This window comes from Equus caballus, chromosome 28, assembly GCF_041296265.1.
Source record: "Equus caballus isolate H_3958 breed thoroughbred chromosome 28, TB-T2T, whole genome shotgun sequence".
Lineage (NCBI taxonomy): Eukaryota > Metazoa > Chordata > Mammalia > Perissodactyla > Equidae > Equus > Equus caballus.
The window spans coordinates 44,051,365-44,103,511 of record NC_091711.1 but is presented as its reverse complement, the minus strand read 5'-3'; the positions used below and the strand labels follow the sequence as shown (position 1 = coordinate 44,103,511).

General features: G+C 50.9%; 2 protein-coding genes and 1 pseudogene across 3 annotated transcripts; all 3 read left to right on the top strand.

The window, feature by feature from the left end:
• The first annotated feature begins 5,077 nt into the window (after positions 1-5,077).
• CYP2D88 (cytochrome P450 family 2 subfamily D member 88) lies at positions 5,078-10,297 on the top strand. Of its 2 annotated transcripts, XM_001502900.6 has the most exons (9): positions 5,853-6,184; positions 6,885-7,056; positions 7,720-7,872; positions 7,964-8,124; positions 8,474-8,650; positions 8,825-8,966; positions 9,195-9,382; positions 9,806-9,947; positions 10,045-10,297. In XM_001502900.6, the coding sequence occupies exons 1-9, from the start codon at positions 5,996-5,998 to the stop codon at positions 10,221-10,223; spliced, it is 1,503 nt and encodes a 500-aa protein (XP_001502950.3). In that variant the 5' UTR covers positions 5,853-5,995; the 3' UTR covers positions 10,224-10,297. The 2 variants fall into 2 exon arrangements, with proteins under 2 accessions (XP_070109861.1, XP_001502950.3); XM_070253760.1 differs by lacking the exon at positions 9,195-9,382 and having other exon boundaries at positions 5,078-6,184.
• A 12,639-nt stretch (positions 10,298-22,936) lies between these two features.
• On the top strand, positions 22,937-27,453 carry CYP2D89 (cytochrome P450 family 2 subfamily D member 89). Its single transcript, XM_001502856.4, has 9 exons — positions 22,937-23,286; positions 23,982-24,153; positions 24,850-25,002; positions 25,094-25,254; positions 25,593-25,769; positions 25,948-26,089; positions 26,317-26,504; positions 26,962-27,103; positions 27,201-27,453. Exons 1-9 carry the CDS (start codon positions 23,098-23,100, stop codon positions 27,377-27,379), a joined length of 1,503 nt encoding a protein of 500 aa, XP_001502906.3. The 5' UTR covers positions 22,937-23,097; the 3' UTR covers positions 27,380-27,453.
• A 5,238-nt stretch (positions 27,454-32,691) lies between these two features.
• LOC106782716 (cytochrome P450 2D14-like) lies at positions 32,692-49,946 on the top strand (annotated as a pseudogene).
• The last annotated feature ends 2,201 nt before the right edge of the window (positions 49,947-52,147 follow it).

Genomic DNA, 52,147 nt, shown 5'->3' with positions numbered 1-52,147 from the left:
CGGCCCCCGGCGCCCCCCGGCGCCCGCCTGCGGAACTGCAGCCGCGGCCGCCCCGCCGGCGCCTCCGCCTGGATCATGCGCTGCGAGGGCGGGTCCGCACGGAGTCAGGCGGGGCGGCCAGACCCGGGGCCCGCAAGCTGCGCTCGGCTTCCGCTCTATCTCTGTCCCCAGGGAGGGGCGGGAATGGGGGTTTCCCCAGGGCGCTCCCTGCCTCTGGGGGAGGGGCATGGCGAGCAAAATGCCACCAAGTTTACCAGCGCCCGGGCTGGGCTGCAGCTCCCTACCTGATTCTAGGGCGCTCGCCCGGGATTTGCTCCCCGTCGCCTTGGTTTCCAGGGCCCAGTCTCGGTGTTTGGGAGACCAGGGCCAGGAGCTTCCTGGTTCCCGATTTTTCTGACGTCACCCCTGGACTCTCAAGTCTCAGGTCACAGTGTCCAGGAGACCCTTCCCTATGCAGGTGAAAACCTGTGACACGCGTGGTCCCTGGGGGCGCTCACTCCTCTACCCCAGCAGCATCACCAGAGCAGAAGCCCAGGGCGGGCCGGCTGAGTGTGTTTCTAAGACGATAAATCTCAGTAACTTACACGTACAGCAGTAGCTCAGAGCCTGCCTTTTTTTTCCTTAGTATTTTTTAAAAATTATTTTATTGAGGTGATATTGGCTTATAACACTGTGTAAATTTCAGGTGTACATTATATTTCAGTTTCTGTATAGACTGCGTGGTGTTCACCACTGATAGTCTGATTTTTATCCCTCGCTATATATATGTGCCCCTTTACTGCTTTTGCCCTCCCTTCTCCCCTCCTTGCCCTCTGATAATCACCAATCTGTTCTTATCTTTGTGTTTACCTTCCACACATGAGTGAAATCATATGGTGTTTGTCTCTATCTGACTTACTTCACTTAGCATCATTCCCTCAAAGTCCATCTATGTCGTTGCAAATGGCACCCTTTTGTGTTTTCCTATGGCTGAGTGGTATTCCATTATATAGATATACCACAACTTCATTCATTCATCCGTTGATGGGCACTTAGCTTGCTTCCATGTCTTGGCTATTGTGCATAATGCTGTAGTGAACATGAGGGTGCATATATCTGTTGGAATTATTGATTTCATGTTCTTTGGATAAATATCCAGTAGTGGAATAGCCAGATCATATGGTATTTCAATTTTTAATTGTTTGAGAAATCTCCATGCTGTTTTCCATAGTGGCTGCATCAGTTTGCATTCCCACCAGCAGTGTATGAGGGTCCCCTTTTCTCCACACCCTCTCCAACACTTGTTATTTCTTGTCTTGTTAATTATTGCCATTCTGACGGGTATGAGGTGGTATCTCATTGTAGTTTTGATCTGCATTTTCCTAATGATTAGTGGTGTTGAACATCTCTTTTCATGTGCCTGTTGGCTATCTGTATATCTTCTTTAGAAAAATGTCTGTTCATGTCCTCTGCCTATTTTTTGATGGGGTTGTTCATTTTTTCGTTGTTGGGTTATATGAGTTCTTTATGTATTCTGGAAATTAACCCCTTGTCGGATATATGACTTGCAAGTATTTTCTCCCAGTTGGTGGGTTGTCTTTTCATTTTGCTGATGGTTTCCTTTGCCATACAGAAGCTTTTTAGTCTGATGTAGTCCCATTTGTTTATTTCTTCTTTTGTTTCCCTTGCCTGAGTAGACATGGTATTTGAAAACATACTGCTAAGATGGATATCAAAGAATGTACTCCTTATATTTTCTTCCAGAAGTTTTATGGTTTCACGTTTGACATTCAAGTCTCTAATCCATTTTGAGTTAATTTTTGTGCATGGTGTAAGCTAATGGTCTACCTTCATTCTTCTGCACGTGACTGTCCAGTTTTCCCAACACCATTTATTGAAGAGACTTTCCTTTCTCCACTGTGGTTCTTGGCTCCTCTGTTAAAGATTATCTGTCCGTAGATGTGTGGTTATATTTCTAGGCTTTCCATTCTGTTCCATTGATCTGTGTCTCTTTTTGTGCCAGTACCATGCTGTTTTGATCACCGTAGCTTTGTAGTATATTTTGAATTCAGGTAGTGTGATACCTTCAACTTTATTCTTTCTTCTCAGGATTGCTTTGACTTTTCGGGGTCTTTTGTGGCCCCATATAAACTTTAGGATTCTTTGTTCTATTTCTATGAAGAATATCATTGGGATTCTGATTGGGATTGTGCTGAATCTGTAGATAGCTTTAGTTAATAAGGACTTTGAACTATGTTTAGTCTTTCAATCCATGAGCATGAAATATGTGTCCATTTCTTCACGTCGTTTGATTTCTTTCAATAATGTCTTATAGTTTTCAGCATAAAAGTCTTTCACCTCCTTGGTTAAATTCATTCCTCAGTATTTTCTTCTTTTTGTTGCGATTGTAAATGGGATTGTATTCTTTTTCTTTCGGCTAGTTTATTATCAGTATATAGAAATGCAACTGGTTTTTGTACGTTGATTTTGTACTGTGCAACTTTACCATATTCATTGATTATTTTCAAAAGTTTTGGTGAATTCTTTACAGTTTTTATGTATAGAATCGTGTCATCCACAAATAGTGTCAGTTTTACTCCTTCCCTTCCAATCTGGATCCCTTTTATTTCTTTTTCCTGCCTAATTGCTCTGGCTCAAACTCCCAGGACTGTGTTGAATAGGAGCGGGGAGACTGGGCAGCCTTGTCTTGTTCCTGTTCTCAGAGGAACAGCTCTCAGCTTGTCACTGTTGAGTATGATGTTGTCCCTGGATTTGTCATATATGGCCTTTATTGTGTTGAGACTGAGATGGCCCCAAAGACTGCTCTGTGATTTTGACCTCTTACATAACCCCTGAGACTCCGTCTCCTCCATGCCTTGGGGACCATAAAGCCACCTGCCTTACAGGGCTGTGGGAGGACACGCAGAGTGAGCAGCAGTGCCTGACACGCGAGTGCCTGATCAATGGGAGCTGCAATCGCACTATGATTGCAAAGGCTGTCAGCCTCATGGTTGTACTGTGTGCTCACTGTACTCATGAGGTTTCCTCAAGGCTGCCCCATCCTGGGCAACAGGCCCCTAGTACTGGGGAGCTCTGCCTGAATTACAGGCATGTCTGTCCCTGCCCTTCATATCCCTGTTAGGGTGACAGCTTGGGAGGGCGTGACACATCCAGAACAAGGGTGGATAAAGACAATTTATCCAGGGCCACTGTGTAACCAACACTCAGACATCCTGCGCCACCCCCCCCCCCCCGCCCCCCGCCACGCTAACATCACCTGATTCTCTGACAATCCTGGGTAGAAAGTTGCTGCCTACAGGACAGGACATTCAACTGAGGCCAATGAGAGGCCACAGGGTAGATCCATCAAGGCCTCAGGGTGCCCATGGGTCTTCTGTCCTGGTCTGCTAAGTGACATCAAAAATGATCTCCCTGCCTCCTGGAGGCCCAGGGACCCCAGCTCCCCACAGTCCAGTCCTCAGCCAGACTTGCAAAGCTGCCTCCTCCCTCTGCCCCTCACCTGCCTGCACAGGACTCTGTTGTGGCCCTCTGGTCCCACTGCCAGGTCACCTTCAACTGTGGTGCCAAGTCAGTCAAAGTCCTCCAGGAGTCTTCCCAAAGAGTCCTGCTGCAGCCTGGGGCAGTGTCCCCACGACCCTCAGAGCAGTCCCCGCACTGCTGGCCTGGCCTGTCAGCTCTCTGCCTTCCTGCTCCCCCTTCTGGTATCAGCGCCTTGGAGCAGGGGCCCACCATCGTCTCCTCTCAGGCTGTGATTGCCCCTCCCAGCACGTGGTCCGTCTGGCAGGGCTGGAACACAGTCCAAGGCCTGAGCAAGGCAAGTTTCAGGGAATATGGGTAAACTGAGGAAGGCCCACTGCGCCCCAGCCCGCTACACCCTCTGGCCCTGGGCCATGCAGGAGAGTGGGGCTGCGGGCATTCAGAAGGGGAGGAGCAGCTTTCACGGGCCAAGCAGGAACTGTAAATGTTGAAAGCCAATAGCAAGAGGCCCCGGCCCCGAGGAGCCATCTCTGGGTGGCCATCTCTGAGTGGGAGATGTCCGGAGGCTCCCTGGGAAGAAGCTGGTCCCCTTACTTTTGGGGAGGGAGGGAGAGAACTGGGAGGACACGGGTTGGGGGAGTGCCTCCTGCAGGCTCTGCTTCATCTGGGGTAGAGAATTCTCCAGGTGGTTCCAGGATGAGAGCTGGCCTCACATACCCCTGGGATGGGGGAGGGGGCCTGACCCCTCCCAGGAAATGCCCCTTCCCCACCCTCTGGGCTCCTGCCCCTTCCCACCTGAGTGGGTTTTGGCTTCAGAGTTCCCCTCAGCTTCACTGAACTAAAAACTCAGTCTCAAATCCGATCCCTTTTCTTGTTGACGAAGGAGGGTGCTGAGGCTGGTGGGCAGCGGCCCTGCCCTGGCATCGTGTAGTCACACCCCTGCTTGGAGGGGGTGAGAGGCTGAGCAAGAGGGAGGGCCTGGGAGCCACGTTCCAGCCACGAGGTGGCACACAATGGGGCGGAGTGGTGCTGGGGTTCGCATCTTTCCTTGAGGGACCACAGAGCCAGAGTGGGAAGGCATTGGAGCAGGGGAGGAAGGCAGCTTGGCAAGTGAGGCTGAGGGATGAAGTGGGATGGCTGGAGCAGGGAGACCTGACCCAGGGAGAGGGAGGCCCGAGAATCCATTCCGTGTGGTCCTCAGCAGCCCTGCGAGGGTGTAAAGAAATTCCATCGGCCCCACGTGCTTTCAGTCTCTGTGTCTTCCGGAAAGAGTCTGAGCAGCTGATGTTCAAGGACAAATGATACTGACAAGGAAGCAGGCCCACTCCTCTGGGGACAGTGTCACATCCTATGCTAGGACACCCTGGTACCCTGAGCTTCCTGGCAACTCCGTCAACACAGGCCAGCACCCACCCCACATTTCTCTGAATCAGGAAAGCGGACACAGGCCCGAGGAGATTCATCACCTGGGTGGCCTCAGGAGCTGGGAGGAACAAGGACCAGTTTGTAAGCAACTTGGGGAGGGTCTCCTGGGCTCTGAACTGGCTCCTTGGGTGAGTAGGGAGCTCTGAAAACAACCCTGCTGCCTCCCCACCCCCAGATTCAATCATGGGATGGCCACGGCCAGGTGAAGCTGAGGAAGCAGAGCCAGGCGCCAACCAGCTGAGGGTCCTCAGCATCCCTGCTGCCGCCTTGAGGTGGGGAGAGGTGGGGGTCGGGTCCAGGCCACCAATGAGAACAGGTGCTCTGTGCTGGGTCTGGGTCTGTGTGTGTGTGTAAGTGGTGCATGTATTAATGTGTGTGTGTATGTGGTTTTGTGGGTGTGTAAATGTGTGTGTGTGTGCCTGTGCTGTGTGTCACTTTGTGAGCATGTTGGTAGTGTCTGAATGTGTGAGTAGTTTGTGTGTAATCTGCGTCTGAGGGTATTGAGTGTAGTAGAGTGAAGTGAGGGACACCGAGAACCTCATCTCCCCCATTCCCCATTGTCCACCTGATCATGTGACCTCCCCACAGCCAGGGACCTGGGAGGTGAAGGTCACTCAGGAGGAGGCAGGTGAGATATGGGGAGGTGAGGATGTGTTCCGGGGATGAGGCTGTGACCCCATTAGGGAGGGTGAGCATAATGTGACAGGTGGGTGGCAGGATCAAGTCCAAAGACCCCTGGTTCTTCCTGGGACCCTGCATAACGCTGGGAGTCAGGCTGGGGGTGGGACATATCGTCTCTCCCCACCACTACCTGGCATAAGCACCTGGAGAGGGCAGAAAGGACAGGACATCCGCGGCTGCTCATGCACCTGAGCTTCCCTAGCCCCTCCCTGCACCCTCTGGCAGCACAGTCATCCCGACAGCTTGGCTCACAGCAGAGGACAAAGGCCAGTCTCAGCTCCCCTTATAAAGGGGCCCAGGCTCATCAAACCCTCAGGGTTGGTGAGAGAGCCCTGCCAGGTCTGGTCCTGGTGCCTGGTGTGGTGAAGAGCGCCAGTGTGTCCAGAGGAGCGCAGTGTGCACTGAGGCAGCCATGGGGCTGCTGACCTGGGAGACACTGGGGCCTGTGGCTGTGGCCGTGACCATCTTCCTGCTCCTGGTGGACCTGATGCACCGGCGCCAACGCTGGGCCCCCCGCTACCCCCCAGGCCCCATGCCCCTGCCTGGGCTGGGCAACCTGCTGCAGGTGGACTTCCAGGACCCGCTTCGCAGCTTTACTTGGGTGAGGAACGTGGTGTTTGGCAGCAGAGATGCTGGGGACCCCACGTAGCAGCAGACCGTGGGTGGTGGTGAAGCCACAGGCTGGACAAGGAGCTGGTGGAAAGGAGGAGGCAGGTGTGAGAGGCCTCCTGGGGGAGGGCAGCTGGGCAGGGCCTGGGGGACAGTTTGAATTTTCCCATCAAAGGTCAGAGAGGGCAAAGGCCTGGAGGGGGTGGGACTTGGCAGAGGGTTCGGGATGCAGTGGGACAGAGCTTCAGTTCTGTGAGCCTGAGTCCCTTCTCATGACATCTGGGGGAAAGGTCTTGAGATTGGGGGAGAGGGTCTGGTCATGAGCCCCATTGAAATCAGGAAACCGAAGTTGAGAGGGGACAGTGACCAGGTTCAAATCTTTTGCTGCTGTGAGACCTTGGGCCTCACTGCTCACCTCTCCGAGCTTCATTTTCTTCACCTGTAAAATGGGAATGCTAACTTGGCCTGCTGACAATGTGGGTGACCTCTGCTAAGTCATAGCTGGGTGGTCTGATCCAAGCTGAGGTCCTCATCCCTACAGAATGTTACCTCCAGAGTCACGAGGCCAGATTAAGTTCCTCCAAGCCCTTGCTGCTGGCTGCCCACGGGTTCCCCAAGGCTTCTGCCAGGAGACTGGGGCGGGCGCCAGGCAGGAGCGGGACTTCTCCAACGCCCTTGACCCTGGCCTGCAGCTGCGGCGCCGCTTCGGGGACGTGTTCAGCCTGCAGCTGGCCTGGACGCCGGTGGTCGTGCTCGACGGGCTGGCGGCCATGCGCGAGGCGCTGGTGCACCGCGGCGAGGACACCTCCGACCGCCCACGTTTCCCGGTCTACGAGCACCTGGGCTTCCGGCCGCACGCGAAAGGCAAGCGGAGGAGGGGCGGACCCCGGCCCAGCGGGGACTGGGCCCGCAGTGACTAGAGACCTGGCAGGGCCAATTGGAGGCAGGGTGGGAGACCCGCGGTGCAGGCAAGAGTCAGGGAATTTGTAGGGACGGCAGCTGGAGGAGGGAGCCCGTGCTAAGGGAAGGGAGGCGGGTGTGGGCGGGGCGGAGGGCGTGGTCTCACAGGGAGTGGGCGGGCCCCGGGCTATGGGGAGCTTGCAGGGGATGTTCCAGTGGCGGGAATAAGGAGAATGGAGTCAGTGTGGGCGGACCAGGGCCTTCCCTTGACTGGAAGGGGGTCACGGGGGGCAGAGGCAAGAGTGGGGCCAAGACGTACCCCCGGTGGGGAGAACGGGCGTGCAATAGGGACAGGCGGATGGTGGGACCCGTCCCCAACCAGAAGTAGGTGTAAATGGGCGGGACTTGGTGATCTGGGGGTGGATGTGGATATTGTGGTTGGAACAGGAGCCGGGAGTAGGGGTGCGACCTTCTATACAGGGGATGCGACTACGAGAGCAGGGCAAGTGGCGGACCGGGATCTGTCCTATTGGGGGGCGGAGGACAGACGAGCCAGGGAGAAAGGTGTGCGCGCAGAGGAGGGGCGAGGTCACAGCCGAGCCACGCCCACGTCTGCCCCGCCCACAGGGGTGATCTTTGCCCGCTATGGGCGCGAATGGCAGGAGCAGCGACGCTTCTCCGTGTCCACCCTGCGCAACTTCGGCATGGGCAAGAAGTCCCTGGAGCAGTGGGTGACCCAGGAGGCCTCGTGCCTCTGTGCCGCCTTCGCCGACGAGGCTGGTGAGTGCTGGGCTGAGGGCCAGGAAACAGGGATGGAGGCTGGAGAAGGGGAGATGGAGGCGACCCCCTGACCTGCACCGTCCCCTCCCAGGAAGGCCCTTTAGCCCCAACGCCCTCCTGAATAAAGCGGTGAGCAACGTGATCGCCTCCCTGACCTTCGGGCGCCGCTTCGAGTACAACGACCCGCGCTTCCTCAAGATATTGGACCTGACAGAGGACATACTGAAGGAGGACTCCGGCTTCGTGTCCCAGGTGCGGGGTGAAGACGGCCAAGGAGCCCCACAGGCGAGCTCCGTGGAGGGGCCTCAGCCCTGCAATGGGCCTCCGCGGAGCAGAATTTGTACAGAGGGGGGTTGGGTCAGCGGCAGAGGAGGGAGATAAGGAACCTCTACCTCCTTCAGTGGAAGCCTCTGGAACCCCTGAGATGTAGATTTTAGGTTTATCCTCTTGAGTCCTAGGCAGGAGAGAGGGTGGATGTACGAAGTTAAGGAGAAATCAGGTCAATGGTGGTGACACCCTGGGAGCGGCTGGGACTTGACTGTTGGAGGTGAACAGCTGAGCAGGGGGAGGACCCACCACCCAACATCTCTGGCCCGCACAGGTGCTGAACGCGATCCCCATGTTCCTGCACATCCCAGGGCTGGTCGCCAAGGTCTTTCCTGGGCAGAGAGCCTTCATGGCCCAGCTGGATGAGCTGGTTGCTGAGCACAGGGTGAACCGGGACCCAACCCAGCCCCCTCGAGACCTGACTGACGCCTTCCAGGACGAGGTGCAGAAGGTGAGCCGCCAGGGACACAGGTGGTGGGTTGAGGGGCCCATGAGGTGAGCCCAGGTAAGATGGGGCCTAATTATCACCTAGTAATCAGGCAGTCTGGTTGATGGGTGCAGAGTGGGAGGCCACTGAGGGGCTTCCTCGCCCTTTCCCTGAGCCCACCCTCTCTGCATGGCCCAGGCCAAGGGGAACCCTGAGAGCAGCTTCAATGATGACAACCTGCGCCTGGTGGTGGCCGACCTGTTCTCTGCTGGGATGGTGACCACCTCGACCACGCTGGCCTGGGCCCTCCTGCTCATGATCCTGCACCCGGATGTGCAGCGTGAGCCCAGCCTGGGGGCCTGGTGGGATGGGACAGACAGGAGAGGGACAGGCTGGGGGCCCTGAGCTTGGTTTGGCCACCAGGAGCTCTGAGCAGAGGCTGGGCCCTGGCTCACAGGTCAGAGTGACCTTCTCCTCCATGTGGGTGCAGCCCCTGCACAGGAGTCAGGAGGAGGGTGGGGCCTAGTCCCCTGTGTTGTGACCACTGTGGGGACGCTGGTCTGTGCAGGCCGTGTCCAACAGGAGATCGATGAGGTGATAGGGCAGGCGCAGCGACCAGAGATGGGGGACCAGGCCCACATGCCCTTCACCATGGCCGTGGTCCATGAAGTTCAGCGCTTTGGGGACATCTCCCCACTGGGCTTGCCCCACATGACATCTCGCGACATTGAAGTACAGGGCTTCCTCATCCCCAAGGTAGGCCTGCCCCCCTCCTCAGCCTAGCTCAGCACCACGTGCCCCCTGGGAGCCCCAGCATGGCCATTAGGTGAACCCAGTCCCCCTAATCCTCACCTGCACAGGCACTAGCTGTCCAGCCTGGGTGGGTGTGGGGATGAGGCAGAGGCCCCGTCCATTCAGAGCCCCAGCCAGCAGGGTGGGGATAAAGACAACTAAAATCTCCCGCAGTGTGTTGGAGGCGCTGTGCATGCAGGGACAGGTGGCAGTGAGGGCTCCCAAGGGAGGCAGGTCACTTGGTTCTGCCTTGGGGACAGCAAGGGTGCCAGGAAGCTTCTTGAGCTGAGATTGATTTGAAAGAGTCCAGGAGAGTGGAAGCAGAGGCTGTGGCCCATGAGTGTTTGTGTGGTCCAGACCCCACTCATGCCAGGCATCTCCTGCCAGGGGACCACGCTCATCACCAACCTGTCATCGGTGCTGAAGGACGAGACCATCTGGAAGAAGCCCTTCCGCTTCCACCCCGAGCACTTCCTGGACGCCCAGGGCCGCTTCGTCAAGCAGGAGGCCTTCATGCCCTTCTCAGCAGGTGCCTGTGGGGAGCCCGGCTCGCTGCCCCTCCTGGGGAGTCTTGGAGGCGTGGAGCCCAGGCCCCCAGGCTCGCTGACCCCCATCCCCACCCACAGGCCGCCGCTCGTGCCTCGGGGAGCCCCTGGCCCGCATGGAGCTCTTCCTCTTCTTCACCTGCCTCCTGCAGCGCTTCAGCTTCTCGGTGCCCGCTGGGCAGCCCCGCCCCAGCGACCACGGTGTCTTTTGCTCCGTAGTGACCCCGTCCCCCTACCAGCTCTGTGCTGAGCCCCGCTAGAGGGGTGACACCAAGGCCCCAACCCTCTACTTGTGGAGGCCCTGATGTCCAATAAACCATTCTGATGGCTCCAACCTGGCTTGAGTCCCACCTGAGCCCCCTGAGCAGCCTCAGGCAGTGATGTGGTCTCAGCAGCCTCCCCAGGGCAGCTGCTTCCCCCGCCTGATCCACCCTTACCTGGCATTTGACCCCATTTGACAGACAGATATACTGAGGCTCAGAAGCTGACAGCTTACCCCCTAGTCACCCATGCAGACCCAACAGTGGCTGCCCTGGTTGGTGACTAAGTCCATGTAGGCCTTGACTCCTGGGTGTCAGGGGGCGGGAGGAGTGTGAATGGGGTTCTGATGGAATCAGCCCAATCCCGGGCTGGGTGGGCGCCCTCAGGTTCAGGGATTCATTGCAAGGACTCATGGGAGTCAGAACAGCTGTTATGCTCACAGTTATGGTCTTTCCAGAGAAAGGATCCAGGCAGAATTAGCAGTGGTCAAAGGCACATAGGTGGAGTTCAGGAAGAGTGGACACAAGCTTCCAGCTGTCTCTCTGAGGATTCGTGCAGACAGTGCTCAGTTCTCCCAGCAGTGATGTGTGACACAAGCAGAGAGTTTGCTCACCAGGGAGGCTCCCCCGAGTCTGGGTGTCCAGGGATTTTGTTGGAAGTCAGTCACTTAGACTGGGAGAGCCGCATGGCTGACCTCAGTTACTCAGTCTCCAGCCCCCCTCAAAGTCAATCAGTGTGGCCCACAGCCCCGCCATCAATCACATTGTTGACATCAACTGTGTGGTGTCACCCAGGGCCACAGGTATAGAGACACTTGTCAGGCAGGTCATCCTAAGAGCGAAGGGGCTGTTTCTCAGGAGCTTGTCAAGGGCCAGGCATTTTTCTCAAATGTGCAGGGATTAAAATCCCAAACCTACTGAGTAAACTTTTCACTGCACAGGCCCCCACCCTGGTTTTTGGCTCCTACAGGAAAATGGTTGTATTTGTTTGAGTCTCTGCATTGTGTGTGTTTAGGAAAGAAATGCACATAGCATATAATTTACCATCTTAATCATGTTTGAGTGTACAATTCAATGCTATTAAGTACTGATATTGTTGTGTAAATGTCACCACCATCCGTCTCCAGAACTCTTCATCCTACAAAACTGAAACTCCGTCTCCATTAGACAATAACTCCCCACGTCCTTTCCCCATAGCCCCTGGCAACCACCATTCTACTTTCTGTCTCTGTGAATTTGTCTATGCTAGGGAGCTCATACGCAAGGAATCATAGAGTATTTGTGTGATAAGTGACTGACTTCTTTCACTTAGCGTGTGATGTCCTCAAGCTTCAGCCATGTTGTACCATGTGTCAGAATTTCCTTCCCTTTTTAGGCTAAATAATATTCCATTGTACATATAGACCCCATTTGCTTATCCCTTCCTCCGTGGATGGACACTGGGTTGCTTCCACCTTTCAGCTACTGTGAATAACGCTGCTGTTCACATGGGGTACAACTATCTCTTTGAGACTTTGCTTTCAGTTTGTGGATATATAACCCAGGGACTTTTTCCCACAGCAGCTGTGCCATTTTACACTCCCACCAGCAGTACACAAGGGTTCCAAATCTCCACATCCTCATCAACACTTGCTTTTTCTGTTTTGATGATAGTAGCCAGTCTAATGGGTGTGAGGTGTTATCTCATTGTGGTTTTGGTTTGCATTTCCAGAAAGATGGGGGATGTTGAGCTTTTTTCATGTGCTTATTGTCCATTTGTATACCTTCTTTGTAGAAATGTCTATTCAAGCCCATTTTACAATCGGATTGTGTGTTTTGTTGTTATTGTTGCTCTTGAGTTTTAGGAGTTCTCTATATATTTCAAATATTAATCTCTTATCAAATACAGTCGTGCAGCACCTAATGACATTTCAGTCAACAAAGATGCTATATATGACGGTGAGCCCATAAGATAAGTACCATATAACCTAGGTGTGCAGTAGGCTATACCATCTAGGTTTGTGTAAGTGTACTCTATGATGTTTACAAAATGACAAAATTGCCTAAAAACACATTTCTCAGAACCTATCCCCGTCATTAAGTGACACGTGGCTGTATATGTTTTGCAAATATTTTCTCCCATTATGTAGGTTGGTTTTTTACTCTGTTGATAGTATATATTTTTTTAAGATTTTATTTCTTTTCCTTTTTCTCCCCAAAGCCCCCCGGTACATAGTCGTGTATTCTTCGTTGTGGGTCCTTCTAGTTGTGGCATGTGGGACGCCGCCTCAGCGTGGTTTGATGAGCAGTGCCATGTCCGCGCCCAGGATTCGAACCAATGAAACACTGGGCCACCTGCAGCGGAGCGCGTGAACTTAACCACTCGGCCACGGGGCCAGTCCCGATGGTATATTTTGATACGCAAAATTGTTAAATTTTCATGAACTCCAATTTGTCTATTTTCTTTGGTTACCTGTGCCTTTGGTGTCATATCCAGAAATCACTGCCAAACCCAACATTAAGAATCTTTTCTCCGATGTTTTCCTCCAACAATTTTCTAGTTTTAGCTCTTACTTTGAGGCCATTGATCCATTTTGAGTTCATTTTTGTAGATGGTGCTGGGTGAAGGTCCGACTTCATTCTTTCACGTTAAGATATGCAGATTTCCCAGCACCATTTGCTGAAAAGACTGTCCTTTCCCCATTCAATGGTGTTGGCACCCGTGTCGAAATCATTGGCCCATAGATGAGGGTCTGTCTCCGGGCCTTCTGTTCTCTTCCGTTGGTCTATGTCTCTGTCTTTATGCCACTGCCACAGTGTGTTGATTACTGTAGCTTTGTAGTGAGTTTGAAATGAGGAAGTATGAGTTTTACTCCTTCTCAACATTGTTTTGGCCATTTGGAGTCCCTTGAGACTCCATATGAATTTTAGGATTGATTTTTCTAATTCTCCAAAAAAGTCATTGGGGTTTTGATGGGGATCACGTTAAATCTGTAGACGGTTCTGAGTGGTGTTGACGTCTTGACGATATCAAGTCCTCCAATCCGTGAACATAGAGGTCTTTCCACTTCCTTGTGTCTTTCCTTTCTTTCAGCAATGTTTTGTAGTTTTCATGGTACAAGTCTTTCACCTTTTTGATTAATTCCTAGATATTTTATTCTTTTTGATCCTATTGTAAATCAAGTTGTCTTCTTAATCTTAATTTCGGATTGTTCTTGTTAGTGTATAGAAATACAGCTAATTTTGGTACATTGATTTTATATCGTGCTACTTTACTGAGTGTATTTGCAAGTTCCAACGTGATTTTTTTTGTGGCATCTTTAGGTTTTTCTGCATACAAGATCATATCATCAGCAAACAGAGATAATGTTACTTCTTCCTTTTCAGTTTGGATGCCTTTTCTTTCTTTTTCTTTCCTAATTGCTCTGGCTAGAACCGCCAGTACTCCGATGAGTGGAATTGGCAAACATGGGCATCCTGTCTTTGTTCCTGATGTTAAAGGGAAAGCTTTCAGTTTTTCACCATTGAGTGTCACGCTTGCTGTGGGTTTTTCATATATGGCTTTTGTTCTGTTGATGCAGTTTCATTCTATTCCTAGTTTGCTGAGTGTTTTTAACATGCAAGAATGCTGAACTTTGTCGAATGCTTTTTCTGCATCAGTTGAGGTGATCATGTAGTTTTTGTTGTTCATTCTGTTATGTTGGCATACAATGTGGATCAATTTTCATATGTTGAATCATTCTTGAATTCCGTTAATAAACTCCACCTGGTCATAACTCTTTCCCACTTGTATAATCATTTTAATATGCTGCTCGACTTGGTTTGACAGTATTTTCTTGAGGACTTTTGCCTCAATGTTCATGAGGGATATTGGTCTGCAGTTTTCTTTTCTTGTAGTGTCTTTGTCTGACTTTGATATCAGGGTGATGCTGGCCTCATGGAGTGAGTTAGGAAGTGTTCCCTCCTCTCCCATTTTGTGGAAATGTTTGAGTAGGATTGGTGTTAATTCTTCTTTAAATGTTTGGTAGAACTCAACAGTGAGGTCATCAGGTCCAGGGCATTTCTTTGTTGAGAAATTTTGATTACTCATTCAACCTCCTTATTAATTACAAGTCTATTCAGATTTTCTGCTTCTTTATGATTCAGTCTTGGTAACGTTTGTGTCTCTAGGAATTTGTCCGTTTCATCAATAGGTTATTCAGTTTGTTGGCATACAGTTGTTCACAATTATAATACTTTTTACTTCTGTAGAATCAGTAGTAATGGGCCCACTTTCATTTCTGATGTTAGCGATTTGAGTCTTCTCTCTTTTTTTCTTAGTCCACCTAGTTAAAGGCTTGTCAGCTTTGTTGATCTTTTTGGAGAACCAACTTTTGGTTTGATGGATGTTCTCCACTATTGATGTAGTCTCCATTTCATTTATCTCTGCTCTGGATTATTGCCTTTGTTTTTTAGCTTTGGGTTTTGTTTGCTCTTCTTTTTCTAGATCTTTAAGGTGTAGAGTTACGTAATTGATTTGAGATCTGTTTTAATGTAGCCACTTACAGTTACAGACTCCCCTCTGAAGATCACTTTTGCGGGGTTCCATAATTTTTAGTATATTGTGCTGTCATTTTCATTCATCTCAAGGTGTTTTGTACTTTCTCTTGTGATTTCTTCTTTGACTGATTGGTTTTTTTAGGTGTATTGTTTAATTTTCACGTATTTGTGAACTTTCCAGTTTTCAATCTGTTAATGACTTCTAGGTTGTGGTGGATGAATATTCTGATCATTCTCAAGTCAATCCAGCATGCCTTGCATGCAGAGGCGCACATCAGCCGCTTCATCTGGAAAGTTCCACATGGCATTTAAAGGAGGGGAGGAATAACCCCCTCTGAAGATAAAGGCAAGTTTTCAGTAGTCTCCTGATTTTGCCCTGCCCCCACTTGACTACATTCTTGGTGCTCAGAAGTCATAGAGATGCATACGTCTCAGCATGATTTGTCCCTTTCGGAGCATCCCTGACACAATCCCATCAGATGAAAAACGAGCTTGGTGCAGTGTCAGCATCTAGCCCCAGCCTCTCCTTTACTTCCGTTTTAGCTAATTATGTGTAGAAATAACCACTGGATTGTATATAGGCCTGCTTCTTGGGTTGGGTTTTTTTTTTTTTTTTTTTTTCATTTCCTTACATATCAGTCACCAACCCTTTGGAGGTTAGCTCTATCAGTTCCCAATTCCGTAGGTGACTTCTACCTCTAGTAACCAATCAGGTTGCAGCTGCTGTGTCACCCCACGAGTGATGCAGAAATCCTTCAGGAATGAAGGTTCATCATCCACCACCCTCAATTCTTCCTTTTCCCAAACTATGACTTTACCTTGTTCCAATGAGTCAGGGTTATTCTAATGAATGCCACTATTGAAGCCAGCTGAGTCTGGGGCCTGAAGACCATCTTAGAGTCAATGATTTGCTGGTGGACTCACAAACTTCTTTATTAATGCTGTTATTTGCATGGTTATTGTCAGTGTTTGGGATGCTAGAACGAAATACCATAGACTGATTGGGTTATAAACAGCAAACATTTATTCCTCACAGTTCTGGAGTCTGGGAAGTCCAAAATGAAGGCTCTGGAAGACTGGATGTCTGGTGAGGGCCCACTTTCTGTTTCTAGACCGTCACTTTTCCACTGTGTCCTCACCTGGTGAAAAGGAAAAGGCTTCTCTTTTATAAGGGCATCAATCTCATTCATGAGGACTCCAACCTCATGACTTAATGAGCTCCCAAAAGCCTCTCTAAAAAATGCTATCACCCTGGGGATTAGGTTTCAAAACGTGAATTTAGGGGAGACACAGAGATTCTGTCTATAGCAGCTGTGGTTTATGACAATGAAAGGATACAGATTAAAATCAGCAAAGGTAAAAGACACCCAGGACAGACAGACAGAGACACATGAGAGCCCAGCACAGGTTTCCATTTCTCCTCTTCCAGGGGAGTCATATGTACAATGTTTAAATCCCCCAGCAACCATGAGTGACACATGCATAGAATCTTGCCAGTCAGGGAAGTGCAGCAGAACCTTGACATTCAGGGAATTTATTGAGGTTGGTGTTGCAGGCATGGAGCACCTGTGTGCCTGACAGGAGTGACTAAGTCTCCAGCCCCTCCAGAGTCCAGACAGGTACAGGGAGATGCAAGGTCCCCACTACATGTCACATTTAAAGTATGAATGATCTGGCAAGGCCTGAGGTTCCAGGAAAACAAAGACATCGTTATCCAGCAGAATATTCCCAGAGCTAAAGGTCATCTCCCAGGGGCTGGTCAGGGGCTAGTCATTATTTTATAAGGTGCAGGATTTGAACCCTCCAAACTTTCTCACTTTACCCTTTATTGCAAAGGACTTACTTGGCTGGGATGCCCACATCCCAGGCCTGACTCCACCCACCCCACCGCGGGCCAGCAGCTCAGCGAGCACCATGAGCCTGCTGCCCACTTCATCTACAGCATCTCAATAGGTTGGGATCTCAGGGATGGCTGGGAAGCCGTGTGCCAGGTTAACACCCAGGCTCAGTTCTCAGGTGCCAGAGCCCTGCCTGGGAAGCCTGATGGCAGTCCGGGAGTGAGCACTTCCCTGAACCTTCAGTCGCCACAGGATAGAACCCCCTTTCCCAGCCACTCAGGAATGCTCATGTCCTGCCACCTCCCCAGGAGGAGTTGCTCACAGCCAGCCTAGAGGTGGAGGAGGACACTGATCTGAGATCCGACCCAGGACACTATCCTCTGAGTGGCCAGATTAGACTGGGCTCTCAGGAGGCTTGGCCAGGGACAGGGAATGAGCCCTGTGCGCCCCAGGCATGTCCCAGAGACAGGGGTCAACCTGGGACCTATTTGACAGTGGGATGCCCACAGGAGATGGAGGCCACCTAGAAACCTTAGAGGAGGACACCTGGCTCTCCTCCTTGCTCTGTCCTCACGCTCTGTGATGCTGGGCCTTCCCTTCCTGCCCTGGGCTTCTGTTTCCCCTTCAGCAAATGAGATGGTATATCATCTGGCTGTTGGAGTCTGTCTTTCTGCTCTGACTCTGTGGCTGTGACCTTGTCAGCTTGGATCCTGCGCTGCGAGGGCGGGTCCGCACGGAGTCAGGGGGGGCGGCCAGGCCCGGGCTGCCAGCTGTGAGTGGCTTCCGCTCTTCCTCTCTGTCCCCAGGGCGGAGCGGGAATGAGGGGTTTCCCCAGGGCGTTCCAGGCCGCTGGGGGAGGGGCAAGGCGAGCAAAATACCCCCAACTTTCCCAGCGCCCGGGCTGGGCAGCAGCTCCCTGCCTGATTCTAGGGTGCTAGCCCATGATTTGCCCCGCATCGCGTTGGGGACCCAGGGTTAAGTCTTGATGCTTGGGGGACCAGGGCCGGGAGCTTCCTGCTCTGCCATCGTGCTGACGTCACCTCTGGACTCTAAGTCTCGGGTCGCAGTGCCCAGAGGACCCTTCCCTGCTGGGTGAACCACTGTGACATGCGTGGTCCCTGGCAGAGCTCACTCCTCCACCCCAGCAGCTTCACCAGAGCACAAGCCTAGCCAGGGTGGGCTGAGAGTGTTTCTCAAATAAGAAATCTCAGTAACTCAGAATTTGAGAGGTTTTAGTATTTTATAAAATTATTTTATTGAGGTCATAGTAGCTTATAACGTTGTGCACATTTTAGGTGTATGTTATTATATATCAGTTTCTCTATAGACTGCATCATGCTCACCGCCAGTAGTCTAGTTTTTATCTGTCACCATACATACATATGTGCCCCTTTACTCCTTTCGCCCCCTCTTCCCTCTGATAACCACCAATCTGTTCTCTTTATCTCTGTTTATCTTCCATATATGAGTGAAATCATATGGTGTTTGTCTTTCTCTATCTGACTTATCTTGCTTAGCATAATTCCCTTAAAGTCCATCTATGTTGTCGCAAATGGCACCATTTTGTGGGTTTTTTTTATGGCTGAGGAGTATTCCATTGTATATATATACCACATCTTCTTTATCCATCCGTCCATCCATTGATGGACACTTGGGTTGCTTACACATCTTGGCTATTATGAATAATGCTGCGATGAACATAGGGGTGCATGTATCTTTTTGAATTACTGATTTCATGTTCTTTGGATAAATACCCAGTAGTGGAATAGCTGGATCATATGGTATTTCTATTTTTAATTTTTTGAGAAATCTCCATACTGTTTTCCATAGTGGCTACACCAGTTTGCATTCCCACCAGCAGTGTATGAGGGATTCTGACAGGTGTAAGGTGATAGCTCATTGTAGTTTCGATTTGTATTTCCCTAATGATTAGTTGAACATTGTTTCCTGTACCTGTTGGCCATCTGTATATCTCCTTTGGAAAAATGTCTGTTCATACCCTCTGCTCATGTTTTGATCGGGTTGTTCATTTTTTTGTTGTTAAGCTGTATGAGTTCTTTATGTATTTTGGAACTTAACTCGTTGTCGGATATATGATTTACTAGCATTTTCTCCCAGTTAGTTGGTTGTCTTTTCGTTTTGCTGATGGTCTCCTTTCCCATGCAGAAGCTTTTTAGTCTGATGCAGTCCCATTTGTTTATTTTTTCTTTTGTTTCCCTTGCCTGAGTAGACACAGTATTCAAAAAGATACTACGGAAACCCATGTCAAAGACCCTACTGCTTATGTGTTCTTCTAGGAATTTTGTGGTTTCAGGTCTTACATTCAAGTCTTTAACCCATTCTGAGTTAGTTTTTGTGTATGGGGTAAGATAATGGTCTACTTTCATTCTTTTGCACAGAGCTGTCCAGTCAACTCCACTTATTGAAGAGACTTTCTTGTCTCCACTGTATGTTCTTGGCTTCTTTGTGGAAGATTAGCTCTCCATAGATGTGTGGTTTTATTTCTGGGCTCTCAGTTCTGTTCCATTGACCTGTGTGTCTGTTTTTCCGCCAGTACCATGCTGTTTTGATTACTACAGCTTTGTAGTATATTTTGAATTCACAGGGTGTGATGCCTCCAACTTTGTTCTTTTTCCTCAGGACTGTTTTGGATATTTGGGGTCTTTTGTTGTTCCACATACATTTTAGGATTCGTTGTTCTATTTCAGTGAAGAATGTTATTTGGCTTCTGGTTGGGATTACATTGAACCTGTAGATTGCTTTAGGTACAATGGGCTTTTTAACTATGTGTGTTCTTCCAGCCCGTGGGCATGGAAGAGCTTTCCATTTCTTCGTGTCTTTGATTTCTTTCAGTAATGTCTTCTAGTCTTCCGCGTCTAGTTCTTTCAGCTCCTGCTTAAACTTATTCCTAGATGTTTTATTCTTTCTGTTGTGATCGTCAATGGGATTGTATTCTTGATTTCTCTTTCTGCTAGTTCATTATTAGTGTAGAGAAATGCCAGTGCTTTTTGTATGTTGATTTTGTACCCTGCAACTTTGCTGTATTCATCGAGTATTTCCTATAGTTCTGGTGAATTCTTTATGGTTTCTATGTATAGAATCGTGTCATCCGCAAATAGCAACAGTTTTACTCCTTCCCTTCCAATCTGGATCCCTTTTATTTCTTTTTCCTGCCTAATTGCTCTGGCTCAAACTCCCAGGACTGTGGTGAATAGGAGCGGGGAGACCGGGCAGCCTTGTCTTGTTCCTGTTCTCAGAGGAACAGCTCTCAGCTTGTCACTGCTGAGTATGATGTTGTCCCTGGATTTGTCATATAGGCCCTTTATTATGTTGAGGTTGAGATGGCCCCAAAGGCTGCTCTGTGACTTTGACCTCCTGACGTGACCCCTGAGACTCAGTCTCCTCCATGCCTTTGGGACCATAAAGCCACCTGCCTTCCAGGGCTGTGGGGAGGACACTGAGAGTGAGCAGCAGTGCCTGGCATGCGAGTGCCTCATTAATGTGAGCTGCAATTGCATAATGATTGCAAAAGCCGTTGGCCTCACGGTTGTACTGTGTACTCATTGTACTCATGAGGTTTCCTCAAGGCCACCCTGTCCTGCACAACAGGCCCCTAGTATGACGGGGCCATGCCTGAATTACAGGCATGTCTGTCCCTGCCCTTCATATCCATATTAGAGTGACTGCTCGGGAGGGCGTGACACATCCAAAACAAGGGTGGATAAAGACAGTTTATTGAGGGCCACTGTGTGACCAGCACTCAGACCATCCTGCCCCCCTAACACCACCTGATTCTCTGACAGTCCTGGGTAGAGAGGTGCTGCCCACAGGACTGGACACTCAACTAAGATGAATCAGAGGCCACAGCCTGTATCCGGGAAGTCCCCAGAATGCCCGTGGTTCTTGCCTTCTGGTCTGTGGAGTGGCCTCAAAGCTGGTCTCCCCGCCTCCTGGAGCCCCAGGGACCCCAGCTCCCCACAGTCCAGTCCTCAGCCAGACTTGCGAAGTGCCTCCCTCCCGCTGCCCCTCATCCCCTGCACAGGACTCTGCTGTGGCCCTGTTGTCCCACTGCCAGGTCAACTTCAACTGTGGTGCCAAGTCAGCCAAAGTCCTCCAGGTAGGCTTCCCAGAGAGTCCTGCTGCAGCCTGGGGCAGTGTCCCCACGACCCTCAGAGCAGTCCCCGCACTGCTGGCCTGGCCTGTCAGCTCTCTGCCTTCCTGCTCCTCCTCTTGGCATGAGCACCTTGGAGCAGGGGCCCACCATCGTCTTCCCACCAGGCTGCGAGTGCCCCGCCAGCACCCAGCACGTGGGACGTCCAGCGGGGCTGGAACACAGTCCAAGGCCTGAGCAAGGAACGATGCAGGGAAGGCCGGGTAAACTGAGGAAGGCCCACAGGGCCCCAGCAGGCTACACCCTCTGGCCCTGGGCCATGCAGGAGAGTGGGGCTGCGGGCATTCAGAAGGGGAGGAGCAGCTTTCATGGCCAAGCAGGCACTGCAAACTTTGAAAACCAACAGCAAGAGGCCCTGGCCCCGGGGAGCCATCTCTGGGTGGCCATTTCTGAGTGGGGGATGTCCAGAGGCTCCCTGGGAAGAAGCAGGTCCTCTTACTGTTGGGGAGTGAGGGAGGGAGGGAGCTCATAGGGGTGGAGGATCGGGAGTACCTCCTGCAGCCCTGCTTCATCTGGGGGAGAGAATTCTCCAGGTGGTTCCAGGATGAAAGCTCACCTCACATACCCCTGGGATGGGGAAGGGGGCCTGACCCCTCCCAGGAAATGCCCCTTCCCCACCCTCTGGGCTCCTGCCCCTTCCCATTTGTGTGGGTTTTGGCCTCAGAGAGTTCCCATCAGCTTCACTGATTTAAAAACTCAGCCTCAAATCCGACCTCTTTTCTTGTTGAAGAAAGAGGGTGACGAGGCCGGTGGGCAGCAGCCCTGCCCTGGCATCGTGCGGTCACCTCCCTGCTTGGAGGGTCGAGAGGCTGAGCAAGAGGGAGGGCCTGGGAGCCACAGTTCCATCCAGTAGGGGCCCCCACCCATGGGCGAGGGGTTTGCATCTTTTCTTGAGGCACTGCAGAGTCAGAGTGGGAAGGGATGGGAAGGGAAGAGAGAGGACGTGGCCCGGGGAGAGGGAGGCGGCTGGCTAAGGGGAGGCCCAAGAATCCTTTCCATGTGGTCCTCAGCAGACCTGTGAGGGTGTAAAGACATTACATTGTCCTCACTTGCTTCCACCCCCTTGTCTTCCAGAAAGAGTTTGACCAGCTGATGTTCAAGGACAAAAGATAGCGAGGAGGAGGAAGTAGGCCCACTCTTCTGGGGACAGTCATATCCCATGCTAAGCCACCCTAGAACCCTGAGCTTCCTGGCAGCTCACTCAACAAGGGCAAGTGCACACCCCACATTTCTCTGAGTCAGGAAAGTGGACACAGGCAGGAGGAGATTCAGCACCTGGGTGGCCTCAGGAGCTGGGAGGTCCAAGGACCAGTCTGTAACCAACTTAGGAAGGGTCTCCTGGCCTCTGAACTGGCTGATTGGGTGACTAGGGAGCTCTGAAACCAACCCTGCTGCCCCCCCCACCCCCAGATTCAAAGGCGTAACGGCTGTGACCAGGTGGAAACCGAGGAAGCTGAGCCAGCAGCCAGCTGCATGCCGGTCCTCGGCATTGCTGCCAGAGCCCACAGGTGGGCAGGGGAGGGGGTCGGGGGAATCAGCTCCAGGCAACCACTGAGAACAGGTGCCCTGATGCTGGGTCTCCGTGTGTGTGTGTGTATAAGTGGTGCAAGTATTAATGTGTGTGTATGTGGGTTTGTGGGTGTGTAAATGTGTGTGTGCCTGTGCTGTGTGTCACTTTGTCAGCATGTGTGGAGTGTCTGACCTGTGAGTGTTTTGTGAGTGTGTGGTCTGTGTCTGTGTGTATTGAGTGTACTGGTGTGAAGTGAGGGACACCGAGAACTTCATTCCCCCCCAAACCCCCCGTTGTCCCTCTGATCCTGTGACCTCCCCACAGCCAGGGCCAGTACAGACCTAGGGGGTGTAGGTCACTCGGGAGGAGGCAGGTGAGATATGGAGAGGTGAGGATGTGTTCTGGGGACGAGACTGTGACCCCATTAGGGAGGGTGAGCATAATGTGACAGGTGGGTGGCAGGATCAAGTCCAAAGACCCCTGGTTCTTCCTTGGAGCCTGTACAATGCTGGGAGTCAGGCTCAGGGTTGGGACATCTCTGTTCTCTCCACCCACAGCCCAGATAAGCACGTGCGGAGGGCAGCAGGGTCAGGACTTCTGTGCCACCCCTGTTCCTGACCTTCCCCGGCCCCTCCCTGCACCCCCTGGCAGAACAGTCTTCCCAACCTGTTGACTCAGTGCAGAGAGCAAAGACCAGTCTCAGCTTGCTTTATTAGGGGACCTGGCTGGGCAAACCCTCACGGTTTGTGACACAGCCCTGTTTGGCCTGCCCGAGGTGCCTGCTGTGGCGAGGGGTGCCCGTGTATCCGGAGGAGCCCAGTGTGCACCGAGGCAACCATGGGACTGCTGGCCGGGGAGACACTGGGGCTCCTGGCTGTGGCCGTGGCCATCTTCCTGCTCCTGGTGGACCTGATGCACCGGCGCCAACGCTGGGCCCCACGCTACCCCCCAGGCCCCATGCCCCTGCCTGGGCTGGGCAACCTGCTGCAGGTGGACTTCCAGGATCCACGCTGCAGCTTTACTCGGGTGAGGAAAGTGGGGGTGGCAGCAGAGGCCCTGGGGACCCCACGTAGCATCAGACAGCGGGTGGTGGTGAAGCCACAGGCTGGACAAGGAGCTGGTGGAAAGGAGGAGGCAGGTGTGAGAGGCCTCCTGGGGGAGGGTAGCTGGGCAGGGCCTGGGGGACAGTTTGAATTTCCAATCAAAGGTAGAGAGGGCAAAGACGTGGAGGGGTGGGCCTTGGCAGTGAGTTTGGGATGCAGTGGGACAGAGCTTAAGTTATCTGAGCCTGAGTCCCTTCTCATGACATCTGGGGGAAAGGTCTTGAGATTGGGGGAGAGGAGTCTGGTCATGAGCCCCATTGAAATCGGGAAATTGAAGTTGAGAGGGGACAGTGACCTCGTTTAAATCCTTTCTGCTGTGAGACCTTGGGCCTCACTGCTCACCTCTCTGAACCTTGGTTTCTTTACCTGTAAAATGGGATGCTAACTTGGCCTACTGACAATTTCGGTGACCTCTGCAAAGTCATAGCTGGGTGGTCTGATCCAACGTGAGGTCCTCAACCATACAGGTTGTGACCTCTAGCATCAAGAGGCCAGATAGAGTCCCTGCACTCACTACAGCTGATGGCCCAAGGGTCCCCCAAGGCTAGGGCCCAGAGACTGGGTCCAGCAGCCTGGCAGGGACCAGGATTGTCCAATGCCCTTGACCCTGGCCTGCAGCTGCGGGACCGCTTCGGGGACGTGTTCAGCCTGCAGCTGGCCTGGACTCCCGCGGTCGTGATTAATGGGCTGGCGGCCATGCGCGAGGCGCTGGTGCACCGCAGCGAAGACACCTCGGACCGTCCGCCTGTGCCCATCTTCGAGCACCTGGGCTTTGGGCCGCGCTCGGAAGGTAAGCTAAGAAGGAGGGGATCGCGGGCCGGCGGGCACTAGGCTCGCCGTGATCTGAGACCCAGCGGGGCCAAATGGAGACAGAGTAGCGGACGTGTGGTGCAACGAAGGGACAGAGAATTTGAAGTGGCGGCAGGTGGAAGAAGGAGCCTGTGCCAAGACTGGGGACGTGGGTGCGGGAGGGGCGGAGGGCGGGGCCTCACAGAGAGGTGGGAGGTTCACTAGCCACTGGGAGCTGATAGGGTATGGCCGGGTTGCGGGGAACGAGGAGGACAGAGTCAGTGTGGGCGAGGCAGGGGGCGGGCCGGGACCTTTCTGGAACCATAAGGGGGTCACGGTGGGCAGAGCCAAGCTAGGGGTCAAAACCTGGCCCCAGTGGGGAGAGCTGGCGAGCAGCGTTGGCAGACAGAGGGTGGGACCTGTCCCCAGCCAGAAGAGGGTGTAAAGTGGGCGGGACTTGGTGGCCTGGCTGGGAGGAATGGAGATTAATGTGGGCGAAGCAAGGGGCGCGGTGTATGCGCAGGGTAGGGGGCGAGGCCTGTACCGAATGGGGCGGAGCTGTGTGAACAAGGGCGGGAAGCGGATCTTACTCCCGGCGTAGACCAAAGGGCAGGCCGAGCCCGCGAGCAAGATGTACGCCAAGAGGCGGGGTCAGGGCACACTCGAGCCACACCCACGTCCTCCCACCCGTCCCCAGGGCTGGTCATGGCGCGCTATGGGCAGACGTGGCGGGAGCAGCGGCGCTTCTCCGTGTCCACCCTGCGCAACTTCGGCCTGGGCAAGAAGTCCCTGGAGCAGTGGGTGACCCAGGAGGCCTCATACCTCTGTGCCGCCTTCGATGACCAGGCCGGTGAGTGCTGGGCTGAGAGCCAGGAGACAGGGATGGAGGCTGGGGAAGAGGAGATGGAGGCGACCCCCTGACCTGCACCGTCCCCTCCCAGGACGGCCCTTCAGCCCTGACGCCCTCCTGAATAAAGCGGTGAGCAACGTGATCGCCTCCCTGACCTTCGGGCGCCGCTTCGACTACAACGACCCGCGCTTCCTTAGGTTATTGGACCTTACAGAGGACTTACTGAAAGAGGAGACCGGCTTCGCGCCAGAGGTGCGAGGCTACAGGAGGCCAAGGAGCCCTGCAGGCGAGCTCCGTGGAGGGGCCTCCGCCCTGCAATGGGCCTCCGCGGAGGAGAATTTGTACGGAGGGGTGTTGGGTCAGCGGGCCCAGGAGGGAGCTAAGGAACCTCTACCTCCTTCAGTGGAACCCATGAGATGTAGATTTTAGGTTTATCCTTCTGGGGCCCAGGCCAGGTGAGTGTCTAAGACCACACTTAGGGAGGAACCAGGTCACCAGTGGGGACACCCTGGAGGCAGCTGGGACCTGACGGGTGGGGGTGAACACTTGAGCACAGGGAACTGTGGGTCTCACATCTGTGGCCCGCACAGGTGTTGAACGCCATCCCCATGTTCCTGCACATCCCGGGGCTGCCTGCCAAGGTCTTTCCAGGGCATAAGGCCTTCATGGCCCTGCTGGATGAACTGATCGCTGAGCACAGGAAGACCCGGGACCTGGCACAGCCTCCCCGAGACCTCACTGATGCCTTCCTGGATGAGGTGGAGAAGGTGAGGTACCAGGGACAGGGACATGGATGGTGGGTTTAGAGCCCATGACACAAGCCCAAGCAAGGTGAGGCCTGTGTATCCCCCAGTGATCAGGCACCAGGGCTGATGGGTGCAGATGGGAGGCTATGTGGGGACTTCCTCCCTCTGCCCCTGGGCCCACCCTCTCTGCATGGCCCAGGCCATGGGGAACCCTGAGAGCAGCTTCAATGATGAGAATCTGCGCCTGGTGTTGGCCGACCTGTTTCCTGCAGGCATGGTGACCACCTCCACCACGCTGGCCTGGGGCCTCCTGCTCATGATCCTGCACCCGGATGTGCAGCGTGAGCCCAGCCTGGGGGCCCGGTGGGATGGGACAGAGAGGAGAGGGACAAGCCAGGGGCCCTGAGCTTGGTTTCACCACTGGGAGCTCTGAGCAGAGCTGGGCCCTGGCTCAGAGATCAGAGTGACCTTCTCCTCCATGTGGGCACAGCCCCTGCACAGGAATCAGGAGGAGGGTGGGGTGCAGCCCCCTGGGTTCTGACGACTGTGGGGACGCTTGTCTGTGCAGGCCGTGTCCAACAGGAGATCGATGAGGTGATAGGGCAGGCGCGGCGACCAGAGATGGGGGACCAGGCCCGCATGCCCTTCACCATGGCCGTGGTCCACGAGGTTCAGCGCTTTGCGGACATCATCCCACTGGGTGCGCCCCACATGACGTCCCGTGACATTGAAGTGCAGGGCTTCCTCATTCCCAAGGTAGGCCTGCGGCCCTCCTCAGCCCAGCTCAGCCCCACCTGCCCCCTGGGAGCCCCAGCATGGCCAATAGGTGAACCCAGTCCCCCTAATCCTCACCTGCACAGGCACCAGCTGTCCAGCCTGGGCGAGTGTGGGGATGAAGCAGAGGCAGCACTGGCCCCATCCATTCAGAGCCCCAGTCAGGGGAGGTGGGGGGGGGGGCAAACTAAAATGTGCCAAAATGTGTTGGAGAAGCCATGCATGGAGGGACAGGTGGCAGTGAGGGCACCTATGGAAGGCAGGTCACTTGGCCCTGCCATTGGGAGAAAGAGGGTGCCTGGAAGCTCCTTGGGCTGAGACTGACTTGAAAGAGTCCAGGTGTATGCCAGGCAGAGAGTGTGGCCCATGCATGTTTAGTGGCAGTGGTCAGGGAGTCCTCCAGCCTAGACAACCACCCATGCCCGGCATCTCCTGCCAGGGGACCACGCTCATCACCAACCTGTCATCGGTGCTGAAGGACGAGACCGTCTGGAAGAAGCCCTTCCGCTTCCACCCCGAGCACTTCCTGGACGCCCAGGGCCGCTTCGTCAAGCAGGAGGCCTTCATGCCCTTCTCAGCAGGTGCCTGTGGGGAGCCCGGCTCGCTGCCCCTCCTGGGGAGTCTTGGAGGCGTGGAGCCCAGGCCCCCAGGCTCGCTGACCCCCATCCCCACCCACAGGCCGCCGCTCGTGCCTCGGGGAGCCCCTGGCCCGCATGGAGCTCTTCCTCTTCTTCACCTGCCTCCTGCAGCGCTTCAGCTTCTCGGTGCCCGCTGGGCAGCCCCGCCCCAGCGACCATGGTGTCTTTGGCTCCATGGTAACCCCGGCCCCCTACCAGCTCTGTGCTGTGCCCCGCTAGAGGGGGGCGGCAAGCACCCAGCCCACTCCTCATGGAGGCCCTGATGTACAATAAAGTATGATGCTCCAACCTGGCTTGAGTCCCACCTGGGCCCCCTGAGCAGCCCCTGACAGTGATGCAGCCTCAGCAGCCTCCCCATGGCCAGTTCCTACCCCTCCTTGATCCAGCCTCACCTGGCATTTGACCCCATTTGAGAGAAGGGTATACTGAGGCTTCGAAGGTGACAGCTTACCCCCTAATGACCCATGGAGACCCAACACTGGCTGCTCAAATTAGTGACAAATATACACATAGATCCTGGCTCTTGCCGAAAAAGGCTGGAATCAGCTTCTCAGAGACATCAGTGAGGACCTAGGGGGGATGGGGAAGGCCTCACTCAGCATGGATGCCCACATTTCTGGCCCAACTCCACCCACTTGACCACGTGCCAGCAGCTCAGCCAGCACCGTCAAGTCTGCTACCCCCCTTCATCTATGACACCCCAATAGGTAGGGAACTCAGGGATAGAAGGAAGGGATGTGCTGGTCAGCACCCAGGCTCAGTTCTCAGGTGCCAGTGTCCTCCCTGGGAAGCCTGGTGGCAGTCCAGGAGTTAGCACCTCCCTGAGCCTCTCGGTCACCCCAAGATAGGATGGTCCCCCTTTCCCAGTCCCTCAGGGATGCTCGTGTCCAGGTCCCTGCTCAGTAGGAGTTGCCTCCCGGACAGGCCATAGCTGGAGGAGGACACTTGTCTAGGCTCTGACCCAGGGCAGCCTCCTCTGAGTGGCCGGGCCAGGGGCTGGGAATGAGCCCATGGATGAGCTCTTCACCGATGACCTTGTTAGCCTGGAGCCCGGCTGGAGGGCAGGGACTGCCATTCTCTCCACCTGTCTCCACCCCCACAGTTGACTGGCTCTGGACTGAGCACACGGGCAGTGCCCAAGGGTTTCTCATGACTGTCTGCTTACCTGAGTCTTGGGCAGATCCCCTGGTGCATTTAGGTAACATCTTAGGGACCACCAACACTCAGGGCAGAAGCAGCCGCTCCAGGCCTTTGTTGCCAGAGGACCCCACCCAACAGCATCCCTGACAGGGGTTCCACCAGCGTCTCCCAGTTGTCCTTATGACAGGGAGCTCCCAGCTCTCAGGACTCAGGGAACTTGGTGTGTCCCTTGGTACTGAGCCTGAGGGCCAGAAAGGATCCCTTCAGCCTCTCCAGAGTGTCCACTGTTGTGTCAGGGCTTGGTGGCAGCAGGAGGCGTTTCTGCAGCTTGTCAGGACAGGGAGTGTGGACGGGATCACACTGGGTTTGTGAAGACATGAGGCCTCAGAGACGAGGCAGGTGAGTCTGCAGAAGCAGCAACTCTATGGATTTATTGATACTTTGTCATTCGTGGTTCTCAGTCTTGGGGATGTCAGAGGCTGGGAACCAGCCAGCCACACGTTCCTCAGGAGCTGGGGGACCCTACCCACGGGGCTTTCCTCCTAGCTCTCCACCTCAGAGGCCTCTGAAAAGCACAAACAAGCAGACCCTCTGGATCTCTTGCTGGGAGGACCTTTCCCAAGAGCCAGGGGTCCCCTGATGGCAGGGGAACTGGTCGGCATCAATAAAAGCTAGGTATTCTCTTAGCCCACGGGGACTGGCCTTGAGTTCCTGCCAACCAGGAAGGAAGCAAGAGGCAAGAGAGGCTCATTCAGGAAGTCAGGTCATCTTCCTATTGGACTTTTTCCCCACTCTGAGGGATGTGCCTCCATTTTTTTATGTTTGACTCTGACAGCTTTTTTTTTTTTTTTTTTTTTAAAGATTTTATTATTTCCTTTTTCTCCCCAACACCCCCTGGTACATAGTTGTATATTCTTCATTGTGGATTCTTCTAGTTGTGGCATGTGGGACGCTGCCTCAGTGTGGTTTGATGAGCAGTGCCATGTCCGCGCTCAGGATTCGAACCAATGAAACACTGGGCTGCCTGCAGCGGAGTGCGCGAACTTAACCACTCAGCCACGGGGCCAGCCCCGACTCTGACAGCTTTTAAGCATCACCTCTATCTCTTCCCTTGTCCCTCACATCTGGACAAGCTGATGATAAATCCCTAGTGCTCTCTCATTTGATCCCTACCAGAGTTTTAAGCTGCTACCCACACAAGTGAGGCCTCACCCAAGCCCATGACCAAATCACAGTAAATATCCAGGCCAGTCTCTTTTCCTGGCTCTCTCAAGCCATTTTGGACCTGCTTGAAAGGTCAGTCCTGCTTTGTCCGGAGACCTCAATGATGCATGTAGCAATGCCTTTCATGCCTTCTTGGTGAGGGATGTTGTAATCAGTCCACATCCAAATCAAATTTTGAGTGGAGGTGTCTTTCTTGCTTTTCCAGGGTGACCATAACAAGAACATAAGGACTTACAGAGTTATAAAGAAGAAAGAAGTCTCAGTTTTAGGAATTCTAGTAGCAGCCAATTTCTCAACACCAATCCCTGAGGTAGAAGACAATGAGAATGGTCTTTAAAATACTTTGGGAATGTTATTTCAATCTAGAATTCTATACCCAGCTGAAGTATTAATCAGGTGTGAATAGAGACATTTTGAGACATCTAAGGTCTCATAAACACTCCTTAGGAGCATAGTGATATCAGCAAACGGCAGAACTCTGAATATTGGCCACTCCAGAAGAGCAATGAAAAAACTGTCAAAGTGACCAGATACTTTTTCAGAAGTCTGGGAATGAACCAAAAACTCATGGCTACTCAGGAGCACTTTTGTCAAGGCAGATGGCTGAATCTCAGAATGAACAGCAAGCTCTGTGGCATTTCCACTTGTCTGGTCCTATCCTCCACTCTCCAGCTCAGCAGCAGCCTTGAAAATAACCACTCACACTCCTGGGGAGGCCTCCTGAGGGAGCACATGGCTCTGGAGCATTTTCAAAAAGTCTCGTTCTCAAATAATTGTCACTACTTTACTGGGAAGGGAGTTCCCTGGAAGCCCCAGTGTGCAGGGCTGTGTGTTTTTGCCCTGCAAGCTGCCTGAGTGCAAACAGCCTTTTCCTCAGGAGAGTGGGTTGAAAGTAACCAGAGGCCACAGTTCAAAAGGAAAGCTGCCTGAGCAATGGGTAGCAGTTGGGGCAAATGATACACTAACTACCAAGCTTAAAAGGAGAAGCTGGGGCATGAAGTGTCCACAGGGGCTTTGAAATCTCTGACACATTCCTAGGAATCCAAGAGGCCATGCATATGTGTAGGGCTGTGTGCGGCTGTGTGTATATTCAGGAAAGTCTGGGCAGCCCTAAGCTCTCACCTCTGACTGACCTTGAGATTCTGTGCAAGCGGGAAATGAGGGCAGAGGGAAGGTTTTAAACTCTAGAGCTGAGTGTTGAAATCACGTCCCAGAACACAGAGAGCCACTCTGTACAGCAAACCCTGGGAGAGTTATTGTTTCCAGGCACTTCAGGAAATCTCTAATCAACCATTAGTTGATCACCAAGCTAACTGAATAGAAACTTCAGTGGCCGCATACAAGGAATAGAGACTTAGCAGATTTTGATCAGAAAAGTCACTAAGCGAAGAAACAACTGACCCAAATAACAAGCCCTGGGGAGCAAAAAGAATCTAATTTTCAGAGTTGCCATATTATCTTATTTGAAATGTCCGGTTTTCAACAAAAAATTACAGTACTTGCAAAGGAACAAGAAAGCATGGCCCATTTACAGGAAAAAGGCAGTCAATGGAAACTGTCCCTGACAGTGAAGTTGCTGGACACAGACTGCATATCAGCTAATCCAATATGTTCACAGGACTAAATGGAACCTTGCATAAAGTATCAAGGAAAGTGGGAGAATGATGTCTCATTAATTAAAGACTATGCATAATGAGACAGAAATTATAAAAAGGAACCAAGTAGAAATTCTGGAGTTGACAAGTACAATAACTGATATGAGAGTTCACTGCAGGAACTCAAGAGCAGATTTGAACAGGCAGAAGAAACATCAGTGAACATGAGGACAGCTCAGCTGAGCTGATCCAGGCTGAGGAACAGAAACAAGAATGAAGAACAATGAGCAGAGATTCAGAGACCTGTGGGGCAGCATGAAGCAGACCGCATACGCATAATAGGAGTCCCAGCAGAAGAAGAGAGAGATAAAGGGCTAGAAGGAATATTGGAAGAAATATTGTACACTGAGTACTCTAAAAAATGAGAAACATTGATCTATACATCCAAGAAACCCAGTCAACTCCAAGTAGGATAAAATCAGAGATTTACATCTAGACATATCATAATCCAACTGTCAAAAGTCAAGGAGAGAACTTTGAAAGCAGCAAGAATGATGTGAGACATACCTCATCATGAAAAAAGGATCTGTCCTCAATAACAATGACATCCAATTTCTAAACAGAAGCCATGGAGGCCAGAAAGTAGGGGGATGACAATATCCCTCAGGAACTGACTGGAGAGTATCACAAGCTTGGGAAATCAATTGTCCAGTTAGCGTAAATGGGGAGCTCAGAGAAGAACCCTGTTGCCCCTTGACACCCAGGTTTAAACTTGCCACTGCCAGGCCAGAGCCTGGGAATCTGGGCTGTGCTGCAAGTCGGGTGAGGACCCTGAGTCTTCGAGGGGGCAGCCTTCACCAGAAGAGGTCCCATGCAGGCATCCAGGGGCATCAATGAGAACCAGGGCACTTGGTGCTGGGTCTATGTGTGAGAATCTGCGCACCTTGAGTGCAACTGTGAGTTTGTATGTTTACATGAGTGTTTTCTGAGTGTAGGTGGCTTTGTGAGTGTGTAGATTTCTGTGTGGTGTTTCTATGTGTTTGTGTGCACGTGTGAGCATGAGGGTAAGAATCTGGGAATGGATAAGTGGTTTGTGTGTGATCAGGTGTGTCTGTGGAGGCAGGTGAGATCTGGGAAGGCAAAGACATATTCTGGGGACAAGATGTGACCACATTAGGGAGTGTCTGCCTAATGTGACAGGTGGGTGGGAGGATTACGTCCCAAGATCCAGGTTTCTTCCTCAGAGCTTGTACAATGCTAGGGGTAAGGACTTTCCTTTCCTCTTCCCTCCCCCAGGATCAGCACCAAGAGAGGAGGAAAAAACAGGACTTCTCTGGCCATTACTGCACCTGACCTTCCCTGGCCCCTTCCTGGACCCTCTGGCAGCACAGTCATCTGAAGAGGTAGCCTCAGGGCAGAGGAGAGAGGCCAGTCTCAGCTCCTTTATAAAGGGGCCCAGGCTGGTCAAATCCTCAGGGTTGGTGACAGTGACCTGCCTGGCCTGGTCCTGGTGCCTGATCTGGTAAGGAGCGCCAGTGTGTCCCGAGGAGCCCAGTGTCTGCTGAGGCAGCCATGGGGCTGCTGACCAGGGATCCATTGGGGCCCCTGACCATTACCGTGGCCATCTTCCTGCTCCTGGTGGACCTGAGGCACTGGCGCCAATGCTGGGCCCCACGCTACCCATCAGATCCCATGCCCCTGCCTGGGCTGGGCAACCTGCTGCAGGTGGACCTCCAGGACAGTCAGGAAGGTGGGGGGGAGTACAGATGTCCTGGAGACCCCATGTAGCAGCAGTCAGTGGTGGGTGAAGCCACAGGCTGGACAAGGAGCCGGTGGAAAGGAGGAGGCAGGTGTGAGAGGCCTCCTGGGGGAGGGCAGCTGGGCAAGGCCTGGGGGACAGTTTGAATTTTCCCATCAAAGGTCAGAGAGGGCAAAGGCCTGGAGGGGGTGAGACTTGGCAGAAAGTTTGGGATGCAGTGGGACAGAGCTTAAGTTCTGTGAGCCTGAGTCCCTTCTGATGACATCAGGAGGAAAGGTCCTGTGATTGGGGGAGAGGAGTCTGGTCATGAGCCTCATTTAAATCAGGAAATCGAGGCTAAGAGGGGACAGTGACCAGCTTCAAGTCTTTTGCAGCTGTGAGACCTTGGGCCTCACTGCTCACCTCTGTGAATGTCAGTTTTTTCACCTATAAAATGGGATGCTAACTTGGCCTACTGACAATGGTGGTGACCTCTGCAAAGTCACTGCTGGGTGGTCTGATCTAACGTGAGGTCCTCAACCATAGAGGATGTGACTCCCAATGTCATGAGGCCAGACAGACTCCTTGCACCTGCACTTGCAGCTGCACTCCTCAGCTGGCAGTTGAGGAGTCCCCCAAGGCTAACCCCAGGAGACTGTGGCCGGCAGCCTGGCGGGGGCCGGGCTTGACCAACGCCCTTGACCATCGACCTGCAGCTGCGGCATCGCTTCGGGAACGTGTTCAGGCTGCAGCTGGCCTGGATGCTCGAGGTTGTGCTCAACAGGCTGGCGGCCATGTGTGATACACTGGTGTACCTCAGCAAGGACTTGCCCACTGCTCTTTGGTTCCCACACTTGAGCTGTGGGTGGAGCCCAAAGCAAGTGGAGGAGGGGCAGACCCATCATTGCCGGGACTGGGCCCTTAGGGACCTGAGAACTGACCTGGCCTAACCCACGCAGGTCTCAATCGTGAGGCAGGGAGAATGGCTAGCGAATGGTCGGTGCAGGGCGTAGAGGAAGGAGCCTATACCAAGGCTGGGGCAGGAGGAGTGAGAGTGCCCCAGAGGACCGGTCTGTACAGGAAGGAGGTGGACCTGCGTGAGCAGGGAGAGGCGGTGGGGCTGGAACCAGTCCACAGCAGGAAGGGGGGTCATTGTGTGGAACTGAAGTGTGGAATTGGAGGCGGGGTAGGTCAAGGCGTTTGAGGGGTTGGCAGGGGTGGGTCTGACCCAAAAAGGGGAGACATTCTAAGCAGGTGCAGAGGGTGGGCAGGGACCCACATTCCCGCATCATCACCCATAGTTTACACTGGGGCTCACTCTTGCTGTTGCACATTCTATGAGTTTGGCCAAATGCATACAGACATGTATCCACCAGTGTAGGGTCACACAGAGAAGTTTCATTGTCCCAAAGATCCTCTGGCTCCAGCTGCTCATCCCTCCCTCCCCCCAGCCCCAGGCGACCACTGATCTTTTTTCTGTCTCCATAGTTTTGCCTTTTCCAGAATGTCATTCAGGTGGAATCATTCAGGATGTAGCCTTTTCAGATTGCCTTCTTCCATCCCGTAAGAGGCATTTAAGGTTCATCCATGCATTTTCAAGGCCTAATGTCTCTTTTCTTTTGAGTGCTGAAGAATATTCCATTGTCACAATGTACCACAGTTTATCCATTCATCTTGGCTGCTTCTGAGGTCTGGTGATTATGAACGAAGTTGCTGTCAATATCCCTGTGCAGGTTTTTTGTGGACACAATTTCTCAGCTCCTTTGAGTCAATGATTTTTGGATTATGGTAAGAACGTTGTGTTTTACAAAGAACCGCTAAACTGCCTTCCAAAGTGGTGGTGCCATGAGGCGGGCCCAGTGGCGTAGTGGTTGGGCTCCGTCGCTCTGCTTCTGCGGCCCAGGGTTCGCAGGTTCCACCCGGGCCGACTTAGCACAACTCCTCAAGCCACGCTGTGGCAGCGTCCCACCTAGAGAAGAGGAGGATTGGCACAGATGTTAGCTCAGTGACAATCTTCCTCACAAAACAAACAAACAAAAACAAAGTGGCTGTGCGGTTTTGCATTCTCACAGGCGGTGTATGAGACTTCCTGTTGCTCCACGTCCTGCTCAGCACTCGGTGTTCTCAGTGTCCTGGATTTTGACCATTCTAACAGGGGTGTAGAGATGTATTTTTTTTAATAACTTTAAAATCCTGGTTAAAAACACATAAATTTAGCTTGTTACCCAGTAAGTGGACAGTTCAGTGGCGTCCAGTAGATTCACATTGTTGCGCGGCGGGTCCCCAGAACCTTTTCATCCCGCCAAGCCCGAGCCCAGGACCCATTAAGCAGCTCGGGGAGGCGGGCCCCGCCCAGCGCCCTCCCGCCCCCGTTCCCTCCTCGGCCGCGGCCCCCGGCGCCCCCCGGCGCCCGCCTGCGGAACTGCAGCCGCGGCCGCCCCGCCGGCGCCTCCGCCTGGATCCTGCGCTGCGAGGGCGGGTCCGCACGGAGTCAGGCGGGGCGGCCAGGCCCGGGGCCCGCAAGCTGCGCTCGGCTTCCGCTCTATCTCTGTCCCCAGGGAGGGGCGGGAATGGGGGTTTCCCCAGGGCGCTGCATGCCGCGGGGGGAGGGGCAAGGCCAGCAAAATGCCCCCGACTTTCCCAGCGCCCGGGCTGGGCTGCAGCTTCCTACCTGATTCTAGGGCGCTCACCCAGGGTTTGCCTCGCATCGCGTTGGGGACCCAGGGCCAAGTCTTGATGCTTGGGGGACCAGGGCCGGGAGCTTCCTGCTCTGCCATCGTGCTGACGTCACCCCTGAACTCTAAGTCTCAGGTCGCAGTGTCCAGAGGACCCTTCCCTGTGCCAGCGAACACCTGTGACACATGTGGTCCTTGGGGGCCGCTCACCCCTCTACCCCAGCAGCATCATCAGAGCAGAAACACAGCGAGGGCGGGCTGTATTTCAAAAATCGAAGTCTCAGTAACCTACGTGTAGAGAGTAGTTCACAGCATGCGGGGTTTTTTAGTAGTTTTTGAAAATTATTTTATTCAGCTCATATTGGCTTACGGTATTACGTAAATTTCAGGTGTACATTATTATATATCAGTTTCTGTATAGACTGCCTCGTGTTTACCACCAATAGTCTAGTTTTCATGTCACCATACATATGTGCCACTTTACCCATTTCACCCTCCCCCTCTCCCCCTCCCCTCTTTCCCTCTGGTAACCACCAATCTGTTCTCTTTGTCCCTGTGTTTCTTTGTCTATCTTCAACATATGAATGAAATCATATGGTCTTTGTCTTTCCCTGTCTGACTTATTTCGCTTAGCACAATATCCTCAAAGTCCATCCATGTTGTTGTAAGTGGCACAATTTTGACTTTTTTTATGCGTGAGTAGTATTCCATTGTGTGTGTATATATATTATCACATCTTCTTTATCCATTCATCCGTTGATGGGCACTTGGGTTGCTTCCACGTCTTGGCTATAGTGAATAATGCTGTGATGAACATAGGGGTACATAAATCTCTTTGAATTGCTGATTTCATATTCTTTGGATAAATACCCAGTAGTGCAATAGCTGGAACATATATTTCTATTTTTGATTTTTTGAGAAGCCTCAGTACTGTTTTCCATAGTGGCTGCACCAATTTGCATTCCCACCTGCAGTGTAAGGGGGTTCCCTTTTCTCCACATCCTCTCCAACACTTCTTATTTCTTGTCTTGTTAGTTATAGCCATTCTGATGGATGTGAGATGATAGCTCACTGTAGTTTTGATTTGCATTTTCCTCATTAGTGATGTTGAACATCTTTTCGTGTGCCAGTTGGCCATCTGTATATTTTCTTTGGAAAAATGTCTATTCATATCCTCTGCTCATTTTTTGATTGGGTTGCTCATTTTTTTATTGTTGAATTGTTTGAGCTCTTTTTATATTTTGGAAATCAACCTCTTGTCAGATATATGGTTCGAAAATATTTTCTCCCAGTTGGTGGGCTGTCTTTTTGTTTTGCTGATGGTTTACTTTGCCGTGCAGAAGAATTTTAGTCTGATGTAGTCCCATTTGTTTGTTTTTTCCTTTGTTTCCCTTGCCTGAGTAGACATGGTATTCACAAAGATACTGTTAAGACTCACGTCAAGGAGTGTACTGCATATGATTTCTTCTAGGACTTTTATGGTTTCAGGTATTACATTCAAGTCTTTAATCCATGTTGAGTTAATTTTCTGTATGGGGTAAGATAATGGTCTAGTTTCATTCTTTTGCATGTGGCTGTCCAGTTTTCCCAACTCCATTTATTGAAGAGACTTTCCTTCCTCCATTGTGTGTTCTTGGCTCCTTTGTCGCAGATTAGCTGTCCATAGATGTGTGGTAATATTTCTGTGCTCTCACTTCTGTTCCACTAATCTGTGTGTCTGTTTTTCTACCAGTACCATGCTGTTTTGATTACTATAGGCTTGTAGTATATTTTGAATTCAGGGGTTGTGATACCTCCCGCTTTGTTTTTTTTTTTTTTCCTCAGGATGACTTTGGCTTTCTGGCGTCTTTTGTGGTTGCATATAAATTTTAGAATTCTTTGTTTTATTTCCATGAAGAATATCCTTGGGATTCTGATGGGGATCGCATTGAATCTGTAGAATGCTTTATGTAACATAGACATTTCAACTATGTTTATTTTTCCAGTCCGTAAGCCTGGAATACCGTTCTGTTTCTTTATATCTTCTTCAAGTTCTTTCAGCAATGTCTTCATTGCTGAAAGTTTTCAGTGTATAGGTCTTTCACCTCCTTGGTTAAACTTAACCCTAGGTATTTTATTCTTTCTGTTGAGATCATAAATGGGATTGTATTCTTGATTTCTCTTTCTGCTAGTTCGTTATTAATGTAGAGAAATGCAACTGATTTTTCTATGTTGATTTTGTACCCTGTAATTTTACCTTATTCATTCATTATTTCCGATCGTTCTGGTGGATTCTTTAGGGTTTTCCACGCATAGAATCATGGCGTCTGCAAATAGCGACAGTTTTACTTCATCCTCTGCAATTTGGATCCTTTTTATCTCTTTTTCTTGCCTAATTGCTCTGGCTAAAACTTCTAGTACGATGTTGATTAAGAGTAGTGAGAGTGGTCATCCTTGTCTGGTTCTTGTCGTCAGAGGAATGGCTTTCAGTTTAGAACCAGTGAGTATGATGTTATCTGTGAGTTTGTCATATATGGCCTTTATTATATTGAGGTTGAGCAGGTGTTTTGAGATGGCCAAAAATGCTGCTCTGTGACTTTCACCTCCTGAGGTGACCCCTGAGACTCAGTCTCCTCCATGCCTTGGGGACCATAAAGCCACCTGCCTTACAGGGCTGTGGGAGGACACGCAGAGTGAGCAGCAGTGCCTGGCACGTGAGTGCCTGATCAATGGGAGCTGCAATTGCACTATGATTGCAAAGGCCATTAGCCTCGTGGTTGTACTGTGTGCTCATTGTACTCATGTGATTTCCTCAAGGCCGCCTCATCCTGGGTAACAGGCCCCTAGTATCGGGGGGCTCTGCCTGAATTATAGGCATGTCTGTCCCTGCCCTTCATGTCCACATTAGGGTGACTGCTTGGGAGGGCGTGACACATCCAAAACAAAGGGTGGATAAAGATAATTTATTGAGGGCCACTGTGTGACCAACACTCACACCATCTTGTCCTCTGCCCCCCTGCTAACACCACCTGATTCTGACAGTGCTGGAAAGAAAGTTGCTGCCCACAGGACAGGACATTCAACTGAGACCAAATAGGCCACAGGCTGGGTCTGGGAGGTACTCAGGGTGCCTGTGAGTCTTGTTCTCCTGTCTATTGAGTGGCATCAAAACTGCTCTCTCAGCCACATGGAGGCCCAGCAACCCCAGCTCCCTACAGTCCCGACCTTGGCCAACTTGCAAAGCCTCAGTATCGAGCTGTCCTCCTCCTGCTGCCGCTCACCCCCTGCTCAGTACTCTGCTGTGGCCCTTTGGTCCAGCTGCCAGGTCACCTTCAACTGTGGCGCCAAGCCAGTCAAAGTCCTCCAGGAGTCTTCCCAGAGAGTCCTGCTCCAGCCTGGGGCAGTGTCCCCACGACTCTCAGAGCAGTCCCCTCACTGCTGACCTGGCCTGTCAGCTCTCTGCCAACCTGCTCCTCCCCTTGGCATGAGCATCTTGGAGCAGGGGCCCACCATCGTTTCCCCTCAGGCTGTGAGTGCCCCGCCCAGCACGTGGGATGTCCAGCAGGGCTGGAACACAGTCCAAGGCCTGAGCAAGGCAAGTTGCAGGCAATATGAGTAAACTGAGGAAGGCCCACTGGGCCCCAGCAGGCTACACCCTCTGGCCCTGGGCCATGCAGGAGAGTGGGGCTGCGGGTATTCAGAACGGGAGGAGCAGCTCTCACAGCCAAGCAGGAACTGCAAACGTTGAAAGCCAACAGCAAGAGGCCCCAGCCCCGGGGAGCCATCTCTGGGTGGCCATCTCTGAATGGGGGAAGAAGCTGGTCCTCTTACTTTTGGGGAGGGAGGGAGGGAAGGAGAGAACTGGGAGGACACAGGCGTGGGGAGTGCCTCCTGTAGGCCCTGTTTCATCTGGGGTAGAGAATTCTCCAGCTGGTTCCAGGATGAGAACTTGCCTCACATACCCCTGGGGTGGCTGTGGGGGCCTGACTCCCTCCCAGGAAATGCCCCTCCCCCACCCTCTGGGCTCCTGAGCCTTCCCATCTGAGTGGGTTTTGGCCTCAGAGAGTTCCTATCAGCTTCACTGATTTAAAAACTCAGCCTCAAATCCAAACCTTTTTCTTGTTGAAGAAGGAGGGTGCTGAGGCCAGTGGGCAGCAGCCCTGCCCTGGCATGGTTTGTTCTCTCCCAGCTCCACGCCCTCCCCTCCTCACCGCCCTACTTGCAGGGGGCAAGAGGCTGAGCAAGAGGGAGGGCTTGGTAGCCAAAATTCCAGCCAGGAGGTGGCACACACTGGCGTGGGGTAGTGCTGAGGTTTGCATCTTTCCTTGAGGGACCACAGAGTCAGGGTGGGAAGGGATGGGGCTGGAGCAGGGGGACCTGGCCCAGGGTGAGGGAGACGGCTGGTAAAGGGGGAGGCCCGAGAATCCATTCCGTGTGGTCCTCCGTAGACCTGTGAGGGTGTAAAGAAATTACATCGGCACCACTAGCTTTCCATCTCTTTGTCTTCCTGAAAGAGTTTGAGCAGCTGATGTTCAAGGATGAATGATCATGAGGAGGAAGCAGGCCCACTCCTCTGGGGACAGTCACATCCTATGCTAGGACACCCTAGTACCCTGAGCTTCCTGGCAACTCAGTCAACAAGAGCGAGTACCTACCCCACGTTTCTCTGAGTCAGGAAAGTGGACACAGGCCCTAGGAGATTCATCACCTGGGTGGCCTCAGGAGCTGGGAGGTCCAAGGACCAGTTTGTAACCAACTTAGGAAGGGTCTCTTGATCTTTGAACTGGTTGGTTGGGTGACTAGGGAGCTCTGAAAACAACCCTGCTGCCTCCCCACCCCCAGATTCAAACGTGTGATGACCACGACCCTGGGGAAACCAAGGAGCTGAGCCAAATGCCAGCCAGGTGAGGGTCCTCAGCATCCCTGCCCGCAGCCTCCAGGTGGTGAGAGTAGGGGATCAAGGGTATTGGTTGCAGGGAACCATTTTGAACATGTGCCCTGGTGCTGAGTGTGCATGTGTGGTTTTTGGTTTAAGTGGTGCATGTATTAACGTGTGTGTCTATGTGTTTTTGTGGGTGTGCAAATGTGTGTGTGCATGTGCTTGAGTGTCAGTATGTAAGCATGTGGGTAGTGTCTGATTGTGTGAGTAGTTTGTGAGTGTGTGATCTGTGTCAGTGTGTATTGAGTGTGTATTTCCTGAAGTGGGGGCCATGGAGAATTTTAATCATCTCCCACCCCGACCACCACCAGAGAGCCCTCTGATCATGTGACCTCCCAACAGCAAGTACCAGTACAAACCTAGGAGATGAAGGTCACTCAGGAGGAGGCAGGTGAGATATGGGAAAATGAGGATGTGTTCTGGGATGAGGCTGTGACCCCATTAGGGAGTGTAAGGCTTTGTGACAGGTGGGTGGCAGGATCAAGTCCAAAGACTGCTGATTCTTTCTCAGAGCCTGCACAATGCTGGAGAATCAGGCTGGGGGTGGGGACTTCCATTTTCTCCCACTCCACCCAGGATAACCACCTGGAGAGGGCAGCAGGGAGAGGACTTCTGTGGCCACCCCTGCACTGACCTTCCCCGGCCCCTCCTGCACCCTCTGGCAGCAGTCTCCCGAACAGGTTGGTTCAGAGCAGAGGACAAAGGCCAGTCTCAGCTTCCTTTAGGGAGAGCCTAAGCTGGTTGAGCCCTCAAGGTTGATGAGAGAGCCCTGCCTGGCCTGGCCCTAGTGCCTGATGTGGTCAGGGGTGCCATAGCTTCCAGACAAGCCCAGTGTGCACTGAGGCAGCCATGAGGCTGCTGACTAGGGAGACACTGGGGCCCCTGGCCGTGGCCATGGCCATCTTCCTGCTCCTGGTGGACCTGATGCACTGGTGCCAACACTGGGCTGCATGCTACCCCCAGACCCTATGCCCCTGCCTGGGCTGGGCAACCTGCTGCAGGTGGACTTCCTGGACCTGTGTTGCTGCTTTACTCGGGTGAAGAAGGTGGGAGGTGGGCACAGAGGTGCTGAGGACCATACATGTCAGCAGACAGTGGGTGGTGGTGATGCCACAGGCTGGACAAGGAGCTGGTGGAAAGGAGGAGGCAGGTGTGAGAGGCCTCCTGGGGGAGGGCAGCTGGGCAGGGCCTGGGGGACAGTTTGAATTTTCCATCAAAGGTCAGAGAGGGCAAAGGCTTGGGGGGGTGGGACTTGGCAGTGAGTTTGGGATGCATTTGGGTGCAGCTTAAGTTCTGTGATCCCGAGTCCCTTCTGATGACATCAGGAGGAAAGGTCTTGAGATTGAGGGAACAATGCTTAGTTATCCATCTAACCAAAGTGAGACTCACTGAAAAACAGAGAAAATCTTTATAGTCTCTTTATCAAGAGCAGACTAAAAGTTCAAGAAAATTATCCCTTTTAGGAGAAAGAAAACCAAATTTTAATTTTGCACCAGCTTACTTTTGATATTAAAACTGATTCACTTAATTAGATTTGTTGTAATCTTAGCCAACTTGACCATGCACAAGGTCAAGGTTTCCTCATTCTCAAACCTTCTCTAACTTTATTTTTACACTCAGAATTTGTCACATGCCTTCTTTGTTCCCTCCTAGTACTTTAGGACAAAATTATCTTTCTTAACAAAACAAACAAAAATATTTCCATTCTTTATACCTTCTTTACTGAAAACATATATCCTACTTTCCTTCAATACAAATGAAACTGGTAAACAGTTACCCATTGATGATTAGGTAGCTAGTAACTAAAGTTTTTTTTTTTAATTACTGATTATAGCCTTTAGCTGTTCACCCACCCATTGTTAACTATGTTGCTTAGGCAATATGCTATCTGACTCCCACAAAGTTCCTATTGATAACACCTCCCTGGAGCCTGGGTCACCATGGTAATGGGATGTTTGAGCTGTTTTTCAGGAATTAGGAATTAGGAATTGTCCAGTTCAGGCTGGTTGAGACCATCAACCCATCTCCTGGGCTTGCACTGATCCCTGATAAGTCACCTTTTGACATGAAGAGGCTAAAAACCCCACCCTCAGATCTTGCTAATGCCACCATTTTGTGAACATACATCCCATGAAGAGGTGTGAAGTCTGACTACACTTTTTCAGATCATCAATTACCTCATCTCTCCTCACCTTCAGTCATCTCTTTCCAAACTTTGGACCACCTTGCCCCCTAACCCGTAAATATCCCCAAGTCCCCATTTTCAGGGAGGCAGATATGAGACTCATTCTCCTACTTCCTTGTTTGGCTGCCTTATGATTAAACCCTCTCTCTGCTGCAATCTTGTCATCTGTGATTGGTTTTCTGGGCAAGGGGCAAAAACAAACTGGGTTTGGTAACACAAAGATGTTTTCCTTATTAATTTTTAGTAGGTTTAATTACATATATTAATCAGAATTCTTAACCCTTACAGACCTTAATTTTTAGTGAAAACTAAGAAGTAAACAATTTCGAACTGTCTTTTACATTAGCATTCTGTGGCTTGGAAAATTTATAAACACTTTTCATAATTTCTAGAAAAATGCTATTTTGTAGTACAACTTTTAATGAAATACAAGACATGTTTATTAATAGACTCAAACATCTTTTGGTTTCTCTGTAATAAGAGACCAAAAGTTGATAAACTTAGACATGTTTAGCAATAATGTTTTGGTATTTTATCTTATTTGAAAATGACCTAGATATTCAATGATTTTTTTCATTTAATTTCACCTAGCAAAACTTCAAAGTTTCAAGTTGCCACAGAGATTTTGGAAGTTATTTATTTATTTATTTCAGGGGAAGATGGGCCCTGAGCTAACATCTGTTGCCACTTTTCCTCCTTATTTGCCTCCCCCTCTTAAGCCCCAGTACACAGTTGCGTATAGCTGTAACTCCTTCCGGCCCTTCTCTGTGAGCTGCCACCACAGCAGGGCTGCTGACAGACAAATTGTGTGGTCCCACTCCTGGGAACCAAAGCAGTCTACTGAAGTGGATCCCAGCAAACTTTAACCACTAGACCATCAGAGCTGTCTCTGGAAGTTATTTTAAATACACATGCCATAAAACATAATTATTGTTAAAAAGTTTGCCCAAAAACTTTTATCTGTTTCACATCTATTTAGTTTACTTGTTGCCAATAATTAGTTAGATTGCCTGTCAAACTTCATGAAACCTTAGACAAAATTAGCTATCATTTTAAGTTACTGTTTTTATTATGTAGTTTTATAACACAGATAACATGAGTTTATTTCACTAATAAAGGCTTCATGTCTACGTCATATCCAATGTTCATAACTCTTAGTACAAGCCTGTTTCATTCAAACAGGCAAACTTAAATAAGTTTTCATTTACCGAAGATTAATTTATATCATGTTAGCTTGAAAAACATCTGGGTTAGTTTCTGTTACGTTTAGAAATAATTTATATAAGTGCTTACTTTAAGCCAAATCAATAGAGCTCTTAATTTGGGCCAGACCATTCAGAAGTAGAAAAATATCTCACATTTACAACATATATGTGTAGACATACATGAGGACACAGGTAGACACAGAGAGAGAGCTTACAGCTTCTATTAAATTTTTGGTATGAATCAGATGCAATACAAAGTTCACTAGTTTATTAAATAATTGGAGCCAAATTCTGTTTTGGTAGCTGGAAAGGTTATCTTATTAAATGGTTGGGTTTTTTTTCTCTGATGAGAACCATTTGCATTTCAAAGAAGGAGTCTCAGGTCTTAGAGAAGATGGGAGCAGAAAATTTACATCACAAAAGCATAGAGAAAGCATTCAAGTTTTCTTCAAGATGGTGTTTCTGGGACATATTCACCTCATCAGTTTCTAACATCTCAATAATATCTACAAGCATTTGGAGAGGAACAGAGGAGGCTTTTGGACTGGCAAAAGAACAAGTGAACTTTGAACCACCTTCTAGAGACATACCTCTGGCCTTGCAGGGATTTGCAAGACAAACTCAGTTGTTTCTGTTACTACACAAACAGCATGATCCGAGAGACAAAAGCCAACCGTCAAGAGGCAAGATGGTGGCAGAGAAAGGGCATTTCATTACAACTTGCTAGCAAGGGGGGAGATGGCCAGCTAATGTCTGAAAGAACCTTCTTAAGGGGTCACAGAATCTTGAAGCAGCTATATAGGCCAGCAGGTTATAGTGGAGGGGTTAGGAATGTTGACCCAGGCGTCACCACACCAGATGTTTCAGTATTCATTGATGAGGGCTATCACCATAGACTCTCTGTTCGGGGGTCATCACATTCCTAAGGAACTCAAAAGAATGAAGTTATCGTCTTTTTGCAGCTGGGAGGTACGCGTACAAATAGGGGTCATAACATCTACAGAGCAGGTGGGTCTCCTGGAGGGTGCATATCCAGCCAGGTTAGTCAGAGATCATTCAAAGTTACAATACGGTTTCTTTTCTACCATATGGCTTCCCTTACGCCAACCTCGTGTTGAGCTGGTATCATTCTCTGCCTCCATGATGGGTGGTAGATTCTGGTGCCGGGAAGCCGAGGAGTAGGGGTTTGGGAAGCTTCAGTTTCTTACAAGGACTTGTAATTAGTCAAAACTTCCCCATGAGGCTCCCTGGCTTTTAACAATTTGTAACTTCTATTTACCTTGTGAAGCTCAGGGACACAAAGGCCAAAGAAACCGATATTTACATACAAACATAATTAAAGAAGGAAGGAAAGCGGAAGGGGCTCAGGAGTGCCAGGTGTGGGATCATCACAGACCCTCAGCAGACTCTCCTTAGACAAAAGTTTCTAATCTGCTGAATGTGACATTCCTAAGGAATCTAAGAAAACAGTTATTTTCTTATCAGAGAGAGACAGAACGGTTTAGACAGAGGACTTAAATCTTCTGCTAACAAGTCATTTTAGCTACTGATTACCGACTGGCTCCTTAGTGGCTTGCCTCCAAGCAGTTTTCAGTGTTTCTCTAAAGCACACTGAGAGAACAAGCTGGGGAGGGGGCTTAGACATGGAGTCTCGCATGTTAACTTGGTTTCAAACGTATGGCACCTTTTAAAACGTCTGTACAAAGTGCTTAATAAAGGCCCTCCTTCCAAGTGCACAGTTCAACTCTAGACCATTTGCCTTGCGGGAGGGGGGTGGAGCTTTCATTAGAGTAGTCATTGCAAGAGCTTTCTAAAAGTTTTCTCAATTTAGAAGTTTTCCAATTTAAGGACCTATTGTCTGCCCATTGACAAGTAGGATCTTAATAGCAACTCAAACCAATAAGCCTTTTGTGGCTTAACCAGGACCCAAGAGCAATCTCCAAAAGAGAGTCCATAAAAGCAGCCCTCACAACATCTGGAAAGTTCACTCCCAAAAGTAGTCTAAGAAAAGAAAGGCCTCTGTTGCACAGCTGGTAGCGCACAAACAAGCAGTGAAGGCTGACGTGACAAAGGCCCCCGATGGACTGGGACCCCTCATGAGAAACTCCCCTGAGAGCTGATACAACCAGATGAAGAGAGTACATCCCGGAACGCCAGTTCTACTCTACTAGCCATCAAGATGCACACTGGTACATGCATCCTCTGAATGGCGGAGACCAAAGAGGTCACACAGCCAAGCTCTCAAAACATAGAACAAGACAAAAGAAAAAGCCTCATCCTATGTGCACTTAACAGCTTTAGCTAAGCCTTGGGTCTCTCGGAGCCAAACTAATACCTAGGAGGGAGGTGCTGTAGGGGTGGAGATTGTGTGTGTTTTATAGAGTACCTCATTGTATGGAAATTTTCTTGAGGTTGGCAGGGGACCTGTTGTCATCTACCTGGTTCCATGACCAGCTTATCCTATCATGGGAGTCTTCTTGAGGCAGTGCACACCCTGATGGCTCTTAACTGCTCCACTCGTGCCCACCAATATTGCAGCTCTTTTGGCTTCCAAGACGCCCCTTAGACAGCTTTCACCTTGTGCGCATATTAACCCCCAGCAAAGTTCGCTCCACGCTGGGCCAGATAACAGCTGACAGAGATGCCTGCATCTTGCCCTATCCTTTTTCCTTTCTGTGTCAAATGACACAGAAGACAGGGACAAGGAAAAATGTGACCACCTCTGGAAGGAGAAGGATCAATAAACCAATGAGCACTGAGACCATTTTTTACCCAGAATAACTGAATGATCCATTGTCTGGCCATTTTCTCCAGAGTCTAACAATATTATGCCTGTGCAACCTAATAAAAGAATATCATCTTTTCCTTTTTCATGGGCTTGAAGATACAGTTGCCCAGTTTGGGAGAATGCAGCCTAGGGGGACATTGGTGGAGAATGAATTTTCATTTCCCATTCTTTCAGAATTTAGACTTGGCAGGTCAAAAGTATACTTATGCTGCAGCTCGAACCAGAGAGCAAAAATATGGGATATCCCCAAAACCAAGACCCTTACAGTGAAGGCCAAACAAAGGCTTCCTTTTTGGAAGTCAAAGCAGAAGGAAGAAGAAATAAGAATCTGGTCACTTGTACCAAAGTTACCAAAAAGATATTTTCCAAACCCAGAAATCATTTCTCTATTGCAAAAGAAGCTACGTGCCAGAGTTGGCGGTGTTAAGGCAGGAAAAAAAATTCCAGAATGGGCCCTGGGACAGGTGGTCCCAGGGAGCTGCTGGACTCATCCACTGGTTCACCACACTGGCAAGGGGCTGATGAACTACGGGCAAAAGAGTCCATTTGGACTTTCCTCCTGGCTGAGTCGCCAAATTGTTGCTGGACTAGGTTCATTTTGCCTGATGCACAGTTATGCCAATCACCAAGGCAACAAGTTTGCAAAGAGAAAGGATTTTATCTCAAGACAGCCAAGCAAGGAGGTGGGAGAATAAATCTCAGATCAACAATGGGGACTCGGGGATACTCATGGGGTAGGGGCAAGGTGGTCTGAAGTGTGGGGATAGATGGTATTGGGAGGGAGGAGAAGGGAGGTAATTGCTGATCTGCGCAAGCGTGGTCAAGCTTCGTGCCTCTTCACAGGATTCGTGTTCACAAAATGGCGGTGTCAACATGACTGAGGGTGGAGTTTTTAGCTCCTTGATGTCAAAAAGTTCACTTACTGAGCATTTGTGCAGGCCCAGTTGATGAGTTGGTGGTCTCAACTGGCCTTAACTGGACAAGGTGTCTCAGTTCCTGAAAAACCACTCTTAATTACTCTCTTGATAAGTTGGGGTCAGTGGAACTGGTCCCAGAGGGCCTGTGGTTACTGGGATGGCGGCTGGAGAAGAGGAGATGAACGCAACCCCTGACCTGCACCATCCCCTCTCAGGATGCCCCTTTAGACCCAACACCCTCTTGAATAAAGCAGTGAGAAAGGTGATCTCCTCCCTCACCTATGGGTGCCACTTCAATTACAACAACCCACGCTCCCTCAAGCTATGGGACTGAACACAGCATTTACTGAAGGAGGAGTCAGGCTGCTTGCCTCAGGTGCGGAGTGGAGGGGGCCAAGGAGCCCTGCAGGTGAGCTCCATGGGGGAGAACTCTATGCTGCAATGGGCCTCCATGAAGGAGGGTTTGTCTAGAGGAGTACTGGGTGAGAGGGACCCAGGAGAGGACTAAGGCGCCAGTACATCCTTCATTGGAAGCCAATAGAACCCATGAGCTGCCGATTTTAGGTTTATCCTTCTGGGTTCCAGGCCAGGAGAGAGGGTCAAGGTCAGAACTTAGAGAGGAACCATGTCAATGGAGGGGACACCTCTGAGGTGGCTGGAACCTGACTGGGCCCAGGAGAACACCTGAGCAGAGGGAGGACCCAGGACCCCACGTCTATGCACAAAACAAGTGCTGACGCGATTCCTGTGCTCCTACACATCCTGGGGCTGCCTGCCAACGTCTTTCCGGGACATAGGACCTTCATAGTCTGATGGATGAACTCACTGCCAAACACATAATGGCATGGGACCTGGCCCAGCAACCCTGAGACTTGACTGACAGCTTCCTGAATGAGGTAGAGAAGGTGAGCTGACAGGGACAGGGACAGAGGTTGTGGGTTGAGGGCCCCATGAGGCAAACCTGGGCAAGGTGGGACCTATGTATCACCCAGTGACCAGACACCTGGGCTGATGGGTGCAGAGTGGGAGGCCATCTGGGGGCTTCCTTCCTCTGCCCCTGAACCCCCCGTCTCTGCATTGCCTGGGCCAGGGGGAACCTCAAGAACAGCTTCAATGATGACAACTTGCGACTGATGGTGGCTGACATTTTCTTTGCCAGGATGGTAACCACGTTGCCCACACTGGTCTGGACCCTCCTGCTTATGATCCTGCACCTGGATGTGAAGCATGAGGCCAACCTGGGGTCCCAGTGGGCTAGGCAAAGGAGGATAGGGACAGGTTGGGGGCCCTGAGCTTGTTTTGGCCACCAGGAGCTCCAAACAGAGACTAGGCCCTGAATCAGAGGTCAGAGTGACCTCCTCCTCCAGGTGAGCAGAGCCCCTGCACAGGAGTCAGGAGGAGGTCAGGGTCCACCCTTAGGGTTCTGACCACTAAGGGGAAACTTCTCTGTCCAGGCCATGTCCAACAAGAGATTGATGAGGCGACAGGGCAGGTGCAACAACCAGAGATGGGGGACCAGGCCCGCATGCCCTTCACCATGGCCGTGGTCCATGAGGTGCAGCGCTTTGGGGACATCATCCCACTGGGCCTGCCCCACATGACATCCCGTGACGTTGAAGTGCAGGGCTTCCTCATCCCCAAGGTAGGCCTGTGGCCCTCCTCACCCCAGCTCAGCTCCACATGCCCCCTGCTAGCCCCAGGTTGACCATTACCAGGTGGGACCAGGACCGGAAATCAAGCCACCTTGGCCTTATTCCAAAGTCACCAACTGTCCAGCCTGGTTGGGTGTGGGGATGAAGTAGAGACAGAGCTAGCCCCATCCATTCAGAACCCCCAGTCATGGGCGGGAGGTGACACAAACTAAAAGATGCCCCAGTGTGTTGGAGGAGCAGTGCATGCAAGGACAGGTGGCGATGAGCATGCCCATCGGAGGCTGGTCGCTTTGCCCTGCCATGGGGACAGGGAGGGTACCATGAAGTTTCTTGGGCTGAGATTGACTTGGAAGAGTCCAGGTGTGTGCCAGGCAGAGAGTGTGGCCCAGGAGTGTTTGGTGGCAGGGGTCCAGGCAACCCCCAGCCCAGACCCCACCCAGGAGGCATCTCCTGCCAGGGGCCCACCCTCATCACCAACCTGTCATCGGTGCTGAAGGACAAGACCATCTGGAAGAAGCCCTTCTGCATCCACCCTGAGCGTTTCCTGTACGCCCAGGACCACTTTGTCAAGCAGGAGGGCTTCATGTCCGTCTCAGCAGGTGCCTGTGGGAAGCCCGGCTAGCTGCCCCTCGCGGGGGAGGCTTGGTGGTGTGGAGGCCAAGTCCCCAGGCTCACTGACCCCCTCATACCCACCCACAGGCCACCACTCATGCCTCGGGGAGCCGACCTTCTACTTTCTGTCTCTGTGATTTTGACTACTCTAGGGACCTCACATAGGTGGAATCATACGGTATTTGTCATTTTATGACTTACATTTCAGTAAGCATGATGTCCTCAAGGTTCCTCCGTGTTGTGACATGTGTTTGAATTTCCTTCCTTTTTTTTTAGACTGAATAACGCTCCATTGGACGTATAGGCCACATTCGCTTTCCCTTGATTTGTCGATGGACAGTTGGGTCGCTTCTACCCTTCAGCTACTGTGAATAACGCTGCTGTGAACATGGGGTACAAATACCTCTTTGAGACTCTGCTTTCAGTTTGTGGATATGGAAGCACTAGGCTGTTTCCCACAGCAGCTGCCCCATTTCACACTCCCACCAACAGGGCACAAGGGTCCGATTCTCCACATCTTTGTCAACACTTGCTATTTTCTGTTGTGACAACAGTAGGCATCCGATGGGTGTGAGGTGTTATTTCATTGTGCTTTTGATTTGCATTTCCCTAGAGCTGAGTGATGTAGAGCATCTTTTCATGTGCTTATCGTCCATTTGTATATCTTCTTTGTAGAACTGTCTATTCGAGTTCTTTGCCCGTTTTAAAATCAAGCTGTGTGTTTTGCTGTTGTTGCTCTTTGAGAGTTTCAGGAGTTCTCTGTATATTCTAGATATTAATCCCTTATCAGATACAGTCGTGTGCCGCCTAACAATGTGTGGGTATGACGACTGCATGTGTAACAGCGGTCCCATAAGATTGGTACCATGTAGCCTAGGTGTGTAGTAGGCTATACCACCTAGATTTGTGTAAGGACCTGCTATGATGTTCACACAATGATGAAATCACCTAAGGATGCATTTTTTAAAACGTGTCCCCATCTTTAAGCAATGCGTGACTTTACATGATTTGAAAATATGTCTCCCGTTCTGCAAGTTAGCTTTTTATTCTGTTGACAGCATCTTTTGATGTGCAATATTTTTAATTTTTATGAAGTCCACCTTGTCTGCTTTTTCTTTGTTGCCTGCGCCTTTGATGTCACATCCAAGAAATTACTGCCAAATCCAATGTTGAGAACCTTTCTCCTATGAATTTTCTTAGTTTTCTTCAAAGAGTTTTCTCCTTTTAGCTCTTACATTCAAGTCTTTGATCCATTTGAATTAATTTTTATATATGGTGCTGGGTAAAGGTCGAACTTCATTCGTTTGCATTAAGATATCCAGATTTTCCAGCACCATTTGTTGAAAAGACAGTCATTTCCCCCATTGGATGGTCTTACTACCCATGTCGAGATCATTGGACTATACATGAGAGTATATTTCTGGGCCTTCTGTTCTCTTCTGTTGGTCTATGTCTGTCTTTCTGCCGTTACCACAGTGTATTGATTACTGTAGCTTTGTAGTAATTTTTAAAATCAGGAAATATGAGTATTATTCTTCTTTTTCAAGATTGTTTTGGCTATTTGGGGTCCCTTGAGATTCCATATGAATTTTGGGATCAAGTTTATATTTCTGCAAAAATGTCATTGGGATTTAGATAGGGATGGCATTAAATCTGAAGATCACGTTGAGTGGTCTGGATGTCTCTCCCATATTCAGTCTTCCAATCCATGGACATAGGATGTCTTTCCATTTACTTGTGTCTTCTTTAACATCCTTCAGCAGTGTTTTGTGGTTTTCATGGTAAAGTCTTTCACCTCTTTGGTTAAGTTAATTCCTAAGTATTTTATTCTTTTTGATGCTATTGTAAATCAAAGTGTTTTCTTAATTTCAATCTTGGATTGTTCATTGTTAGTGTAGAGAAATACAGCTGGTTTTTGTGCATTGACTTTGTATCCTGCTACTTTGCTGAATTTGTAAGTTCTAACATGATTCTTTGGGGAATCTTTAGTTTTTTCTACATACCATCTCATATCATCTGCGAACAAAGATAGTGTTAGTTCTTATTTTCCAGTTTGGATGCCTTTTATTTCTTTTCCTTTCCTAGTTGCCCTGGCTATGACCTTCAGAGCTCTGATGAATGGAAGTGGCAAAAGTGACCATTTTTCTTTATTCCTGATGTTAAAGGAAAAGTTTTTAGCTTTTTACAAGTCGGTATCATGCTTGCTGTGGGTTTTTCATATATGGCTTTTGTTATGTTGAGGTAGTTTCCTTCTTTTCCTAGTTTGTTGATTGTTGTTAACACGAAAGTGTGTTGAATTTTGTCAAATTCATTTTCTCCGTCAATCGAGATGATCATG

Coding starts and splice junctions, on each gene's coding strand:
- CYP2D88 (XM_001502900.6), top strand. CDS start 5,996: ATGGGGCTGCTGACCTGGGAGACACTGGGGCCTGTGGCTGTGGCCGTG. Junction 9,383..9,805: donor AGGGCTTCCTCATCCCCAAG/GTAGGCCTGCCC, acceptor ATCTCCTGCCAG/GGGACCACGCTCATCACCAA. Junction 9,948..10,044: donor CTTCATGCCCTTCTCAGCAG/GTGCCTGTGGGG, acceptor CCCCACCCACAG/GCCGCCGCTCGTGCCTCGGG.
- CYP2D89 (XM_001502856.4), top strand. CDS start 23,098: ATGGGACTGCTGGCCGGGGAGACACTGGGGCTCCTGGCTGTGGCCGTG. Junction 23,287..23,981: donor CACGCTGCAGCTTTACTCGG/GTGAGGAAAGTG, acceptor CCTGGCCTGCAG/CTGCGGGACCGCTTCGGGGA. Junction 25,255..25,592: donor AGACCGGCTTCGCGCCAGAG/GTGCGAGGCTAC, acceptor TGGCCCGCACAG/GTGTTGAACGCCATCCCCAT.